The 67,989-nt window shown below is 35.3% G+C and overlaps 5 protein-coding genes across 12 annotated transcripts; 3 read left to right on the top strand and 2 right to left on the bottom strand.

Annotated features, from left to right (window-relative positions):
- Positions 1-4,244: 4,244 nt before the first annotated feature.
- LOC126708597 (uncharacterized) lies at positions 4,245-8,683 on the top strand. Its single transcript, XM_050408401.1, has 5 exons — positions 4,245-5,162; positions 6,328-6,380; positions 6,915-7,081; positions 7,171-7,322; positions 7,709-8,683. Exons 1-5 carry the CDS (start codon positions 4,406-4,408, stop codon positions 8,179-8,181), a joined length of 1,602 nt encoding a protein of 533 aa, XP_050264358.1. The 5' UTR covers positions 4,245-4,405; the 3' UTR covers positions 8,182-8,683.
- Positions 8,684-25,779: 17,096 nt separating this feature from the next.
- LOC126708574 (protein NDL2-like) lies at positions 25,780-30,520 on the top strand. Of its 4 annotated transcripts, none has more exons than XM_050408375.1 (11): positions 25,780-25,977; positions 27,230-27,329; positions 27,955-28,034; positions 28,161-28,249; positions 28,569-28,629; positions 28,731-28,817; positions 28,895-28,972; positions 29,054-29,110; positions 29,250-29,305; positions 29,681-29,816; positions 29,913-30,520. In XM_050408375.1, exons 1-11 carry the CDS (start codon positions 25,918-25,920, stop codon positions 30,132-30,134), a joined length of 1,026 nt encoding a protein of 341 aa, XP_050264332.1. In that variant the 5' UTR covers positions 25,780-25,917; the 3' UTR covers positions 30,135-30,520. The 4 variants fall into 4 exon arrangements, with proteins under 4 accessions (XP_050264332.1, XP_050264323.1, XP_050264338.1 ...); XM_050408366.1 differs by having other exon boundaries at positions 25,787-25,977; positions 27,937-28,034; XM_050408381.1 differs by having other exon boundaries at positions 25,903-25,977; positions 27,937-28,034; positions 28,150-28,249.
- Positions 30,521-31,583: 1,063 nt separating this feature from the next.
- LOC126708564 (thiamine phosphate phosphatase-like protein) lies at positions 31,584-34,593 on the bottom strand. The gene is made up of 5 exons (XM_050408355.1): positions 34,508-34,593; positions 33,486-33,659; positions 33,023-33,144; positions 32,372-32,573; positions 31,584-32,037 (listed from the first exon to the last, which is right to left on the bottom strand). The coding sequence occupies exons 2-5, from the start codon at positions 33,651-33,653 to the stop codon at positions 31,693-31,695; spliced, it is 837 nt and encodes a 278-aa protein (XP_050264312.1). The 5' UTR covers positions 33,654-33,659; positions 34,508-34,593; the 3' UTR covers positions 31,584-31,692.
- Positions 34,594-42,510: 7,917 nt separating this feature from the next.
- Positions 42,511-48,526, bottom strand: LOC126708535 (homeobox protein ATH1). Of its 5 annotated transcripts, XM_050408337.1 has the most exons (7): positions 48,403-48,526; positions 47,890-48,095; positions 47,084-47,157; positions 44,421-45,826; positions 43,788-44,143; positions 43,575-43,635; positions 42,511-42,935 (listed from the first exon to the last, which is right to left on the bottom strand). In XM_050408337.1, exons 4-7 carry the CDS (start codon positions 45,609-45,611, stop codon positions 42,771-42,773), a joined length of 1,773 nt encoding a protein of 590 aa, XP_050264294.1. In that variant the 5' UTR covers positions 45,612-45,826; positions 47,084-47,157; positions 47,890-48,095; positions 48,403-48,526; the 3' UTR covers positions 42,511-42,770. The 5 variants fall into 5 exon arrangements, with proteins under 5 accessions (XP_050264294.1, XP_050264300.1, XP_050264284.1 ...); XM_050408343.1 differs by lacking the exon at positions 48,403-48,526 and having other exon boundaries at positions 47,826-48,182; XM_050408327.1 differs by lacking the exon at positions 48,403-48,526 and having other exon boundaries at positions 47,890-48,182.
- A 17,958-nt stretch (positions 48,527-66,484) lies between these two features.
- On the top strand, positions 66,485-67,537 carry LOC126708526 (abscisic acid receptor PYL2-like). Its single transcript, XM_050408318.1, has one exon. It carries the CDS (start codon positions 66,667-66,669, stop codon positions 67,279-67,281), a length of 615 nt encoding a protein of 204 aa, XP_050264275.1. The 5' UTR covers positions 66,485-66,666; the 3' UTR covers positions 67,282-67,537.
- The last annotated feature ends 452 nt before the right edge of the window (positions 67,538-67,989 follow it).

Here is a 67,989-nt window from a genome sequence, read left to right as displayed (position 1 = left end):
TTCATGGGTTCGTGGCGCGATCTCACTGTCGCGTGGAGGGGACGAGGACGACAATCTGACCGACACGATCTCTCTCTCTCTCTCTCTGTTTGCGTGTCTGTGAGTCCTTTCTCTCTCTCTTTCTCTCTTTGCGTGTCTCCGGAAATGATTTGAAGGTAAAACAGAAGCTGAAAATATTTTTCAGGTCAAAGGTGCTATTTTACGGTCAAAGTAAATTATTTTTTAGAAAACTCTAATTTCCATGCGCAACCAAACACACGGTTTCATGTAAAAGGATTTCCTAAAATCGTTTTCAGCCAAAACAAACGCAGCCTACATTATATGTACATAACTCATTCATGAAATATTTTAAATATAAAAAAACTTGAGCATGCATATAATTTAGTGGGCTTGGATGCAAAGTTATCATTTCCATCTCAACGATTATTCCAATTTACTACTTGAACCCCTGCCTTCCCTTTCAATCCTAGGTACTATCTAGAGAGGTGCCATTAGACAATTTGGGTAGTTGGCCATATCTTTACAAATTGAGCTTTACAAGTATGCTAATCAATTATGGGGATGGATGGAGTCATCGTGTGGTGATTAGAAATTGGGAGGGGCACATATGGGCTGCTTATAATAGAGATAAAGTCCACTCAAACCTTCCCTGGAAATGTATCTCTTGTGTGGCACTGCTCAAAACTTTAAATTTTGCAAGTAATTTGAGTTTCCTTGAATTGGAGTTGGAGGTGAAGTGTGCTGATGTTTGTTTGTACAAGACGCTGATCAAAGATAAATCTCCTCTCTCTAAGATATGTCTATTAGTTGAGGTCATTATGGGTTTGATAAAATGTTTCAATTGCATCTACTTTAGTATGACAGTTAAAAACATGTATAGAGTGTTAGATGTTATTGCAAGGAGAAAGAATTTTCTGTGCGAAACCCATATGTCAGTGAGATATGAGTCTCATACGTCTGACACATAAAATTTGTTTTCCCCTTGCATGGGATTTTCGAGTGAATGAGGGTCCTGAGCACTGGCTAGAGAAATGCCATTGTTTCCTTCAATCCATTATACAAATTGATTTTTGGGGTCGGGAGATCGGATCATCTGGTCGTTCCCAAACCTTGAGAAAAACTTTATCTTGGTTGGGCTTGCAACTTGAGCTAAAAGCCCAGATAAATATTGCTTTTTTTTTAGTAAGTAAATATAAGCCCAATAAAAAATGAGTGGTGAGTGGTGACGATGTGTGGTCTTTAAAGTTTATCTGATTTTTTTTTTTTTTTTTGAGAAAAAGTCTATCTGATTATTTAACTCGTCAAAGATGACTTTACACTGCAATAATTGACATACATAAAGGCAAGTTTATCAAGTACATGTAATTAACTTCAGCACGTACTGTGAATCAGTGATTATGGGACATGGAAGGATGCATTAACTTATTCATGTGTATGATTTTTCTTCAATCAGAATAATGATAGATCATTTAATTCAAGCAAAAAAACAAAACAAAAAAATGATAGATCATTTACTGTTGCTGATGACCCACGCACATGCAATGATAAAATGGCAAACTATCATCTATTGTAAGAAATAATTAATTGTTTTAGGGTTTTTTTTTTCTTTATTTTTTTCTAGTGGAATTATTTTAGTTATTTCAACCACTAAAGTAATACCGTTTGACAATGATAAAATAACATATCATTATAAATTTTGAAGAAAAAATGAATACAAGTGAATTCAGATTAGTGTCTTCAATAGTTAATAAGTCATAATACATCCACTCTTAAACAAACCATTAAAAGCCAAAATATAGAGTACACAAATAAGATCTATTTATAATACACAAATATAAATTTTGAAGAAAAAATGAATACAAGTTAATTCAGATTAGTGTCTTCAATAGTTAATAAGTCATAATACATCCACTCTTAAACAAACCATTAAAAGCCAAAATATAGAGTACACAAATAAGATCTGTTTATGATTCGCTTATTTTGTTGAAATTGAAAATTTTTTGTTAAAAGTATTGTAGATAAATGTAAAAATTAGCTGAAATAGTACAATAAAATCCATAAATAGTACCAAAAAGTGCAGTAAATCTCATAAATAATAGCAAAAATAAGCTAAATAGTAAAATAAACTGACTTTTTAATTTTTTCCAAACAGACACATAATCACCCCTTACATTTGGCTCTAATATTCAATTTTTTTGCAAAAAATGGTACTTTACTCTTCAATTTTAAAGAGCACCAAAGCATTCATATTGGTTATTATTTCTATTGTTATGGTGTTCACTGACTCACTGGCCATGGATTGTGACTTGTTGGGTGTGAGTGGTCATGGGTGAAAGAACCAATAAAATCAAGCAACAGGAGATCTTACATTCTTACTCGATGTTGAAGGAGTGTGAGAGAAAAAATTTCTTTGGAATTTTTTAATACTAGGAAGTAATGTAAAATGAAGAGTGTTGTATAGGGTATGTCACAAAAGTGGACAACTAAAGGGAAAAAAGTAATTTGCTGAAGAAGGCAATAAGCAATGCTAGATGTGAATGCTTTCTCGTGAAGTAACTTTACAATGGAATCTTTAAAATCTTATCAATCAAGAAGTAACTTTACAACAGAAATTTTAAAATCTTGTCAATATTTTTTACTTGTTTTAAATTCATTCAGATCATCCATATTTTAAATAAATACCCAAATGATGATAGTCAACATTAGTGATGATATGATAAAGTCTATTCCATTTTATTTGATGATGTATGTGTAGAATTTTTGAAATGGAAAAACGATAAGAGTAAGGGGAAAAAAAAAAAAGATAAAGAAAGGGAAAATATAAAATTTTCACTTGTGTATCATTGGAAATAGGGAGGGAAGGAGAAAAGAAAAGAGAAGATGTACTCATCTTCCCTTTGTTTGGTTTTCAAAGGAAAGGGAGATGGAACGTAAACATTTTAGTATTTTATTTATTTATTTATTTGTTGCCCTAGTCAAAATGGGAGAGTGATGAAGATTTATAGGCAAAAAATGTAATTTGCTAAAGTTTAAAGTAAAAAAACTGGTTGCATTTCTAATTCTCATGTTTATTTCCATTTCCACCAAAATTGGCCAGAAAGCAAAAGATGAGTTCGGCTAAATTGTTTTCCTTCATATTCTCACCTTTTTTATTTGATCTCATATGAACTAAAAGATGGAAATCAAATTTCTTCCTTCCCCTTCCACCCATTCTAAACATCACCTAAGTGTTGTACTTTAAATTTTTAATTAGATTCAAAACAATGTGGTTATATAGACCGATGCAACTTAATGATTGAATCTAATTAAAAAATCACTATATAATGTTTAACAAATTGTACCAAAGTTTTCTTTTGGGGGTTAAAACATGTTTTTATTAAAGACTAACAAAAACAATTGTTACAAATATTAACATTATGTATAGAAAAGTGAAAAAATCAAAATCTAACAAAACTTGTAATAATAACGGAAGAGAGCCATGCATAACGAAAGGCAAATTTTAAGTGCATCAAAGGTTTGCTAAAGAGTCTACTACCTAATTTTCTTCACAATATGAATGAGTTAATTATTGAGATGAGATATCGACCTCACAACTTAAATTGTACCTAACTTTTACCATTACTTACTGAAGGTCAAAAGTCCAACAACATGCTTGGCCTATCATCACAATTTGTTGTCCACTTGTCCAGTATTAAGAGCATCTCGAACTACATATGTAAAAGCAAAATAATATATACAATACAGAATGAAACAAAAAAAATGGTCTCTATTGATTTCTTTAAATCACAAATTTTTTCTTCTTCTCATGAACAGTAGTTCATCAAGTTTGATGGGTTACTGTACGTTAACAATTGGATTTTTATGATTAAAAAACTATAGCAACTATTGTTATATCAATTCTTTCTCTTTCTTCTTGGTTTCTTTTTTCTCTCGTACTATTATATTAACTAATATTACAATGAGATAGAGAAAAAATAGAGAATCTATTGAAAAATATATTTAAAAAAGTAAGCAAGTAAAAAATAAATGTAACTGTTCACTCTCTAAACAATACAAAAATTTAGAGAACCTCTAAATATGGTCTAAAGTGCCAATCACCCCATCTTGTTTTCTAGTTCCACCAATCCATTTATTCCTAAGTTCAAAAATCAAAATGTGTCCCAAAAAAAAAAAAAAAAAATCAAATACATTATTGGTTCAAATTCAAAATGTGTCACCTTACCAAAATACCCCAAACTTCCCTCCCATTTCCCACTGCCCTATTCCTAAGTTCTCTTTACAAAGCCCCGCAAAACTAGGGTTCCTTTCAATTCCCAAATTTCACACTCCCCCTCAACTTCAAATTCAAACGTTCACTTTCCATTTCTTGCTTTCACTCACAATTCACTCTCTCTCTCAAACAAAAATGACCCAAACAGCACCACCGAACAATCCTTACCAGCCCATGCTAACCGAGTCCATCCAACGTTTCTTAACCGAATACCGAAACGGCGTGACCGATTTCTCCAATTTCGGCTCCATCTTCTCCCGATTGCTTCAAATCGTGCCTGACCCACCTCTCCAAATCCTCTGGTTCTACTCCGCACTCACATTTCACACCTCCAAACTCACCCACCACTCTCCCATTTCAAAACGCGTCGTTTTGGTCAAAGAACTCTTCCAATTACTCACTGCTCGTTCCTCACCGTGCGGTCAGTTCAAAAAAATCGCCACCCTCGCTCCGGTTATTTACGAGCTGTACCACTTGGCGGTACAGCACGACAAGAAAATTTCGAGCAAAGAGATTGAGAATTTGCTAGAAGGAGTTGTTAGTTACACTAGCATTTGTTGCGGCGGCGATTGTGAGGTTGTTGGTGTTAAAGATGAGGAGGAGAGTTTAACGGTTTCGGGTTTTTCGGACGTGTTGGGTGTGTGGACTGTTGATAACTATGGTGATAGTGATGAATTGAGAGTGTTTTTTCCGGTTGTGAGTGAAGAGGTTCGCAATGGGATCAGAGTGGGATGTGGGGTTGGGTACTTGGCTGGGGTTGTTATGTGTGAGGCCTTTTTGTTGAGGTTGTGTTTGAAGTTTGGGTCGGGGAACTCTAGATTGGAGCTGGAGAAGGATTTGCACAATTGGGCCATTCAGACGATAAATGGGTTTCGGAGCTTTTGGTTTTTTGGTGAGAGTTGTTGACTTTGTTTATGCTTGCTCAAAAGTTGAATAACTGTTCATAATTTCTTAATGGTTTAAGCTTTTGAAATACGCGGTAATTTGTTACGGTATCATAGTAGGTTGTCATGAGTTTGAATCCAGCTTAAGTTTTCGGGACAAGTAGTTATTTGCATTCAATAGGGTGTTAAATGCATTTTTATTGTTAAAAATTACAGAGCTTATGTGTTAATTTTATATTTGATGATCTAGAGTGACAATGAGCTCTAGTGCAGACGAAACCTCGCTCTCTTTGTAAGACTAAGGTGGAGGTGAGGTTATTAGTCCATGATCCAATGAATACATACCAGGAAAAAAATAACGATGATCCAGAGTCATCGTTAATATAATTGTATGCTTTATTGAATATGTATTAGGGACCGACATGTAAATTATATATGATCTAGGTGGTTGAAGGCTATTATGCTTCATAAATGGGTTTCGGAGCTTTGGGATTCTTGGTGAGAGTTATTCACTTATTTATGCTTGATTGAAATCTTAACAATCGTTCAACATTTCTTAATAGTTCAAGCTTTTGAAATAAGTGGTAATTTATTATGGTGTCATGGTAGGTTGTCATGAGTTTGAATCCAGCTTAAGCTTTTTGGAACAAGGAGTAATTTATTATAGTAATTTGAATTTCATATCGTGTTAAATTCATTTCTATTGTTATAAATTAGAGAGCTTAGGTGTTAATTGTATATTTGATGATCCAGAGTGACAATGAACTCTTCCCTTGCTCTCTTTGTAAGAGTAAGGTGGAGGTGAGGTTTTGGGTTCATGATCCACTAATATGCATGTATAACTTAACAGGAAAAAATGATGATCCAGAGTCATTGTTAATTTTATTGTATGCTTCATTGAATATGTATTAGGGACCAATTTGTAAAGATTTAATTCTTCTTCTGTTGAAATACATTAATGGTGAGTAAGTTGGGGAATGCAAAGTCTGTTTTGGTAGTTAAATGAGTAGTTCTTAGAAGTACTTCTCTTTTCTCTGCGTCTGTGTGCCCTTTGCTTTTGCTCTTTGGAAAGAATTAAGTTTCTCTTAGGACTCAGCTCAAATGATTTCTTCTTTTCTTTTAAGTTCATTTTTGATCTTCGTATCTTCTGATTCGTTTTTGGTGCATAATCAGATACCCTTCTCAAGATGCTGTTAGAGCCAGTTTTGCCTGTCACTTCCTTACTGGTCAGTATGTTTACATCTTGGTTTAATTTATGATCTTCATTCCTTGGTATTATACGGCACTAGGCTTAGGCAAGTCACCTTGTCCTCCCATAAAGTGACATGGGATTCTCAGAACTTAATGTGCAATTGATGTAATTTTTGATGCATCCAAGAATGAAATACTTCTTCTTCTTCTTCTCATTCCAAGAATGATATACTTGAACTATATAGGAAAGTAAAAGTTGTGAAGGGTGAGAGTAATTATGGGATGGTTGCAAGGTCACAGGCTCGAGTACCCTTGAGTGCATGCATTAGTTAATTGCAACACACACAAAGCCTTTCTTCACACTTTTATCAGTTGGCCATTGTCCTTGTTAAACATTTGGAGAGTCTATGGTTGTTAGTCAACCTTCCCTTCCTTGGTACTGTTAGCTGTTTATTTGCAGGTTATATTTTAATGGACAACTTATTTCTGTTGCCATTGAAGAAACATATGAAACATGCCTTTAATATTTAGTTTTACCATTATGCTCAGTACCAAATCTGTCTTTTCAGAGTTATGAAGATGAAGTTCTTTTACAAGAAGTTCTTTATGATGTTGTCATAAGAGTGGAATATTCATTCCTTGAACCTTCAAGATTGATTCAGTTGGCTGGCATACACTTGAAAAATCTTATTCTGAAGTGGTTGTTTGTAGCTGACACCGCCATACGGTCTGCTAGGTAAGAGAACATGACAATTGTGGCTATGATGTAGTCATTGTTTTTATAAATATATCATCTGATAAATCTCATGATCTGATTGGCCACAGGGAAAAAGGTAACCAGGCCAAAGCCTTTTCTTATATTAATGCCTTCTCCGAATCTTGCTTACCCTCTCAATTGATCAAGTGGGTTACTGATCAGACTGTCACCAGGGGAAAAATAAGCAAACCAAATGTTTCCACTCCAGTAGCTCTTCTTGGTAAGTTGACCTGATATTTTTCTTTTAGATAAATATAAGTTGAATTGATATAACTATGCTCTTGTATTTACTTACCTTGTCAGCTATGGTTCAGCACCTCTTTTAGTTTGTCTGGTTATGATTCTCAATTTGCCATGTTAAAATATGGCGACACAGCTATTGGATAATTATAAAAGTGGAGCATGTAAGTTACTAGGCCACCCATCTCCATTGTGGAGTATGGCAGTGTCCTCTGTTGTAAAACAGTTTCACTATGTCATAGTTAAGAGGGCGAAAGTTGGTAAGGGGCTAATTAGGAATGAAATGCCTTTTTCCTCCCTTGTTTTTCATATAGTTTATGATGGTATATCCTCAAGCATCTAATCATAAAGTTATTTAATCTTTAGGGTGGCTACTAACTGTTGAAGAGCAAGAGGTTAGAGTATTTGATTGTGAGATATCTAAAGTCCAGGCCAAAGCAGCAATTTGCAAGTCAAGGGTAGAGTATGTTCTTCCAGAACTAAAACCAAATAGCAATAGCCTGAATGAAAGTTCCCTGTTTAGTTTGGCTGAGGAGGTGAGAGGGGAAGATAAATTTAATGGTGATCTTGAGATGGTTGATTCTGTGGACACTGCATTTTTAGTGGCTAATGGCATGATGAAGACAACAGCCACTGATGGGACAAGAAAACGCAAAGAAGGGATAAAGGATGAAAAGGAACTACAGGTTAAGTTTGTCAAGCATCACTTTCATGAGACTTCAGTTAGAGAGAAGTGTTCCCTTATAGGCAATGATGATGGTTTAAGTAGTGGTTTAAGTAGTGGGAGTGAGGTGGACAATCCAGTCTCTGATGAAGATATGGAAGATATAAGGCAATGAATTTTGCTCGATTCAACATTATGTGGATTTTGGAGGATTATCAAGTGGTGATACGTAATGTGGACACACCCATTTGAGTACAAAAGCATTGAGAAGGATTTCTTGTTACTGCAAACTATTTCCTCGCCTATAAATAAAGCTTCCAGATCAGATCAGAAAAATTTAGCAACCACACATTCATATGCTTGATCTTTACTTTTTATTTTTGGAGAGATGTCGATGAAGTGAAATACTGGCATAATCTCTTTATGTCAATATTGAAATGGTTGCCATAAGTACAAATGAGTCAAAATGGTCGTGGCGGAGAAGCCATTTCTGAATTTTTTTTTAACTGTCTAACCTTTGTATAAGATATGCTCCTGTTTATGATAGTATTCTATGTAGTGTAACATTTTGACATTGACTGATATTGTAGATGCAAGTCCTATTTTCACTATTTAGGAATTATGGTTTTAGACAAAACCATAAATTTTCATTATTTGTCCCCTCAGTTTTCATGGAACGCATTCTTGTTTATTTTCTTACCATGGGATTGTTCCTTTTTGGAGAAATTATAAACCTCTTGAAGAAAAAGCAACTTACATTTGGACCCTAGCAAATAAGGTTCATTCTCTAGAGCCAGTAATTTACTAATTGCAGTTTTTGTTTTAACAATAGCATGTTTTGATATGTGATAAGGGTAATTTATAGGGATGACAAAAATTTTCTGCCTTGCCTTGCCTCACCTGTCCTATATATCATGTCAGTTTTTCTGGTCTCAAAGGAGCTGACAGGATGGGGGACCAGTTTTGCTCTCCCGCTCCATCTCACCTTACCATCTCCAAAACACTTCATTTCTCTTAAAGCTCTCGCAACTGTCAATCACCACATTAAGGATGACAAAATACCTCGGCCTATTCTGTCCTTGACCTACCCTGTTCAAGCTCCGAAGAGGGGATGAATTAAATACCCCTAATCGATCGAACCTTGTCTCATTCTATTACCATCCCTAGGAATTTGAGATTCTGGGCAGGCCTGGGATAAACTTAAATTTGGAATTGCTTTTCTCCATGGACCCTGATGGCAAAAGCAGCCCACACATATAAGTCGGTGTGAGTGTGACTCAACCTATAGATTGTCACTTTGGTTGTTAGGCCTAAATATTCGGAGGAAAAAGGAAAAAAGAAAAAGAAAAATCATCATAATGTTTTAACAAGCACTTGGAAAGAAGCCATAGGTGGTTGTTGAAAGCTACTCTTTTGTCTCCATTTCTGAACATCACGTGTAATGTATGGAGTTAGCTCCCGTAAGATCTATCATTCCACATTATTCTCCAATAACCAGAAGAAAAAAGTAATTACTGTTATCCAACTTTTTGTTCTTTTCTACTGTTCTCCTTTTTTTCATTTTTTATAAGCTTTTAGACCAAAAAGATGTGTAGAATTAATGATTTTCATCTACAGAAGTCACGTAAATACAACAAAAGTAGGAAGCATACAACATTGCATGATGGTGCAATCGCCTATAACACAAGCAATGTCTATAAAGCTTTTAATCACAGAGAGAGAGAGAGAGAGAGAGAGAGAGAGAGAGAGATGTATATATGTCACGGTCTATTGAAAGTGATGGTCATCATAACTTTGACGTGAGAGTATATATAGATCATGAAACATGGCCAAACTTTTTTGCTTCGGTGGACAACCAGGACATTCGTGCCACAGGTAGGGTTGAAGGCTTTTCCAAAGCTTAGATTTAAAAAAAAAAAAAAATTTTGAGACAGTGGACATATTTTCTTTTATTTTTCAACCTTTATGGTAGATTTTCATGCCATGTCTTGTGATTGAAGCAGGCAAGCACCGACACATATTTTTGGGCTTATCTTTACACATTTAGTAGAATTCTCCTGTTATTTGGGGATATGATTCTACTATACATGGTAATAACGTCCTGTAGAAAAGCTATTTTAGTTGTACTCCCTCCTACCATTTTTCTTATTAAAAAAAAGTTTAATAAGGATAAGAAAGAAAAGTGAAATGAAAAGAGTGAGGAAATTTAAGAAATAAAAAGTAAAAATGATTTAAATGCATTTATGTTTACAATTCAGATTAAACATTATAAATCTCATACTGTAAATAATATCGTGTCACTTAAAATTTCATATAACATAATATTTCGTAGAATAGATTGTTAAATATTCAAATTATAGTGGTGAAATTGACTTTCTATGTTTCAATTGAAAAAAAAATCCTATTTCACAAAAATGAGCATCTTTCAAATATGAAAATTAACTAAGTTCAAAACAGGAGAACTTAAATAAAATTTGATGTGGCAATGGAAAAATGAACAATGACCACAATTATTATTTCCCTACAAATGTCCCTAAATCTCGTGGTTTAGGAGTTACGTTTATGTTGGGTTCACATCTAAGAAAGAGACAGCACATGTAGTAGATCTAAGAAAAATTTTAGCAACACGACCAATTTCACACCGATTTTTACAATTATTTGATATGACTGACAGTAATGTAAAAGAAAATATGATAGAGTTATGTGAAAGTAATAGACAATTAATCATAATTTACTACTTAGGATATAGTTGTAAAAATAGTTATTTTATTTTATTTGTTGATAGGAAGTTGTGAAAATAAGTGTGGTTCTAGAATAACTCAACTGATAATGGCAAGTGGTAAGGCCCTCCCGGTCGATTGGATTCTTAATTAGTTTGAACTTTGAAGATTGAACCCAGTTCAGTTTGTGGTGTCGGTGCTGACGCTGAAGCTGAAAGTCAAAATTGCAACCCTACCTTGGTGGCAATAATCTAAAACTACGTACAAATGGCAGTGGAGGAACAAAATAAGCATCAAAGTTAAACGAGAGACAGCCTCACGTGTACTTTGTTGATGATAACTGATAAGCTAGTCAACTAAGAGCAGCATTTCCTTTTTATTTGTTTTATACAGAATCTAAATCTACATTGTTGGTTATTTTCCGTATCTTTCATCCCAAAACAAGAACAAAATCTTTGAAAAATATTAATTAGAATCTTGTTATTAGTAATATTAATGAGAGAGATAGTAATATAAAAGACAAAAAATTATTCAACACAATTGGTGTGCTAAGTTAGCGAAAAGATTATGTTTGAAACTTACAAATTAATGAAGTTCACACTTCAAACCAAATTATAATACACGAAATACATAATATGATCATCCATTTCACTTGAAGAGTAAAATAGAATGGAAAAACACAGTAAACTTTTATTTTTTGAATTTCATAATGTATAAAATATCATTAGTGTGGGGCCCGACAACAGATGGGCCAGATCCACCTACTCACAGGAATATTTAAGGCCCAGGCCGAAGAGGATAGTAGTCCCAGCCCAATAAACGCAAAACACCAATGGGCCATAGAAACCGCCGAGGAGGGTACAGCCCTCGGCTAGCCCAGAGCTACACTAAGGACAGGGGTAAAAGCGGCATAGGGATAATCTTGTAAGAAATATAAAAATATCCAGGAAAGGCTGCCCAAACTACCTGTCCTAGACGGAGCTTTGCCTATCACAGAGTCGTGTCTCTTTAGCCTACTCAACCACTCCCAACAACTCAGGTCTTAAGCTGATGGGACAAGTGTCAGGCTAGGAAAGTTCGACCCTACACGTGGACGGAGGAAATTGAATGCATGCTAATATAAAAGGAAAGTTTGCAACCTAAAGAAGGGGATCCTTCCGGAAAGAAAAGGATGGAAAAAGGGGTGAACACCTCGAGATCATGTATGAACAACTCAACAGATCCACAGCCGAGTAAACATGACTTAGCCTTTCGATCCCACTCTCTACAAATGATATTGCACGGGTCCATTTACGTGCGAACCCAGCCCTACTGTGGTCCAACGCAAATCGTGTCCCTACAATTGGCGCCGTCTGTGGGGAGGCTTGCATGTTAGCTCGAGCGGTGGCGAACAAGGGGCTATGAAGGTGGCTATACCACCGGCGACATGTTGCTGATATTCCAACATAAGCTCTTACTAGGGGCTACGTTCCACGTTGTCAACGACGTGGACAGGCCTAGGGGCTTCAAACACCAGGCCAGCTCCCCCCACCTTATTCGAGGAGCTAAACCTTCAGAAAACAAGCAAATAAAAAGAAGAATACAAGTTTTGGACAGAACCAAGGCCTTGCATGGTCCTCGGACCCAAGCCTCTGGGGAAACCAACTACTTAAAAAGAAGAATACAAGTTTTGGACAGAACCAAGGCCTTGTATGGTCCACGGACCCAAGCCTCTGGGGAAACCAACTACTTAAAAAGAAGAATACAAGTTTTGGACAGAACCAAGGCCTTGCATGGTCCTCGGACCCAAACCTCTGGGGAAACCAACTACTTAAAAAGAAGAATACAAGTTTTGGACAGAACCAAGGCCTTGCATGGTCCTCGGACCCAAGCCTCTGGGGAAACCAACTACTTAAAAAGAAGAATACAAGTTTTGGACAGAACCAAGGCCTTGTATGGTCCACGGACCCAAGCCTCTGGGGAAACCAACTACTTAAAAAGAAGAATACAAGTTTTGGACAGAACCAAGGCCTTGCATGGTCCTCGGACCCAAGCCTCTGGGGAAACCAACTACTTAAAAAGAAGAATACAAGTTTTGGACAGAACCAAGGCCTTGCATGGTCCTCGGACCCAAGCCTCTGGGGAAACCAACTACTTAAAAAGAAGAATACAAGTTTTGGACAGAACCAAGGCCTTGCATGGTCCTCGGACCCAAGCCTCTGGGGAAACCAACTACTTAAAAAGAAGAATACAAGTTTTGGACAGAACCAAGGCCTTGCATGGTCCTCGGACCCAAGCCTCTGGGGAAACCAACTACTTAAAAAGAAGAATACAAGTTTTGGACAGAACCAAGGCCTTGTATGGTCCTCGGACCCAAGCCTCTGGGGAAACCAACTACTTAAAAAGAAGCATACAAGTTTTGGACAGAACCAAGGCCTTGCATGGTCCTCGGACCCAAGCCTCTGGGGAAACCAACTACTTAAAAAGAAGCATACAAGTTTTGGACAGAACCAAGGCCTTGCATGGTCCTCGGACCCAAGCCTCTGGGGAAACCAACTACTTAAAAAGAAGAATACAAGTTTTGGACAGAACCAAGGCCTTGCATGGTCCTCGGACCCAAGCCTCTGGGGAAACCAACTACTTAAAAAGAAGAATACAAGTTTTGGACAGAACCAAGGCCTTGCATGGTCCTCGGACCCAAGCCTCTGGGGAAACCAACTACTTAAAAAGAAGCATACAAGTTTTGGACAGAACCAAGGCCTTGTATGGTCCTCGGACCCAAGCCTCTGGGGAAACCAACTACTTAAAAAGAAGCATACAAGTTTTGGACAGAACCAAGGCCTTGCATGGTCCTCGGACCCAAGCCTCTGGGGAAACCAACTACTTAAAAAGAAGCATACAAGTTTTGGACAGAACCAAGGCCTTGTATGGTCCTCGGACCCAAGCCTCTGGGGAAACCAATTACTTAAAAAGAAGCATACAAGTTTTGGACAGAACCAAGGCCTTGCATGGTCCTCGGACCCAAGCCTCTGGGGAAACCAACTACTTAAAAAGAAGCATACAAGTTTTGGACAGAACCAAGGCCTTGCATGGTCCTCGGACCCAAGCCTCTGGGGAAACCAACTACTTAAAAAGAAGAATACAAGTTTTGGACAGAACCAAGGCCTTGCATGGTCCTCGGACCCAAGCCTCTGGGGAAACCAACTACTTAAAAAGAAGAATACAAGTTTTGGACAGAACCAAGGCCTTGCATGGTCCTCGGACCCAAGCCTCTGGGGAAACCAACTACTTAAAAAGAAGAATACAAGTTTTGGACAGAACCAAGGCCTTGTATGGTCCTCGGACCCAAGCCTCTGGGGAAACCAACTACTTAAAAGGAAAAGCTGTGTTACATGGACTCTCTAGTCTGCTTTTGAACCCTTAACACTAAAGGGACCAGTATGGAATGGATTAACGGGTTTCCAAAAGCACCACCAAAGTCACGCAGCGCTTGGTCGTGCCCTCGGATGAATTATTCAAAGTTCGTCACCCTCAGACGATATTCCCACGCTTATTACAGAACGTTCAATCGTCATCTCGGTTAGTTTCCTAAGTTTAACTTACTATGAGTTATTATCATGTCTGATAGCGTCCATAGATTAGAATTAGTTGGATCGGGTTTCAAGAGTCCTTGCTCTAAATACTGCCGAGGAGAAACACACACGTGGAGTACACCAACTCACAAAGTGGTTTTATCAAAGGAACAACATTCAGAATAAATAAAGAAATCGTCATTTCTTATTAAAGCAAAAGATAGTACAATGTACAATGAAAAAGCTAGAACCAGACTGTGTCAAAGCTCACTACATGACCAAAAGAAGGGAAGATACAAGAGAATAAGTAAAAGCCGAGGAAGTAGATCAGAGGAGAAGTTGGCTACAGCTCCAAGACCTTGCTCTTCTTCAAAGCTCTCACTTGCCCACAACTCAAACAGCGAAAGAGACTCAACTTGAACCTGACACCATGGAAGAAAAGGTGTAGGGAGTTGAAGGTGATGGGGCTTTCTCTAAATATACGCCTACCGCAAAGCGGAGGCGCTGATGGAGGAAAACCCTTCTTCTGCCGCACCAAAACTCTGGCATGGACAGAACCTGCTTCGGATTTTGACTAAAAGAGGGGAAGATTCCTTTCCTTCTCGGCGGAGAGGGAGTACTCTCCTGAATTTGTGCTTCCTGTGCCCATGCCTTACTGTTATAAGCCTCATGAAGACACGGCGCTTCTGCGGCGGAGGAAGTTCTTTATTTCCAACCCTCATTTTCAACATGTTATGCCAAGAAAGGAGAGCTCCGGATGTGGGAAGCGTGATGTGAGAGAAAACTGAAAGAAGGGGTGTTATATATAAAGCAACCATCTCTCCCTCCTATTTATTTGAAAAGACAAGATGATGGTAGTCAACTCATGCGGCGTCCCAAGGAGCACTACAGACAAAATGGTCTTGGCTCAACTTCCAACATCAACTGCAACCACAAGATTAAAGAGCCTCGTAAAGGCGCACTTCGGTCATCGTGACATCAGAGAGTACCACGTGGCCAGAAGTTGCAGAAATATCTCTTAATTCGTGGGCTAGGTGGATTCGTGGACCCGGGGCCGCTTTGTGTAAGGGCCCAGGTACCTTGGCCGACGCCGAGCGGCGGCCATGGCCGAGGACAATCACTATTGGGCACCTCGGGAAATACTCAAAGATAGGGGAAACCAAGTACTGATGCAGACATTGGTCTTGGATAGAACCTAAGGCTTGCATGGTCCTCGGACTCGGGCTAAAAGGGAAACCAAGTACTAGTGCAGACATTGGTCTCGGACAGAACCTAAGGCTTGCATGGTCCTCGAACCCAAGTTAAAAGATAAAACGCATACGTTCTGAACAAAACCCAGGTTTTGCAAAGTCCTCGGACTCAGGCTGCTTGGGAAGTCAACTTCCCGAATGAAGAAATCTCTTGGCTTAAACACTGGAAAGGGATAAGGCTCGCGTATCATGGAGATGATGGAATAACCTAATGATCCGCAACTTAAGGAGGCCATTCATCCGGTATGTAACATGCCCTCGGACAGTTACTTTTTACCTCTTATCTAGCACTTGGCCCCCATCTCGGCCAATTTAAGGTAAGCCTAATTTCTCACTGGTCGGGTGGTTATATCAAATAATAGTAATTCTATTAAAGTTGTGGTGGCGTCTTTTTATTGACAAATATTTCAGCCTTAGTTACCATTAATTCAAATGCCATATTATTGTGCCGAGCAGCATGAATAAACTTATAAAACATGAAAATAGAACATGTAAAATAAATGAATAGTAACTTTTATTAATATGAAAAATTGTTACAACGTACAAGGAAGGGCTTAAACAAGCCTATACAAAAAATGAACTGCTAAAACAGTAACAACATCCGTAATACAAATAAGTAAACCATCAGGTGTCTTCTGAACTCGCCTTCAAAGTCTCTCTGAAATCTATGCCTCAGTGCTGCTCATATCAGGAGAAGAACCTTATACAAAAATAATGAAGGAGAAGGAAGAAGAATTGGAACACATGGAAGCACTTCAGCAAGCTCTTGTCACTGAAGAAAGCAAGGGAAAAAGAAGATGGAGGACATGAGCGGGAAGGAGGAGAAGAAGAGAGAAGCAATGAAAAGAAAGTAAAAGGAGCAAAAGAGGGAAAAGGGGAGCCATATTAGGTATGCTCATGAGAGAGCAGATGGAGATGACAAGGGAGGTTTTTGACTCAGTTACACCGGAAATAGGATGTGATGAGTCCCTGCTTCGGATTTTGGCTAAAAGAATGGGGAGACAAACCTTGAGTCTCCACCACCCTTGCCCCGACCGAGCCATCTCAAGTTTCGTTAAGGTATGGTGTTTCTGGGAAAGGAGGGATTCATTCATGGTTGATCACTATGGGGGGGCGTGTTATCGAATGAGGAATAACCAGATGGAGGAAGTGGATTCTGAGAAGAGTCTAAGGGATTCGCATATGAGAGAATCACCTTCTTGTCTTCTCTCTTTATATAGGGGAAAAAGATGAGGGTACGTGACACGCTCCGATCCTCTAACAAATCTGCTAGTAAATGCAAAACCGTTTCGTTTCTCCAAGCTATCCGTAACCGCTAGAGTTAAGAGGTCTCGTAAAAGGAAGACATTAAAAGCGCACTACGGCTAACCAAACGGAATAAACGCATCACGCGTAAGTCAAGGGAAATACCTCGTAGACCGGCGCATTCCTTGGGGAGGTGAAAAGTCGCCGACGTTGATCAAGGGCCGAACTTAATGAGCCGCAATAAAGTCTCGGTATTATCAAAACCCACCTTTCCAACCGAGGAGTTGGATAGCAGGGTTTTGAGGGGCTATTGTGGGGCCCGACAACAGATGGGCCAGATCCACCTATTCACAGGAATATTTAAGGCCCAGGCCGAAGAGGATAGTAGTCCCAGCCCAATAAACGCAAAACACCAATGGGCCATAGAAACCGCCGAGGAGGGTACAGCCCTCGGCTAGCCCAGAGCTACACTAAGGACAGGGGTAAAAGCGGCATAGGGATAATCTTGTAAGAAATATAAAAATATCCAGGAAAGGCTGCCCAAACTACCTGCCCTAGACGGAGCTTTGCCTATCACAGAGTCGTGTCTCTTTAGCCTACTCAACCACTCCCAACAACTCAGGTCTTAAGCTGATGGGACAAGTGTCAGGCTAGGAAAGTTCGACCCTACACGTGGACGGAGGAAATTGAATGCATGCTAATATAAAAGGAAAGTTTGCAACCTAAAGAAGGGGATCCTTCCGGAAAGAAAAGGATGGAAAAAGGGGTGAACACCTCGAGATCATGTATGAACAACTCAACAGATCCACAGCCGAGTAAACATGACTTAGCCTTTCGATCCCACTCTCTACAAATGATATTGCACGGGTCCATTTACGTGCGAACCCAGCCCTACTGTGGTCCAACGCAAATCGTGTCCCTACAATTAGCATTACATTTAGACCTAAATATCAAATTTTAACAATAAAATGAATCCATTTTAGATGCATTAAATAATTTCACATATATGGAACGAAGGATGCCTATATTATAAATAGAAAATTATTAGATACTCCCGGACTACCATAAATGCGTCCTCCCTCCTCTTACATGAATGGTGGGTCCCACCATGAATTTAATTAGTGGAACCCATCATTCATGTATAGAGGAGAGAGTACGCATTTATGGTATTTCGGGAGTACACAATAATTTCCCATTATAAACTTACTAGCTTGTACTTGCAGCACTTCCTAGCTTGTTATTTGTTTTATACATAATCTAAATCTACATTATTGGTTATTTTCCGTATCTTTCATCCCAAAACAAGAACAAAATCTTTGAAAAATATTAATTAGAATCTTGTTATTAGTAATATTAATGAGAGAGATAGTAATATAAAAGACAAAAAATTATTCAATGCAATTGGTGTGCTAAGTTAGTGAAAGAATTATGTTTGAAACTTACAAATTAATGAAGTTCACACTTCCAAACCAAATTATAATATACGAAATACATAATATGATCATCCATTTCACTTGAAGAGTAAAATAGAATGGAAAAACATAGTAAAATTTTATTTTTTGAATTTCATAATGTATAAAATATCATTAGCATTACATTTAGACCTAAATATCAAATTTCAACAATAAAATGTATCCTTTTTATATGCATTAAATAATTTCACATATATGGAATGAAGGATGCCCATATTATAAACTTACTAGCTTGTAATTCTATGCATATGTATGGATACATTTATGACATGTTTGGATAGAGAGGGGAAGAAGGAGAGTAGAGTAGAGTTGGCTAAAAATAAGCTAATTTTGTGCTAAATCTACTCTATTTTATTCTACTCCCCCTCCCTCTCCCTCAATCCAAACGGGGACCATTAAAGATATAAAATAAGATGCATAATATAATTTATATATATATAATTTAAATACTAATGATAGTCATTTTTATATTTTGTAACTCTTTAAAAAAAATTTGTAAGGATTTTATTAAGTATAAAATGTAAATTGTCCATATTTAAAAAAAAAAAATTATTGTGAAGCATTTTTTTTTTTTTTTTACGATTTATTTATTCTAGACTCTTTGGTTTTTGTACTTAATAACTCACTTAGATGAATATTTATGATGTGTTCCCACATTTGATTCTAAAATTAAGAAACAAAATTCTTTAAGAATAAATTAATTTAGGACATATAGCGCAAAATTGGAACTCTAATTTGGAATTTTAATTTGAGTTTTTCTCAACTTTACCTATTATTATTATTATTATTATTATTATTATTATATATATATATATATATATATATATGGATATATAGACTAGACACTTGTGATTCTTCTATATTAATGATGACTGATTGAGAACCTATTCGTTCTCAATAAATTAAATTATATATATATATATATATATATATATATATATATATATATATAAATATGGCAGCGATGTGCATTGCATCATTGTCATGCTACAAAAAAGTTATTGAAAATTGGGATACTCATGAGTCAAGATATATTTGATTGGCTTTAGAAGTTCGTCATCCTTCACGAGAAGGTTCATTTCATCATACAAATGTATACAATCATGCATCAACACATTCATTAGCTTTCCTATAAATTTGAGGGGTCATATATATATATCATGCCAATGCTTATGTTCATGCAATCACGTATCAAAACATAATATCAAGGTGCTCGTTATAAATTAAAAATACTAAAGTAGTCTTTAGATTTCAAGCATACAACAACTAAACTTTTTTCTAAAACTTTTAGATCGATTATAAATTGTTAACCGACTAATCAATGCCAGATTCCATGCTAATTGTAAGCTTTCCCTAGCTAGTTGCCATAATTAAGCCATGAGACTAATAAAGTGTTCCAAACTCATAACAAAGCTAATGATTTTGCAATCATTATGGTCACAGAAAAAGCCTTCAGCCTCTAGATGGCCATCTAAGCTCAGTGAGTTGCAATCAGTAAGTATTAATTTTTTGCATATCTTTGTGTCTTATGATGGAGGAGTGGTCCAAGAAATGAAAGATACAAATTAATTAATCTAGATCCATGAGGAGAAAAGATGGGAAAAAACTAAATATAATGGAAAAACAATGGTATCATATTGAATAGACCTAACACTAGAAAGTTAAGACAAGTCTTAAAGGTGGACTATATACTACATTATTACAAGAAAAATTCCAAAGAGTGAACAAGAAGATAAGAGAGACCCAGGATTTGAAAGTAAGAATTCCACTTGGAAGTTGCTATTGTTTTTTTGTTTTTTGTTTTTTTTTGTTACGTATGAAGTTGAAAAGCTCATGTGTCAATTCTGAAAGGGAAAAAATGAAAGCAATATGTTCAGAGTAATTGAGACCAAATGCAATCTCTCAAATCATCGATTGGACAAAGCTGATCAGTTGGACTACCGTAAAAAACAAAGAGTTGCATAAGTTGATAAAGGATTATGATTAAGAGCAGAATACCATAAGACAAAAGAGGTGTTTTGGAGGTCTCTTAATTTTCTGCATGGATTGAATGAGATTTGGGTGGAAGTTATAACATTTATATAAGAAATTAAAAGCTGAGGCTGTACATTGCCAAAATGAGAATTCCATATTGATCATTTCCTTGATGAAAGTGAGTGATGGAAATGGCAAAAATAAGATTTAGATTACTTGCTCATTTGTGAGAGTTTATTTATATTAGTATATTGGGATTAAAACACATGTTTAAAAAAAGTACACTCGTATTTTTTTTTTAAGTCAAATTTAAAAAAAAAAATTATACATAAGCTAAATAAATGATTTTTTTTGACAAGTTAGGTGCATTTACAACTTTGCAATATCACCATTGAATGCCTATATATATTTTTTTAAAATTATTTATAAATATAAATGCTATGTAAGTGTGCATCACTTCTTACATAAGAGATGAGAATGATATATGTTAATTATAATTACAATAATTATAAATTATAAATTATAAATGTTGTTGGGGGGTTAAAGATGAAAGGAACTTATGATCTACTCCATTTAATTTTTTTTTCCCTTAATCCCATATTATTTATTATTTACCTAGTTCGTCTCAAAGCCACCGAGATGAGATCTACACCTTAAATAGCGTGCCACAAGTTATGAGTAATTAATATAAATATTCGACTTCTATTGCTGCTCTAATTAATATACTATACTTTGATAAGGATTCAGGACAACCTACAATTAAGTTCATAAATAATCTGGACGGCTGTTTGGAAATGTTTGTTTAATAAGGTCCTCTCTTGTTTATGACCACAATCACAAGTAATGATGACATTTTATGTGCCTTGTACATGGAAGCATAAAAAAGAAAAAGAAAAAAAAAGAGAGAGACTATTTTCTAATTAATATTTAATGTAAGTGTTTGATTAATTATTGCCAAAAAAAAAGAACTGAAAAATTAATTCATGCTTATAGGACTATGGGGCGAAACTACTGGAATTGATCTTCGTTGAAATGCCAATATTGGAGAGGTAATGTGAGGAAAACATGGTACCTGAAACTTTGGAAGGCAATGGTTTAGTGAGTAATAATGACTAATTAGGCAAAGTTCATTCTTTCTGGTCTTTTTTAATTTTAATTTTGTTTAGAGATTTCCTATAGACCAAGAAAACTTGTGTAATTGTGTGTGAAACACATCCAGATGGCTAGAAAAAGGTTTCAATGACTAAACAAAGTCAAAATTTGGTAAAAAAAAACCCAAATAGCGTTTCAGACCATAAATCACTAAGGACTTATTGGAGTTGTTAGACATACCATAAAATTAGGTGAGTCAATAACAATAAAAGAAACTTGTTTTAGTTGTCTCTAATTTGATTACTTTTTTGGTTCAAACAGCTGTTTCAAAAAGGGATTAAATATATATTCCACATAAAAGTGGTTTTCATGTATATATTCCTAGCAGAAATTTGTTTTAAATTTGACATTTTTATAAACCGCATGTTAACTAAAAATGGTTCTTACTCTAATCACAAATTAGGTAAAATGAAACCAATTCAATTTGGTTCAACTTGTATCATGACTCAACCAACAACTAATAGATAAATTAGATCAGTTCAATTTAGTTCTACTTGTATTAGAATTAAATCAATTATGTATAGTTTTTCAAATAACCCCTAAACAAACAATTAGAGTATGTTTGGTATGATGTTATATCTCTTGTAATAAAATAGTTATTCGATTATTTGATTACATCTTTATTACAGAGAATTGTTATTACTTAGGAATAGTTATTCTTCTCTGAAATTATTGTAATAGTTAATCTGTATTGCATGTAATAACTTTTAAAATTGATATACTTTTAAAAATACAAATTTTCTTCATGCATCATCTATTAGGATATTTCTATATGGAACAACCAAACTTATGAATAGAAATAATTATTTTATTACAATATCTTTTATTTAAAGTAATAAAAATTACTATTAATAATCTAATCTAATCGTATCCAGTGTATCAAATATGTCTTCAATGTACGAAAGAAAAGCGTGGGAAAAGTATGACGAAATGCTTCAAAATAGTTATTACAAAGGAGAAATTAATCTAGATATATGCAATCATTCAATGGTGAAAACAATGGGCAGTAGTCTTTGTTGTATTTTCTCGTAATGCAAAAGTGTGTCAAACTGTCAAATCTGGTTCAAAACTCACTCTCTGATCTGATTGGCATAAAAAACGTTTCACTACAAGGACCCTCGATCGGGAGAGGAACGTTTTTGTTACTATCTGGTGAATGCCAAAGACAGATACCAACTCAAAAAGAAAGTGATATATTGCGTAATGCATGCAAAATGCAAATGCCAATGGACCCCATTTTGATATTAACCACATGATGTTTCAACTATATATATATATATATATAGAAGCTTGTAATCGAAAGCCACTTAGCATCTTTTAAAAGCTAAGCAAAATGCAAAAAATCTATAGATTTAAATCTTTATTTTTCACTCCATGATGAAGATTCATCATATAATACATGTCTTTTTATTGCAAATTATAACATGCATATATCATTGTTCACGTTTTTATACATAGGGCAAGTTATAGACAGAAAAAGAAAAGTATAATAAATAGGTAGACAGAATATAAGCAATAATTAATTAAGGAAAGTAAAGTAATGATTAATTAAAGCAATTAATTAAGATTTTCATCTGATTGCTTGCCTATAAATGGTGGTATTTACCTTTTTCCTACATATTCCTTTTGTGTACATTTCGTGCTATTTTTTAATACTTGAAATAGAATGAAATTTTCCTTTTTAAAAATAAGCAAAAAAGAAGATATAAAGGAATCTATGAAAGTAATCACAAATAGTATTCAAATGAAATACTTAATAAGACAAGATTGAAGTGGTAATTTATAACTTTAATTACTTAACTTAACCAACACACTTGTTTTTTTAGAAGATAATCAACCCACTTGTGATTTAGTGATATTACCATACTAGCCTATTACCTTTAATAGGAAGGATCTAGCTTGAATCTTCCAATACCCACTTATTGTAAAAAACAAAAATACAAATAGTTTTCCGGGAATTATTGCCAAAAGTTGACAAAAATACATTTGTACCAAATCTAGTGGAGAATTTAAAATGTGACAATTTTTTCTACTACTTATTGAAGTGACAGATTGTAAATGGTGGAAAATAAAAATAGCATTAGCGATAAATCTTTGGTAAAGTAATTATTCACCATTCATAATATCATTTCATAAAATTGTGAAAAAATTGTATAAAAAAAAAAAAAAATCTAACATAAAGGAGTTATCCAAACCTTTTATTTTTTTGGGCTAAGTTAAGAAGTTATTACAAACACTGCATTTGATTATTATTTAATTACTTTAGTTAAAACAAAATCTAAGATTGATCTGTAGGTATTAAAAAGGTACAATTGTCTGCATATGATGTATAATCGATGTTAATAAGATTCTACAGCTAAGATCAGCAATACCATGTTCATCAAAAAAAAAAAAAAAAAAAAAGATTAGCAATAACATATGCCGACAATCTGCAATGGAAAGTTGGAAACCAATACTTTCTTTCCGATTATAACCCCACCTCGAAGCATAGGATTCCTACCCCTACCTTCGTTAAAGGTCAACTATACAATTTCATGGGGTAAGGTTTGGGTTCGGGTCCAGTGCATTGGACCTGTTGAGATTATAATACGTGTCAACTTTTAAACATATGTTACCATCTAAAAGGGTCCAATACACTATATACATTGGACCTAAGCCTCATCCCAACTTCATAATGCATATTTTTGTACAACAGCTTTTTGTGCTGCACCTATGACGTGATAAACTATCAATGATAGAGAAAAAATAACAAGTTCATATGAAAGTAAAAGAAAGTTAGTCACAATCGGCTATACAAGATGGTTGTGAGAAAAAGTGTGGTAAAAATTGTAGTCCTAAATTTTTTTTTTCTCTCTCTAAACACTCCATGTTTTTCAGATAGATAGAGAATTTTACTGAAAATTTCACACTCCATTTTTCGTTTGTGATGCGATCACTCAAATGAGATGAATGACACCCTACTTTTTTTTTTTTTTTTTTTTTTTGAGAAGGGAATGACACCCTACTTGACATGATAAAGTGTTAAAATTTTGATACTTGTATTAGTTATCTTTCCGCACCAAAAAAAAAAAAATCTAAAATTTATAATTTATAATTTAATTTTAACTCTTGAAGTTTGGATTTATTTTTCCCTTGATTACTTAAGTTTAATATTTTTCTTAAAAAAAAAAAAAAAAAAACTCACCAAATTTGATTATATTTTTCAAAGGGTCATTTTGTTTACATTAGTGACTAATTTAACTGTTGATTTTCATAAAAACCTTATCTCTCTTAATGGCTAGATTAGTCATTGACATTTACAACTTTAAAAATTATAAACTCAAACTTAATCCAACTCGAGACTCAAAATAAAATTTCAACTTAATCCACTAATCCATGGAAAACCAATCTGATGCGCTAGGTTGTTATGCTAGATGCACATGACACAACCTTATTACAAACAAAATCAAACTTGGTGAACTAAAATGAAAAATTATAAACTTAAAAGATGGTGCACTTTTCTCCACCATAGCTTGGTGCTTGTGGCAGCTCCAGAGCAAGCTTAGAGAGAACCAACTGACTTGGCAACTTCATGAACTGGGGAATTGTGCTAAGGAGCTAGTCTTGGAGTATCTAGATGTGAAGAAACAGCCTACTCGAGGTGTAACTCGGCTTGCTAGGGTTCGCTGGACTCCTCCAATGGAGCAGAATTATAAGGGTAACTTTGATGCTGCATTTTTTGATGCTTTGGGTTGTGTAGGAATTGGAGTTGTCTTTCAAGATCACACAGGAAATATTATCTCTGCTTTGAGTCAAAAGATCCCATTGGTTTAGTCCGTGGAGTTGGCGGAGGCTTTGGCAGCAAGATGTGCAGTAGTGTTTGCCAAAGAGCTGAACTTGTTCAATGTGGAAATAGAAGGAGACTACTCACGGGTGATCAAAGCCTTGACTGATCCGAGAAGATGCAGCACTTTGTTTGGTCATGTGATACATGAGAGTTGAAGTTTAGGTGTATTCTTTAGTATTGCAAATTCCAGCATGTTCGAAGGGAACGAAATAGATTAGCTCACGCCTTAACTAGAAAAGCTGTTTTATCTGCAGACATGTATGGGTAGAATATCTACCTAGTGATTTGGATATTTAGTTCAATAAAATTTACTTACTTTTTTCTCTCAAAAAAAAAAAAAAAAAACCTAAATTTCAAGGGTGAAAAGGAAAAATAAAAATAAAAATTGTAATGTAGCCCCAAAACCTAAACCATAGTCGTCGGTCACAAGGGTAACAAGGTAATTTGGAAAAAGGAAAAACTGTCGGCCTCTGTTAACCCTGGTTAAATATTGACCAGAGTCTCCGGTTTTAGGATTCGTGTGGACCTCTCGTGAGCTCTCTCTCTTGAATCAAGCGTCGGTGACTCGTCCAAGACACGGCCGAGTTAACAACGAGTTTTTAGTTTTCAAATAGCGAAAGAGAGAGAGTGTGTGTGTGTGTGTGTGTGTTATATAAGCCATGGAAGCCAAAGCCAATGCCTCTCCAAACTGAGAGAGAGAAAGGGAGAGAGAGAGAGAGATATGGGGGATTCAAGCGATTCAGTGTCGGTTGATATGGAGGGGATCGCATTTGGCGGAAAGGTAAACTAATGCACACACACACACACACACACGCATTCCATTCATCTCAATGTGCGTTCTTATACGCTTTGTTTGGTTGCTGAGAAAATTTAGGAAACGAAAAAAAGAATATTTAGTTTATGGAACAGGAAAAAAAACTAAAATTTTAATTGAAGAGTTTTAGTATCATGCCTCAACTGATTTTTTTTTTCTTCTAAGAATTGAATCAAAGAGTTTTATTATTTATTTATTTATTTACAATTTATGTGATTGTTATATTGTCTTGGTCTCTATCCTTTGTTGATTTTGTTTTGTGTTTTGAATGTAAATTCTGGTGGAATATCTTTGCTGTTGAATGCAAATGTTGCATGAATTAAGCTTTTTGTGAAATGGCAAGAAACCAGTACCTTCAGGCTTTGATTCTGAGTTTGAGCATCCAACATAGTAAACTTCTAATGATTATTAAGAGTTTGAATTTTTTTCAATGCAGGCAGTGTGGGGATTCTTTTTCTGTTTTTGACAATGTATTGTGGGGGTGTTTCTTTTGGAATTTGATAATTGTTCTGGGTTTTGGGGATTTTGGCTTAAAGTCTTAATAAGGAATTTGTTGTTTTGTGAGCTATATTTATTTAGTCACTTTTGCTGTGTTTGAAATGTCTTAAAAAATTCTCAAATTAGTGATCGATCAATATAAGCTCAATCTATTTTTCAATTAGTTGATAAATGTGGTTGATTGATTTTTGAACTTGGACAACTTGATTATGTGAAAGAATGCTAATTTGACAATATGTGCAAAGTAGTTAGGCTTGTTCTTTTAAGGTGCAACTGCACTTGTGAATTTTGGTTACATTATACACTTTACCAACTGCACATGTGCCAATGAGTTCTAGCTCAAATAGGGCTTCTGCCTTCTATAATAATAGTATAGAGATTTGAGGGTGAGGTTTTTGGGTTCAAGAATCACTAAGTGGGTGTGTAACTTATTAATGGAAAAAGAGAGGTACAACTGCACATGAAAATATGGTTGCATTTATATATTTAATGTGAGTGTGCCTTGAATGTTCTACTTTTTGAAGTAAAGAACCCCCAAAAGGCAGTGGACTTGTGATGGAAGGTTTTACCTCTTAATGGTTATTATGAGGTTATGATAGGTTTTGCTTGATTACCAGATTGGACAGGAAAAGAAAAATGGTTACTCCATGTTTAATTTGCTCTGCTTAATTTTATGAATATGACTAAAATTTGTATGTGCACTTTCAAAAATGTCTTGCAGGAGCATCTTATAAAAACTTGTCACGGTCCTGTGTCTGTTGCTGTGTTTGGGGATCAGGACAAGCCAGCTCTTGTCACTTATCCTGACTTATCTCTAAATCGTAAGTAAACTAAACTTAATATTTTACATGAATTTTTTTCTGTCTTTCTGTTGCTCATACATATGGATTGTCATGATCCAGCATGTCCATTGCTGCATTACTTACTCACCAAACCAGTTAAGTAGTGGTAGAATTGGTTGATAAACTTATTAATTCAGTGTCAGTGTACACAGTTAATTTTTGGTGTAGTTAATTGCTATGAAATCAGTACGGAGAACTAGATCAGATTGTCCAAAATTTTGGGAAATTATGAGTATGAAGCAAGATTTTATGAGAATTTACATTGTCAGGAATTTTTGTACATAATTGGTATAACCAAATTACATTGGCTAGGGGACTTGAATAATGATTTGTTTCTAAAAAAAGTCATAATTTTTTCCTAAAATTGAAAATTTCTATCAACCCTTGTCAAAATAATTGCATTCTTGATGGGCATAGTTTGAATTTGAATCTAAATTCAACATGTTGTTGGGTATGAGAAATGAAAATATGCAGTATATGCCCATTTTTTGCATTGTGAAATTAAGAAGTCAAATGGTAATATAAGGAAGTTTCATCAAGCTATCTACTCTAACTTAGATTTTTCTCTATGCACGTGATTGATCAGATGTTTCCTGCTTTCAAGGATTATTCTTTTGTCCAGAAGCATGTTCGTTGTTACTACACAATTTTTGCATATATCATATCAGTCCTCCAGGACACGAGGTTTGTAACTCGCGAGCTTGTCTGTTTATCTTGGTTCTGTTGGATTTTCTTGTCTGCATTTCTGTACTATCTCTTTCATTGAATGCTTTTAATTCACATAATTTATTTCTTCAAGAGCTGTTGCAGTTGGGAGCTGCTGATATTGGTCCTGACAACCCTGTGCTTTCTGCTGATGATTTAGCAGATCAGATTGTCGAGGTTCTCAACTATTTTGGGTAATTTTTTTCTCCACTTAATATTAATGTGCTCTATCTTCTAAATGTCAGCTAATCAGAAATTTTTGTAAGAGTTGTCTCTCATTTGCTTCAAATGGTTTGTATGGCTGTATTATAATTTCCGTTGGCTTTCAATGCTTCTTCTAGTTGTCTGAAAAAGGTGGAAAAAGATATTCCGACTATTCATATCAAACAGCCCATGCGTCTGTTATTTTGTTCATGCATCATCATCATTTACTTATGTTTGGATATAATGAAGAAAGGCAACTGATGTCTCTCTCTCTCTCTCTCTCTCTCTCTCTCTCGTGCGCGCACTTAGACTTGGCGCTGTGATGTGTTTGGGGGTTACAGCTGGAGCTTACATCCTTACCCTATTTGCAGTAAGTTCTCATCCTTGGCATGGTATACATTTTTTGCTTGTAAGTGACTTTTAGGTTGTCTCTTGGGGATTAGCTGATCTTACTGTTACTCTTGACAACAGATGAAATATAGACCGCGTGTTCTTGGTCTGATACTTGTTTCTCCTATATGCAAAGCACCCTCTTGGACGGAATGGTTGTATAATAAGGTTCTTTTTCTGAACCTTTTCACTATTTATTGGGGGTTAGGGAATCTTATTCTTATAAGATTTAATATCATTGGCAGGTAATGTCAAATTTACTCTACTTCTATGGCATGTGTGGAGTGGTGAAGGAGTTATTGCTTAAGAGGTACTTCAGCAAGGTATACCTGTGCTTCAATTCCTCTCAAGCAATCTTTGTGTTTCTAGTTGTTGAGTGATTGGATTTTAAATATTGGTCGCAGGATGTTCGTGGCAATGCTCAAGTACTAGAGTCTGATATAGTTCAGGCTTGTAGAAGAGTTAGTCCTCTAGCTTTTCCTACCTTTCATTATTATTATTTTTTTCAATAAGCTTTTCATTAATTAAAAAAAAGATTGATTGTGGTGGTCAGAGGCTGAGCACTTATCTGATTTCCTTGTCATTTTTTTCTTTCAACAGTCTTTGGAGGAGAGGCAGAGTTCAAATGTTTGGCGGTTTCTTGAAGCAATTAATGGGTAAACCCTGTTCCTAGGATGGTCTTTCTTTATTTTCCATAAATAGAGAGCATGAATGTCTATTTTGAAATCATTAAATATCAGTGTAGACTTTCTGTATAATATAAACCCCGAATATATCTTAAGTTGGCTATAAATCATATTAGTCAGTGAGCTCTGATCAATGTGAGGATTGCAACCATTGATATGGTAACCTTTTTTACAGTGACTGGCAAACAATGTACCATTGAATATGCCTTCATTAATTGTTTTAATGCTTTAAGAAGACTGGTTGAGTGGTTTCTTGATTTAAATCTCACTTTAAAACAATGTGATTCACAGACATGCTTATGCCTTAGATTTGGAATAACTGTATTATTGTTTTATGAATATCAGGAGACCTGACATTACTGAGGGATTGAGAAAACTACAATGTCGTTCTCTAATTTTTGTTGGGGATAACTCACCATTTCATTCTGAGGCTCTCCACATGATTTCCAATCTAGATAGTCGATACAGTGCACTAGTTGAGGTATGTAACGCGGGTCTATTCCTTTCAATTATATACATTAAGCTGTTATGAATATGGAAGTGAGTTTTATTGATTGGAGGGTATGGGGACATACAGGTTCAGGCATGTGGGTCAATGGTGACAGAGGAGCAGCCCCATGCTATGTTAATACCATTGGAGTACTTCCTCATGGGATATGGCTTGTACCGGCCATCTCAATTAAGTGTCAGCCCAAGGAGCCCCTTGAGTCCATCTTGCATTGCCCCGGAACTTCTCTCCCCCGAAAGTATGGGCCTAAAGTTGAAACCAATTAAAACACGAATTTCATTGGAAGTCTAAAAGGAGAATATGTACACTTACCGGTTAGTAGCGTGTAACTTACCTATTACTAAAAGAAAAGAAAGGAAAAAGATGGAATGTGGGGAAATTTGCCTTCTGTAATCTATCATATAGATTTTGTATTTTCTCTTGATTGGTTGGGGATGATAAAGTGAGAGGATTGATAGGGTGTTGTAGATAAAAGGGGGAAAAGGAAAGATGTAAGGAAAAAAAATTTAGAAAAGGAAGTATATATTGTCATTCTTTAATTTGTAACCATCTATGTATGTTAGTTGAGGTAGGCTGAGCTGTCTGTAAATCCTCAAATAATTATTCATCAGTGACGAACAAATTGTAATAATAAGAACAATAATTGATGGTGACTTTGCTTTTTTCAAGTTTTAAAATATATCTTCTTCTTGGCACATTATTTAATTGTATACCTTAGATGCTTATGCAAGAGATTTGTTAGGTAAGCTGGATTGTCATGCTTTTTTTAAGTTTGGGAATTTTTGGTTGGTTCATACGTGGAGGGGAAGTGGGCTTATGTATATCTCCATTTTTACTATGCTCTGTTTAATAATTATTATATTAGGCACTTTTGTTGATGTATAAACAGTGACTAGGACCCCTTCGTGGGCTCTTGGTCTCAAAGTGCTTGTACTTGGCTCGACTAGGTGTGCTCCCTAGTTCGAGTCCTGCTACCTGCACTTTGAAAATAATTTCCTTGGTCAGTGCTTTACCCCTTCGTGGGCTCACCCGGCACGAACAGTGATTAGTTTCTGGTTGAAAGCCTTGAGGAAACACTGTGGGAAACCAAAAAAAAAAAAACAGTGACTAGGACCCTTTTTGGGTTTGAAAGCAACATATTTGTAGAGAGAAATGCTAGGGACACTAATTTTGGCACAATTTTGTGCCACAACTTGCCACATGGCGAGTTGTAATTGGTAAGGGTGTGTTCCCATATGACCCATTAACACATCTTTACCAATCACAACTCATTATGTGGCAAGTTATGACATAAAATTGGTATCCCTAGCATTTCTCATTTGGAGAATAATTAGTGTGTTTTCAGCTTGTACTGACCATTCATTTGGGCCCCAATAAGCCACGCGAGGGCCATTATTGGCTTCCAGGTGCGTCATACTCCACTTTTTGGCGGTCTTAATTTTGTATTTTATTGAATGTTGGAAATTGAACACTAAAAATTTTGTGCGAGGCTTTGATATAGAATGTTGGGATTTTACTTTATCTAAAATATTGAAACAGAGAATTCTTGTGCGTGATTTTGATATAAAAATGATATGTGCATGTTGGGTTGGTTGAGATTGAACCCCAACACTTATCATGAAAATGATAATCATTACAGCTGTAGTTGTCTCATTCTTCAAGGAAAATGATTTCCATGCAGAGAAAAGCTAATTTAGTTTCTCGTCAAGAAGACGCAGAGTTATTGTAATTTGCAATTGGTAAAAGCTAATAAGAGGTTCTTACATTAGAAACATAAGTGGCACTCTTATAACCACAAAATGGAGACCCATACAACTATTGGGGAACTGGGAGAGCATAGCTAAAGGTATCATGCATGGGTAATGATTGAACTCGTGAGGAACTTGCAATCAACTTCAACCAACTGATCAGTTCTCACACTGCTTTTCTCTTCTTCAAGGAAGATTGAGTTCAATAACTTGAGCAGTGTGGTTTCAAGGTCCTCCCCATTGCTCCATTCATGAATGTTTGCTTTTATGAGTCTTTGGTTGGTGCATATTATTTCCCAGATTGGGAAATCTTTCCTTGGCATCAGGAAATCTCCTCCTTCAAGCTTCAAACTGGCGCAGAAATCTGCGGATCCATCACCAAGATAGATGAACCGCTTATTTCCCTCTGCTGATACAAAAGCTCTGATCTTTTCCATTATTAGACCCTGTTGGAAGACATACTAACATCAACTGAAAATTTCTGTTACTACCAATTTTACTGCAAATGACTCTTAAAACTGATTGATTGTGATTCAATGACATAATAGATATATTTGGATTAATGACACATCAGTTTGCAAGAATTATCTCCTTTCATTAATTCTTTGACGAGGGAACTCAATTCGCCATATTGAAAATTATGCTTAGTTTGATTTCCGTCCAAGTCTTGGATATAACAAGTAGAAGATGCAATGAAGCATAAGTTTCAACCAAAAAGGAATACTGTAATCCTTAGTCTTTTGGTACTAGGAAAATTTGTTGGGTGACAAATTTATTTACCTTGCACATGTTGGGAGGGCAAATATTGCAGCCATGAGGAGGCGTATTGAGATCATGGAATTGTAAGATTCTAAGCCTACCTTCCCTATCAATAAAGCTTGGGTTCGTGTTGATTTCTGAGAAACAATTTATCAGCCCATGATGTTTCAAGATTGTTTCAATGAAAAATGCATTTGCATCACTGACTATCCTCAAATCACACCTGCAATTTAATGCATCATTACAACATAGTCCTTAACAAACTCATAACTCATAACTAAAACAACACATAACATGTTATATTTCATATGTATGTATCTATGTTATACTCAACATATGACCTTAGTTGAGTTTAAATAGCAAAAGAGAATTTATGTAGCATTCGTTCTAAATTATTAGTCTTCTATTCTATTTTTGGATGTTCTAAAATGTAGTTATCATTAAGAAGAATAGTTTTGAAAACTGGTAACTTTTATTTTGAAAGACAACGTATTTATAAATAATGTTCCTTTAAAAAGTTGAATTTACTAAATAAGACTATTAATATAGAACAAAAGATAAAGAAAGATGGGAAAGAGAGTATATTAAGAAGTAAGCCTTGACTAGTTCAACCAAGGCCCAATTAAATCAAATTGCATTGTGTGTATTGAATTTTTAAGTTTAGGAAAGTACCCAGAAGCATGTGCTGATTTAATTGAAGATATAATCCTGGGATTCAATGGAACCTTTTTCAAGCACTCTGCAATGTCCTCAATCGTCTTTCCTTGAGAGTGAAGCTCCATCAACATCCTATCCTGAAAATATAATAGCATACAAAGCATGACACGTGAGAACCTCGTAATTACAATAAATCCAATCCTAGAACCAAAATAATAAGTCAGCATCACATACCTATTGTATTTATAAATAATAATAATAATTATTATAATAATCAACCAATGGAAAATTAACTCATAAAAGTCTTTTTTAGGAAGAGGAAAAAAAACAGAATTTAAATTATTCTCTAATACTTTCATAATCAGACTTGTGGTTTGGTTTTGCTTAAGAAAAAAATGATAAAACATCAACCCTATTACCAACTATTTACATACATAACATACTAATACTTATTTCTCAGAGGGGAAAAAAAAAGAACCATGAGAGAGTTCCAAGGCAGGGTAGGGAGGAGCTGAGTGAACAATTGGGTGACACCCAACTCATCCACGATCCAATTATCACTATCACAGTCTATGATAGTCTTGTCAAAGTCGAAAACAATCACCACCCTTGCCATTGCTACCACCACTGACCGCTTATCATTCATTGAGAGCAGGGGCGGCCCAACATAATTTGGGGCCTAAGGCGAAAAATTTATATGGGGCTTTTAATATGTAAATATTAATTAAACAAAATTATTTAATACTAATCAAATTAAGGTTAATTTGATACATTAAATACATAAATAATACCAACTAGACTAATGTTAATTTCATATAGAGAATTGAATATCATAGTTGAATTATAAATATTAATAAAAAGAAATAAAAATATATTATGATTGAAAAAGATACTTTTTTTGGATATAAGACGATGCATAGTTAAATAAAGTTGTAATCTAATTTTTAATTTCATATTTTGATTTTAAGAGAGAGAGAGATAGATATTATTTGGTGTATGGTTTTGTAAGATATTAATTTACAAAAATCAAAGTCTCAAACTCTTAGGGGAGATTAATCTATAATTGATGATTTAACACATTTGCAACATCTTTTTGAAATATTTTAGGGTTTCAATTGAGTTAAGGTTCTATTGGTCTCGTACTTTGAGAGTCTTAATAGAAATGAAAAAGAAAAATGTGCTAATTAAAAGCACTATAAAATGTTCAAAATATAATGTGATATTGTCTCTCATTGATAAACTTCATCAATTTAACTAATGAATGTTTATATCATGTTTTTTGTGATTAATAACATGGCAATTTGTAAGCCAATAGTAAAATTTGTATATCACTACTAAAAAAAATGTACAACATTTAAAAAATATATATGATTGTATAAAAATTTGGGCTTTTAACTATGAAAAGTGGGGCTTTTTTTTCCTAAGGAATTTTTTTTTTTTGGGTGGGGCCTTAGGCCTAGGCCTAACTTGCCTAGGCCTTGAGCCGGCCCTGATTGAGAGAAAAAAGATACAGAGTTTTTGTTACAACTTAGCAAAGCACTTGCAACATAGAGGTGGGTGGTATATGAATATATACAAGTAGTGGGCAAATATATACTCCTAAAATGTCCTACATGAGTGGAACTCCTAATGGAAGACATTAGTGTATTTGCTGTTCGAGTCGCACGTGTACTCTTGTTTGTATCACCTTTTCCATTCTTTCATTTGGCCTGGTGTAATAAGTACTGTGTAGATTTTAAAACAAACAACAAAAATGTCTTCCTCTTAAAAATTCATTCGGCCTTTGTAATAAGTTCACTGTAGACTCTAAAACATATAACAACAAAAAGCCTTTCCCATCATAGTTGGAAAAAAGCATTCGGCCTGTGTAATAAGTACAGTGTAGATTTTAAAACAAAAACAAAAAAAAAACAAAAAAGCCTTCCTCTTATCATAATTGAGAAAAATAACCCATAATGAAAACTTTTTATCTCGTGAGATAGTCTCATAAATGTCACGAGGGAGAAGCTACTCATATCACAAACAGGCAGGAATCTAAATATTATCTACCCCCATGTGTTTGTAGCCCACTATAAGCTCAAGAAACAAAGAGAAGATGTGTATGAACGAGATATCCAACAACAAAAAGAAGGAAAAGGGCCAGATCAGGCTGAAAGGCATAGTCGATGGACAATAAGTGAATATTCTTATATTGCCCCTTGTTGATACTGCCCCTTCTTGGTCTTGAGAGACATAGCATGCTAGGTTAGCCGAAAGATGATTATTGGTTCAAGCTCTACTAGGCCATGGTAATATAGAAGATGCAAGCGTTATACCTATCTTTGTGTTAGGAGCTTTATAAGTTGCTAATGATGGCATGGGGAATTGGAGTGCTTGGACAACATCGGGCCAGTCACATGGCTCAATGTTTTCTCAAGACACTAATAGCTCCTCATGCCTATCTAGTGAAGCTCCTAATTGCTCTTTGAGGGGGACAAGCCCAGTCTCCCTGTTGGATTCAGATTGATAAACATGATGAGGGGTAGCATTTGGAGGCATCTTGCTCCACATGATGCCCCAAGGCCATGGCAGAGGAGGGCCATGGTGGGCAGAGATGGCTTTGGTGCTGATGGGCAGCAGCAGGTGGTGTTGACCCTATGTGATGGTGCTGACCCTATGTGATAGTTCATGGCATGGTTGCTTGGTTAGTGGTTGCTTTGTATGTGGGTTTGGTGGCTTAGGTGCAAGGCAGTGCTGGGCTGCTGTGATGATGATATGTTGTGTAAGGCATAGGGCTGGTTGGTGCTAGCATAATGCATGAACTTGTATGAGTGGGATGATGGCAGTTACTTGGTGTGCTGCATATGGACATGTTGTGTGGGCTATGATGCTGATGAGAAGAGCTTGGGCAGAGGGCCAAGGCTTCTAAAATGTGATGGAACTATTATATGTGGGCTGCTAGAGCATGGGCAGAAGCCCTATAGTGATGTGCTGAGTAATGGGCTGGCATGTGCAGAGTGTGCAGCAGTAGTTATTGGCAGTTACCAAGCAGTTCCTGGCTTTGTGGATGTTCAGACCTGCTGTGTAGGGGCTGGAAATGTGGAAAGCAGGCCAAGACAGCATCACTTGAAGGTGTCCTAAGTCAGACCACATGTGGCAGCAAGTCCTGGACAGGGGGCAGTTACTTGGCAGTAACTATTGTGACAGTTAATTTTGTATATATATCCTAGGCTATTAGGGCTATTAATAGCAAAGTGTGTAATTTTGCTTAGAGAATTTCGTGTGTATTCTCTAGGCTTCCTTTGTACTTAATATTGAGTAATAAAGGTTGGGGTTGGTGACCTATAAATACTGTGTGTGTGTGAATTCCCTTGATAATTCTGTTCTAAGTGTTCCTGCAGTGTGTGTGTGTGTAGAGTGTTGGCTAAGATTAAGTCAGGGGCTTAGTGCCATCATCGGCAGAAAATTTAAGAGAAAAATTGACCCTGTGACAATTGGTATCAGAGCACGGTTGCAATGTCTTCAGGCACCAAGGCGAGGGTGCCTGTCTTGGAGAACATTCTCGAAGTTCCTAGAGAAGGGGAACAACTTTCTGTGTGTGACAGACTAGATGCTGTCTCTACAGAAACTATTGTTGTGAGGAATGATCTTGCAAAACAGAGGGAATTGGTGTTAAATTATGTTGAAGAATTGGCTGCTGCATTGGACACCCAGAACTAAGCAACAAGGGAGACCCAATGCCAACTTGAAACAAAAATTGCTCTGTTGAAGAGAGCAATGAGTGGCCTGCCTAGGGAGGGGGAAGCGGCCACCAAAGTGAAGGTGCCTGAACCGAAGCCCTTTAATGGTGCCAGGAATGCCAAGGATTTAGAGAATTTCCTGTGGGATATGGAGTAGTATTTTAAGGCTGCCAAGGTGCCTAGTTAAGAGATGGTGACAATGACTAGCATGTATCTTTCAGGGGGTGCCAAGTTATGGTGGAGAATCCCTGTGGAAGATGATGCAGATGCTGGTAGAGGGAAAATTGATTCGTGGGAAGCCTTAAAGAAGGAATTGAAGGACCAGTTCTTGCCTACCAACACTGCCTGGGTTGCAAGAGACGCCTTGAAGAAATTGAAGTAGACTGGAACAATGAGAGAATATGTCAAGACGTTCAGTTCTTTGATGCTGGATATCAAGAACATGTCGGAGGAGGACAAACTGTTCAATTTCATGTTTGGCTTGCAGCCTTGGGCACAAATGGAGTTCAAAAGACAAGTAGTGCGTGATCTGCCTACTGCTATGTCTGCTGCAGATGCCTTAATGGACTACAAGTTCAGTAAGCCCAGTGGGGATGAGGAGAAACGTAAGTCCAAGGACAAAGGCAAAGATGGATATCAAGACGTTCAGTTCTTTGATGCTGGATATCAAGAACATGGAGGAGGACAAACTGTTCAATTTCATGTCTGGCTTGCAACCTTGGGCACAAATGGAGTTAAAAAGGCAAGCAATGCGTGATCTGCCTACTGCTATGTCTGCTGCAGATGCCTTAGTGGACTACAAGTTCAGTAAGCCCAGTGGGGATGAGGAGAAACGTAAGTCTAAGGACAAAGGCAAAGACAAGCAAAAGAAGGATGGCAAGAAGAAGAATAAGCAAAGTGAACCCTTTGCAATTGCTAAATGCACTACGTGCAGGAGGTACTTCTAGGGATTTATCTAATGTTCAAGTGGAGATAAATGAGAATGGGGCTGAGGGTATGCTTGATTCTGGTGCTACCCACAATTTTGTTGCTGATCAGATGGTCCAACGACTTGATCTGAAAGTGAGCAAGTGTCCAAGTAAGATCAAGGCAGTAAACTCAGAGGCAAAACCTGTGTTGGGAATTGCTTATGGAGTGAAGTTTAAGGTTGGCGAGTGGATAGGAAATGTGAATTTCCTAGTCATGGAGTTAGATGATTTTGATGTAATTTTAGGTGATGAATTTTTATTGGCTGCCTTACTGCCTTTCATTGGAGTATTGTTAATCATTGATAAGAAGCAGCCATGCTATGTTCCTATTAGGTGTGGGGCAGGAAATAGTAAAACTAGCAAGGGGAAAGGACCAATGGTTTTAGCCATGCAGTTTGAGCATCGACTGAAGAAGGGTGAGATGACTTACTTGGTTGCATTGGTCGAGATGAAGCAGGACAAGTATGTTGAAGTTCCAGATGCTGTGGCTGGACTGCTGGGGGAGTTTGTTGATGTGATGCCTCTAGAACTGCCTAAGACCCTTCCACCAAGGCGTGCTGTTGATCATCGAATTAAGTAGGTTCCTGGATCAAAGCCTCCTTCGAAAGCCCCATATAGAATGTCCCCAATGGAGTTGGCTAAGATGAGGAAGCAGTTGACAGAACTGCTTGATGCAGGCTACATTCAGCCCTCCAAAGCTCCTTATGGTGCTCCTATTCTGTTCCAGAAGAAACACGATGGCTCATTGCGGATGTGTGTGGATTATAGAGCCTTGAACAAAGTGACTATGAAAAACAAGTATCCAATCCCTTTGATTCAAGACCTCTTTAACAGATTGAGCAAAGCCGTTAACTTCACAAAACTGGACTTGAGATCAAGATATTGGCAAGTGAGGATTGCTGAAGGGGAAGAGCCTAAGACTACTAGTGTGACCTGGTATAGTTCTTATGAGTTTTTAGTTATACCTTTTGGTTTAACGAATGCCCCTGCTACATTCTATAATTTAATGAATGATGTCTTTTATGAGTATGTGGATTGCTTTGTTGTGGTTTACTTGGATGATATAGTAATATATAGTGAATCCTTAGAGGATCACATGGAACACCTTAGGAAGGTGTTGTCCAAACTGAAGGAACATCAATTGTGTGTTAAGAAAGAGAAGTGTGAGTTTGCCCGGCAAGAGATTTTGTTTCTAGGGCATTGAATCAGCAAGGGTATAGTGATGATAGATGAGGGGAAGGTGCAGGCTATCCTTAATTGGCCTTCACCAAGTAAAGTGACGGAATTGAAGTCTTTTCTTGGATTGGCTAACTACTACAAGAAGTTTATCCAAGGATATTCCAAGAAGGTTGTTTCTCTCACAAATTTGCTGAAGAAGGATAAGAAATGGGTGTGGACAGATGCATGTCAAGAAGCTTTTGACAAGTTGAAGGTTGCTGTATCGAGTGAGCCTGTGTTGTGTTTGCCAGATTTTGGGTTACCCTTTGAGGTCCATACTAATGCTTCTAACAAAGCAATTAGTGGAGTTTTAGTGCAAGAAAAACATCATGTTGCCTATGAGAGCAAGAAGTTAAATGAAGCAGAGTAGAAGTGTTTAGCTCATGAAAAGAGATGATTGCAGTGGTACATTGTTTATTGGCATGGCGGGTGTATCTGCTAGGGCCAAAGTTCGTGGTGAAAATAGACAATGTGGCTAATATCTTCTTTAACACACAAAAGAAGCTGTCATCCAAGCAAGCTAGGTGGCAGGAGTTACTACAAGAATATGATTTTGTGTGGAAGCACAAACCAGACAAGCACAATGAAGTAACATATGCACTTAGTCGCAAACAAGTGCAAGAGTATGTGGCTGCCTTGACTAGAGTGGAGTCAGATTTTGTGGATAGGATTAGGGAGAGTGCTAAGCTTGATGCTACCTATCAGAAGTTGGTGCAGGACGTAACTGCAGGCCTTGTGAGGCATTATTGGCTGGAGGATGGGTTGCTGTATGCCAAGGGTGGCAAGCTCTTTGTACCAAGTGGAAAGATCCGTAGGGAATTACTAAAGGAAGCTCATGATCCACAGTGGGTAGGACATCCAAGTAAGGATAGGATGTATGTCTTACTGTCCCGTTCTTACTATTGGCCTAAAATGGAGTTGGATATTGAGTTGTATGTGAAGACTTGTCTAGTTTGCCAACAAGACAAGGGCTTAACTCAGAAGAAAGCAGGTTTGCTACAGCCTTTTCCCATACTAGAAAGTCCATGGATTTCGATTTCAATGGATTTTATTATTGGTTTGCCAAAAGCTAAGGGGATGGGTTCAGTATTCGTGGTGGTTGATCAATTCTCAAAGTATGCTGTTTTTATGGTTGCACCGAGTACATGTACAGTAGAGGTAGCTGCTAATTTGTTCTACAAAAATGTGGTGAAATACTTTGGGTTGCCAGAAGATATTGTAAGTGATCGAGACTATATTTACTGGTCGATTTTGGACTATTCTGTTTGGTTTGATGGGTTCAGAATTGAAGTTTTCTACTGCTAATTACCCACAAACAGATGGGCAAACATAAAGAATTAATGCTGTGTTGGAGGATTATTTGAGGCATTATGTGATTGCCAGCCAGAAGAATTGGCTAGACTTATTGGATTCTGCGCAGTTTGCCTACAATCTGCATAAGTCTTCATCAACTGGGATGAGTCCCTTCAAGTTGGCAATAGGGCAGCAGCCTCTCACACCTCATAAGATTGCCAAACAACGTTCAGGGGGTAGATGTCCTGCAGTGTACAGATTTGCCATCAACAAGCAAGAGCTGATGTAGGAGGCACAAGACAGCTTGTTGAAAGCACAAAGGAGAATGAAAAAGTATGCTGATAAAGGAAGAAGGCATCTTGAGTTCCAGGTTAGGGACAAGGTGCTGATGAAGGAAGTTCAGAAGTGAGGCAATTCACAGAGGTTTAATTCCTAAGTATGATGGTCCATTCGAGATAGTAAAAAGAGTTGGTGTTGTGGCTTACAAATTGAAGCTGCCAGAAAGGTTGCAGATTCACCTAACAATTCATGTTACCTTCTTGAAGTCCTATCGTGGGGATGCAGAAGAACCTGCAAGGAATGGAGTAAGGCGTGCCCCACCTACTATCATGGTTCAATTTGATAGAGAAGTTGACAGAATCCTTGATAAGAAGGTGACAGGTTATCGAAAGGGAGGAAATATGATAACTAACTACTTAGTGAAGTGGAAGGGGGCAATTGAATCAGAGGTAAGTTGGGAGAAAGCATCTACATTGTGGCAGTTTGAGAGTGAGATGAAGGCATTTGAGGATACCCTCCTGACAAGGACGTCGGTTTCTTCTGGTGGGGGTGGTTTGTTAGGAGCTTTACAAGTTGCTGATGATGACATGAGGAATTGGAGTGCTTGGACAACATCAGGCCAATCACATGGCTCAATGTTTTCTCAAGACACTAATGACTCCTCATGCCTATCTAGTGAAGCTACTAATTGTTCTTTGAGGGGGGCAAGCCCAGTCTCCCTGCTGTATTCAGATTGATGAGCATGATGAGAGGCAGCATGTGGAGGCACCTTGCTCCACATGATGCCCCAAGGCCATAGCAGAGGAGGGTCATGGTGGGCAGAGATGGTTTTGGTGCTGATGGGCAACAGCAGGTGGTGCTGACCCTATGTGATAGTGCATGGCACGGTGGCCTGGTTAGTGTTTGCTTTGTATGTGGTCTTGGTGGCTTGGGTGCAAGGCAGTGGTAGGCTGCTGTGATGATGATATGCTGTGCAAGGCATTGGGCTGGTTGGTATTGGCATAATGCATAGACTTGTATGAGTGGGCTGATGACAGTTAGTTGGTGTGCTACATATGGACATGTTGTGTGGGCTGTGATGCTGATGAGAAGGGCTTGGGCAGAAAGACAAGGCTTCTAAAACGTGATGGAACTATTATGTGTGTGCTGCTGGAGCATGGGCAGAAGCCCCATGGTGATGTGCTGAGTAATGGGCTTGCATGTTCAGAGTGTGCAGTAGCAGTTTTCGACAGTTACCAAGCAGTTCCTGGCTTTGTGGATGTTCAGACATGTTGTGTAAGGACTAGAAACGTGGAAAGCAAGCTAAGACAGCATCAGTTGAAGGTGTCCTAAGTCAGACCACATGTGACAGCAAGTCCTAAATTCTATATATATATCTTACGCTGTTAGGGCTGTCAACAGTAGAGTGTATACTTTTGCTTAGAGAATTTCGTGTGTATTCTCTAGGCTTCCTTTATACTTGATATTGAGTAATAAAAGTTAGAGTTGGTGCCCTGTAAATACTCTGTGTGTGAATTCCCTTGATAATTTTGTTCTGAATGTTCTTGCAGTGTGTGTAAAGTGTTGGCTGAAACTAAATCAGGGGTTTAGTGCCATCACAGGCTAAAACTTAAAAGAAAAATTGACCCTATGACACCTTGTTATGCTTAATGCCATCACTGTAGGAAAAGTTTTTTTTTTTTTTTTTTTGGCTGAATGGATAATCTTATTCAAAGAAAAAGAACTACAAACCAGCAAGGCACCCTGCCTCCTCCCTAATAACCTTAACAAAACAAAACAAAACAAAACAAAACAAAACAAGAAGGGCTGTTACAAAAGTCAAAAGAACCAAACACACTATACATCCTCGTCTGGTCATATTTAGAGAAGCCTTTTTATTTATTTTTTTTAAGGAAATATCACTTGATGCTGTGTCTTTTGTGAAATTTGGTTAGGAAGATTTGTACCTAGCACTAGCAATTGTGCAAACTGCTGGGCTGGGAAGCAAGTATGCATTCCATTGGGAAAAACAATACAACTTTTCAACTGAGTGGAAGAAAATGGGCATTCTGCTCAAAACATACAAAATATTTCCACGTAATGTTACTTAGAATTGTGAATGGCTTAACAAGACATTTGTGCGGGAAGCATAAATTTAAGAAAACCGCAAATCTTAAACCCCCCCAACTTTATAATGCACTATGTACAGTTGTTACTTGTAACCATGTTGTGGATGTGGTTTGTTTCCCTATTGAATGACAGAAATTCACTGCCCCATTTTCTCTATACCTCTCTTCCTTCAGCTTTTCAAGTCACATTTAATCTTGGATTATTGATGCTTATGTGGCTTCTCTGATCACTTTGGCTGGCTTCATCATCTCGATGCGCTTTTCTTCTATTCATCTCTGCATACATTTCCTCAATCATTGGTTTCCACAGACGAACCCGAGCATTAATAAACCAATTGGATACCTGGTCATATATCCAAATATAGATTAACCAAACAACAAAAAGTTTATAAAAGAAACTGTGGGTTAGAAAACATTGAATAGCTCACTACAGAATCCAGAATAACAAAATAGTCGCACAACAAATGGATTTCTACTCACTGTATTATAATTTTGAGGAATCTGGCAATCTGCTCTAAAAAATCGTCCTTAAGCTTTGACCTTTGTTTCAAAATCATTATTATACTTTAAAATGTTTCAAAAAGATCCTTACATCTTATTAACGGAAATGTTGACATAGCAAATAAAGTTTCATGAAATCAACGTCACATGGATGATATGGAACCTCTGGCAGGACATAAATTCCATTTGCCATGTCAATATTTTCTATCTATCAGAAGACGATAAGAATCTTTGTGAAACAATTTTGAAAGCGTAAAGGATTAAAGTGAAAAATTCAAAAAGATAAGGATGATTTGAAAACAGAGGTTAATGGTTGAGGACCTAAAATGCCAAAAAAAACAAAAAAAAAAAAACAAAAACATTCAGTTTGTAATTGAGTAATTTGTGTAGTGTGCTTTCTCAAAAATGCAATTTTCATTAATAGCACTGCAGAGCTTGCTATATGCTTCAGTTAGTCCACTATAATGGAAGCAGGAAGTACCTGGCTTCTAGTCAATCCACTCTTCACTGCAAGTAAATGCTTCTCTGCATCTTTAGGATACCTGGCATTCATCATAATGTGTAAGAGGTTTTTGCATCTCTATTTACAAAAGTGACTCACTAAATATGTCTCTATATAATTGAGCTGAATAACAATGCTATCTATGATCTCAATGCACAAATTTATAAGATATTCAACAGTCAGGGAGCTTACGGATGAAGAAAGTTCTGAAACATCCAAGCCCGTAAAACTGAGACAGATCTTTCTGGCAGGCCTCGTTGGGGTCTCCATAATTGATGATCTTTGCTTTTTAGCTGCTGGAGAGCCCATTGCTTTTGGATGAAAGAAGTTTCAAAAGATCTTTCCTTTTCTTTTGTGCATGGGCTGCTAAAGTGTGCTCCCATTGCAAGGATATGGTTGCTAATCCTCTCTCTCAAGTTTTTATACAAGAAAGAGATTGTTTGAATGGCAAAACGAGCATGTATCTGAGGGTCCAACTCGGTAGCAGCATGGAATGCAGATATCACAGTATGGACCTCATCCATGCATTGGTTGTATCGCTCATCAACCTGTGTCCAAAAAAGTATGATATTCATGCCTATTAGTGCTAATAGATATCAAAAGAAAAATGTCACCCAATTGCAACAATTAGGAACCAAAGCTTAAATATCAAATTGAAGTTATAAAATTTTGAAAAATACATTTTTTTTCAATCCACTTCAATAATTTCAGCATTTCTCTACAATAAAATGTGGTTACTAACAAATCTTGTCCTACAATAATTAACACCAACACCCAATCAGGTAACTGAAGAACTAATTTGGAACATAAACTAAGCTGACATACCACTTGTAGCAGACTCAGCAGTTGGGTCTTTTTGGCTTCAATTGCACGCCTTCGCAATGTGGACTCCATTTCAGGTTCAAATCCTCCATCCACATCAGGAACCATTGATGACATCCATCTTTCAGCAGAGCAATTTGAAGAGAATGGCATATTTGAAGAAGCACCATTCCGGCCATTTGAATAACTCATATGGTCTAGATTTTCTAGTGAATAGTTTGCAATTTGAACTAGTATTTCCTGAATTACACGAAGATATCTTGATCCTAATATTACTTGTGAGAATTGAGTTGGTTTGTAAGAACCAAAACTTACAGAAAGCTCCTTACTGTTGCAGGAAGTTTGTTCAGAGCTTAATCTTTTTTCATTCAAGCAATGGCGAGTCACACCAGAAAAACCCATTTCTGAACACCGATCTGGGATATTTATCCCACTTAGAACAGTACGCTCAGAAGTAGCAAGAGTTAGAGAGAGCTCGTTATTAAAATTAGCGGAACTGTAAGGGCGATTTGCAGTCAGATTTCCACTACTTGATGACAGACATCCATTTGCACCTGGATTTCCAGTGGATGAATATGGCTGAAGCTCTGCCCTTACTGGGAATTTCCCACCAAGTTCTAGTGCAGCAGAATACTTGGTATTTGTATTACCAAGTACTTCATCATATCCACAGTTCACAGAAGTTGTGAAAGAAGAATTTAAACCATTTGAGCAGCCATTTGAAGCATAAGTTCCTAGAAATTCCAATGGACAGATTGCAGGTGTTGATATTGCTAAACTGTTAAGATTATCTTGAAGACCAGTTCTTGCAGACAGAAAGGTAGCTAGTGAAGCAGCAGAAATAGAATTTCCTCCAGCTAATTGCTCTTGAAATTCAGTGTTACTAGTGAGCCGTGAACTAGAAAGTGAGGAATCTCTCACTACATTTCGTCCTAGCAATGAAACCAATTCATTCGAATCAACAATCCCCACACCATTTGTGGTGCGAAGAGTAGGATGGAGACCATTGATAGTTTCTCCTTGCAATTCTGAAAGCACTGGAAATCCAGACATAATATGGTTTTCACGGTTAAGGTCAAAGGAGTCAGACTGCACAAGTGAATTAGGTGTTGTATGTTGTTGAAACCCACCTATGTAAACAGCACTTTGGCCGCTCATATCTATTGGAACTCTAAACAAATCATTATCCATCATATAGTGGAACACCAAAAATCACATGACATACATAAATAGCTACTAAGGGCTGCTTTAATTGGGTTCTTGTGCTTCAATTTTATGTTAGGCCAGCTTTATTTCAAGACAGCACTCACAATCTCCAGGGTAACCCTCTCAAAAAGTCAGGGAAGATCAAGGCATACCACTGCTCACCCTCCTCCAGATTTCATGGTTTGCCATCAAGTAATACTAACCTGGAAAAGTCCAAAAATGAAATGGTAAATATAAAGTCCTTGATAACCCATGTAACACAACTATTTCGAGAAAGTAATGCTTATGTGGTTGCTATTAAGATAGAGGAAATGACTAAAAGACACCATCTCAAAACCAATGGGTCTTCTTAGCAACCAACAAGGTACTAAATAATACAAACATTCTAACAGACAACATGTAAGGTATCGACATTATTCTACTACTGCTACTACTACTACTACACACACACACACACACAGGTGTAGATTATTTTATGATGAGATCTATCAAGACCATACATAAACAAAGGAACTACAAATGAAATATAGAACCATATCCATAAACAGCTGCATATAACTTTAAAGTTTAAATGCAAACAAGTGACAATGCTTACATACCATAGCATCACTGGAGTAATGGAAGATACTTAAACAAGATGTAAACTAATTATTAGCCCACGTTATGTGTCAGAAAAGGGATAAATGGAATTAAAATTTAATGATAATTGATATACTAAATCCTTGTATTTTCTGATTGGTGATTGGGTAGCTTTGGCAAGTGTTTGCATTGTAATAATTTGTAAGGCTACTTGTCATGCCTCTAGGTTTCTATATCTGCAGCCAGAACTGCTGCTTGTGTCCTTGGTTTTTTGAAAATAAGTGTAATCTTAATTTGTTTTGGAAACTAAATTTACATATAAAAACAAGGACATGATTATAAACAGAAGGTTGTTTCTACACCCTTTCCCTTAAAAGCTAATGGCCTGATAAGGAAAGGGGGGATAATCAAATGTTTATTTTGAGCTCTTCGTGAATTAAGATTAATCTTTGAAAGGCGTTCTCGTCAATCCAATTTTCTTAGAATGGCTCTTTGAACTATCAAAATCCTGGGACACACTGTAAAGTAAAAAGGTAGGTACAATGTATTACGTATGCTAGAAGCAATACTAATTTAGATTTTTTTTTTTTTTTTTTTGGGAGGAACTTTCTAATTTAGATTTAAGACTACACTATGGTTGCACAACAAAATAGTACCAGGAAAAGCAATCGAATAAATGAATTCTAAAGTCTGCATTATTAACATTATACCAAAGCTGCAGAAGTTGGGAATAGAAAAACTTAACAGCTTCAAATTCAACATTATTGCAGTTATATAATGACAGTGAATACATAATCTAAAAAAAAGAGACAGTGAATACATAACATAAATGATTGAAGAATACAAAATTAAGCAAAATGAAGCATGTGAGAATAACCGACCTTCCATTCATATGCGGAGGAAGTATCACACACTAAGAAAACAACCACAAAAAATACAGCTTTCCCCACCAAACCTTCATAGAAAGCAAAACAATGGAGTCAGTAATATTCATGCAGGTTTATAGGGTTTCTCCAAATTAGACCTCAGAATTCTTCCAAAGCTCAAAGATAAAGTTTTCCATCCAAAACTAGTTGCCACTATATGTAGGTTTGCTTGCAGAAACCAAAACAAGCCACTACATTGCGAAGTTCACAAAGGCATCATTGCTTTCTCTTTCTTCACAAAAGAGTAATCAAAAGCCAGAAAGCAGTAGTAAAAGACTCGTTTCTTCTTTTCACAAAAAGAACAAAGAGAAATTTATAATATAATAAAAATAAACTAACCAGGACCCAGCAATATTCCCACCTTCTCAAACCTCAAGAAATAAAAGGAGCCAATAGGAAAAAGTGAGCTAATTTGTTTGCATGAACAGAAAAGTGGGGATTTCCTTCAAGAACCCAAACCCCAAGGTACCAAAAGGCTCTGAGACTCAGACCCCATCAAGTCAAGAACTTTCTCTCTTTCTTTCACACCCACTACATTTAAAGCTTAAAACGCAAACTGGGTCTAGAAAATAAAGCAAATCAGTCTCAGAGAACCCATTAAGAGGAAGAAACTAAAAGAGTGTGCCACAAACACAAAGCCAAAATAAAGGTACTTTTGCGAAGAGCTATGCTGGGATGAATAAAAATGGACCCTTACAATTCAGATAGAGAGAGAAAGAAGAGCCACACAAAAGTGAAAGAAGCGAGAGTAAACACATTACTCTTTGGTGCAGTGTCACTCATTTGTGTTACAGGCTTTAGAGGGCCCATCCCTTCCTTCTCTCTCTTTTCTCCTTTGTCCTCACCACCACCTCTCATTATCTGCTGCTCTGCAATCATCATAATCAAAATATCTGGATTCTCTCTGTTCAAACTCCTGTTCATGCCAGGTCTTCTCAGCACCATTTTTCAGATAAAAAGTCCTTTCCTTTTTACCAATTTTAAGACAAAGAAAATAACTCAAATAAGCAAATGTGAGAGAGAAAGGAGTAAAAGCAAGTCTCAAACTTTCTATCTAGCAATTAAAGTGTTTGAGGCAATGAAAATGTTAAAAAGTGAGAACAAAAAAAATATAAAAGATAAAAATAAAAATAAAAAACACTGTTTTTAGCAGTGTACTTTTGTGAGAGAAGAGAGACAGAGATAGGAAATGATGATGCAAGCAAACTCAGAGAGTTATGTGAAAATCTAGTAGGAAGATCTTTGACGAATTTATTGGAGCAATTACAACTTACAAGGCCCCATCATTTACTTTTTTCAAAACTGGCTTGCTGTCTTTGTATTTTATGTCTGGGCCAGCCCCTATGAGCTCATATACTGAGACAGTTTGTAAAAAAAATTATCTAGTAGAGGTAGACCCTCATGATAATCTCTATAAGTTTTAGACCAGTAATGATGAAACAGTGGCACCGGATGATGATGTATCATTTGTATATTGTATTATTGTTCTTTTTTCTTTTCTTTTTTTTAGAATTTGTATTATTGTTCTTGGATCATGATTATATTCTTGATGTTTGTAAGATGGTCTCAGATCTATAGGGATTGTTATGGGGATCTTCGATGTGATTCTTCAATCTTCCTTCCTTCATGACTTTGTGCAATGTGCCAGTAATTGATTTAGCTGAATTAAATATAAAGTTAAGAGAACTCTGTCTCACACTGTGACATGCCATTGTATATGAGTCCGCCCACCCCACCCCCCCGGGGGACAATAGGCAATATCTAGTGTTTGGAATATATGTATAGAGCATCAAACGAACATTGATCCATCCCTATACACCCCCAGGGGAAAGAATTAGGGGCCTGTTTATAATTTTTTTTGGAAACTGGTGTACCTTTTTATTGTATTTTATTTTTTTAATTTAATTGGAAACGGGTGCACCTAAAAAAGAAAAAAAATATATAAAAGGGAGGATTATGTTAAAGTGTTCTTAGAATATTGATTAACAATTTAGTTAAAGAAAATTTTTATAGAAAAAGGAAAAAAATAATTTTGACAGTTTTTTTCATTTTTCATAAAAATGATATCAAAATTTTTCTAAAATGGAATGTTAACTAATGTCTTAAAGGCACTCGTTAATATTTTCCTAAAAGGTATTTACTTTAATGGAGTACAATTTTGCTCCCAATTGGTTGGATGGTAGGTGCAATGTTCCTTCACAAATAAAGTTTCTAGTTTAATTCTAACCAGCAGCAAATCCGCGCATTACGCGTAATAATTATTTTTATGGTGGTTTTATTAAAAAAAATATTTACAATTTAAACTAATTTAGTAATGAGTAATGTATTTCGTAATCATATTTTTATTTATTATAGAAATAATCATAAATGTAATATAAGAACAATCATAAATCACAAATATAAATTTTTTCGTACCAAAATGAAAATAATACAATTTTTTTCAAACATTCAAAAAGCAAGTTAATGAAAATATCCGTTTTTTAATAAAAGCTATTTATAACATTTTATGAATCATTAAAAAAAATATAAAATTTGGAAATTATTCTTTTAATTTTAAACAAACTTTCTTAAATATTATTTTTTCTGCCTACAATCCTAAATATCGAAAAACGTAACTAAAAAAATTAATAAAACTTAATAATGATTAATTGGACCAATTGGGAAAACAATTTGTTGTTGATGATCTATTAAGGTTATTTTCTTTGTAGAAATTGTAATTTCGTCCACTCAAAACATATAATCAAATAAATAATTATTAGCAAAATCTAAGAATTAAATTTCTACATATGCATTGTTATAAAAATTAAAATAAAATTGCAAAAGCTAAAATTTGTCACCCATCCAATTATTTTCCTTTGGCCAACCTTTATTTTTCTCTAAATAAATGGAATTATAGAGTATTTCTATACAACTATTAAGAGTACTTTGTCCACCACAAAAGATTAAAAACAAAAAAAAAATTTGTAAAGTCTCATAGTTTAACATCTAAATTGAGCACTATAAAAAATCATGTTGTGTAATATAATAAATATCAAATTATCCAAATCATGTTATGTAATAGAATAATATTATATTTTTATATACTATATAGTCTATATTTAATTCTTTATAACGCAATATGATAACATTTAACAATAAAAGAGAACCAAAAAAAAAAAAAAAACAACAACAACAATTTAAATAACAAAACTAAATCGCATTAACCCAAAATAGAGTTTCAAATAATATAAGAAAAAAAATATATCAACCTAAGGCAGAGATGCAAATAAAAAATCCACCAAAGATTTGAAAGAGAGAGAGCTTTTTTTTTTTTTCTTTTTTTCTTTTTTGTGAGGGAAAACTATACATAAAATGGAAAAGATAGTGACAAATTTATAGTAAGAGGGTGTGAATAAGAAGAGAAAAAATAAAGGAAGATGAAGGGAAAGATGAAGAATGATATTAATGTAAAGGGTAGTGGGAAGATGGAAATATAAAGAATGGAGAAATGTTGGAAAAGTAGTGGGGAGATGAAAAGGTAAAGGAGGGAGAAAGATTGGAGAAGTGTAAATATTAAAAAAAAAATGTTAAAAACAATTATGTAGGGCTAAAAATTTGGAGTCCAAGCCCAAGATGTATGGAGTCTTGGTCCAATGAGTCCAATACAATTAATTTGTAGAGAATGAGTCAAATAATTAGGTCCTAATGAATTGAACAACGGCTAGTATTGGATTAAAAGACAATCAAGCACAAATAAGATATATTGACGTCAATGGACTTTCAGTCCGAGAATACCACAATTATTGTATATTGATCACAATTGGGTACTAAGATAGTTTGAATTGCTACAATATTTTCTCTTTGTTTTTCCGATCCCCTTCTTATGGAGGTTATTCCATATTATATAGCTCATTTTTTATCATCTTGACCCTATACTTGTTGATCATCTAAATCCCTACTTGAGTGTCCATCCCATCAGTCATCCCTTTTAGCCTTTTGTGAGTTGTGGTAGTTAAGGTAGCACTGTTCAGAGATCCTCTCCTCATTAATGTGGCCAAAAAAATAGTTGCAGTGCATTTAATGCGGTGATAGCAGCTTTTTCTTAGATATTTTGAGTTTCTTTTCCTTTCACACGTTCATGGGACACATTTCAATTGCTAGAGTACATATTTGGACTACATTCGTCATGTTCGAAGAGGAATTCCTCCTCGGATCTCCTTCCCTTCATCTCCCTCTTGTGAAACTTTTACTGGGAATCATTTAATAGTTATTTGCTCCTCCTCGGACTTGTTAGTGTCCTTGGACAAAGCTCAAGGCCCAATAAATTATTTTGGGCCCTAGTCCCTACAAATTAAAAAAAGAATAAAACAAGAAGAAGAAGAAGATAATAATGTGGATACTAATGTGACTCAATTGAGGCGTAGTAATACTAAATGATATGCTTCAGCTTTTAAATATATATATATATATATATATAGCTTAGTTGTGCCAACTAAAACAATATAGAATAGTGCCTATAACCAATTTGAAACATTCAATCGTCAATGGACAAACTTAGCTATGCAAGAATAAGACAAGGTTGGGTTTGAAAAAAGTGTGCTTAAATAGTTCCCACTAAAACAATTGGGTTATAGTTAATGTAAATGATAATCCATATATATATATTTTTTGAGAAAGAAATGATAATCCATATTTGATTAATGCAAATCCTCTATACCACTTTTTGTGTATCACTCTATGTTCCACCAAACACTACTTACCATGTGTATAATTGCTTTCCATTTTAAACTTCAGTTATTTTATAAGGAAAGTAAAATCAAAACATAGCAAGTAGTGGTTGGTGGAATATAAAGTGGTACACAAAAAGTGTTGTAGAAGATTTGGACTCATATTTTATGAAGAACTTAGAGCATCTCCAACAGCTTTAGCAAATTTTTGTACTGTTTGGAGAATGAACAGTGACATTTAGCTTTTACATACCCACTTTTTCAAATACACTTCCAACAGATTCTCTATCTCATTTAAATATTATTTCTTCATTCATTCTTTATTCATTCTTTATCATCATTTATTTTTTCTATATTTATTCCCAACAATTATATTTTTTAATGAAAAGTGTTATATTTACAACATTTTTTGCAATACTTTCACAACAAAATTTATGTGAAAAGTTGTTACTAATTCTAATTTGAACTCACCACTGAAATTATCTTTTTTATCGCCAATATTAACTAATAACAATTTGTTACTTAAAATTTATTGTGAAAATATTGTGGTAAAATTTCTTAATTAGGATTTTTTATTTTTTATATTATTTTTTATTCTTTCATTTCATTCTCCTCCACACACGCATCCTCTATCCCCCTTCTTTTATTTCTTTTTCTCCTTTTCTCCTTCAAATCCTTCCAGCAACATCTCATTTGCTCCTTTGTTCCTCAAAAAAAAAAAAAATTGTTCTTCTCATCGGAGAAAAGACAGAGACAGAGACAGAGACAGAGAGAAAGGAGAAAAACTGGGAGAGATTGGCTTAGCCTCCACCACATGCATCTCCACTGCCGCTCCAGCATCTCCACCGTCAGGCTGGGTCAGATCGGCTTGTTTTTTTTTTTTTTTTCATACTTGCTTGTTCTGATTCAAATTTATTTTAAGAATTGGATTTTGTTTTGTGGTTTGTGTTTTGTGTTTGGATTAGTTCTTTTGCTCATGAACAGGTCTCTCTCTTTTCTCTTTTTTTCTTTTATTTTTTCTGATTTCATTTGATTTATGAGAAAAAAAAAAAAAAAAAGCAACGACAACAGAGAGAATGAGAGAATGAGAGGGAAAAAAAAAAAAGAAAAAAAAAAGGAAGCAATGGAGAGAATGAGAGGAAAAAAAAAAGAAATCCGGATGAGAGAGAAAGAATTGATAAAATAAGGAGTTAGTATAATATTTTAATGCAAGAAATTCAATTGCTAATGTACAGTAGCTCATCAGATTTGATGAGCTACTGTTCATTAGCAAAAAAAATTTCCGGATATAGCTAAGCTGTTGGAGCATGAACAGGAGCATGACCAGTGCACAAATTCTCCAAATTTTAGCTAATATACCCGGATACAGAAGCTCTTGGAGATGCTCTTATGCTTGTAAGGTCTAAATGAATGATAAATGAAGAGTTTCGTAGACGAATTAAATCTTAACTTAACCTCAATCCCATTACGATATAATGATATAAAGCAACATTATGACATCATCTATAGTTCAATACTAAGTTTTACCAAAACCAAAACCTCTTGTATGAATTGTGTTCAAGCACAGTAATTGCATGATTGATTTGAATCTATGATACTTGCAAAATAAGGAAGATTTCATCAAAGTAGTGTAATGCTAACTTAAGCTTCTCCGATACTTAAGTTAGTTTTTTTTTTTTTTTTTTTTTATAAAACAATAATTTTTAGTATTCAATATTCATGGTGTTTTTCGCACACCTATTTCTAGTTTGGATTTTCTTAATATATGCACGTTCTTATAATGTTTTCCCTTTATTTAGATATTTTATTTACTGCGATCATAATTAGCCCATAATAGAAGTTTTAGGCATGTAATCATTACTCCTCATAATAGGGAGTGATGTTCTTTTTTCTTTTTTTTTTTTTTCTTTTTTTTTTTTTTTTTTTTTTTTTCCTAATGAGAGTTGTAAGGACTGAAATTGGATTGGATCCAAAATAGGATTGGGCTCTAACCCAAGCGGCCCAAACAATGTATTTGTAAAGCGTGGATGAAAGAACTAAATCTATTCCAGAAGAAAAACGATTAAATTTGGTAATTTAAGACTGTTAGACACAAATAGGATTAGAAAATTTGTCATCGGAATAACTCGAGAAGTTTATATTATATTGTCTTGTTGAACAATAAAATTATACAAGAATGCACAGTCTCGTTCTAAAAAACCCTTCATTTTTTCCGATCCCTTTTTTTAGTACATCTTCCCATGTTATATATTACAATCTTAGTGTCATCCTTACTACAATCTTGGTGTCATCCTTACCACACACGTGTAGGTTAGATTCAGGGAACTCCTTCCTGTCCCATCCAGCACCTCCCAGAACCATCAACCAGTAGCTGTAAGACTGCTGGATCACTGTTCAGGCATCACTTCCACATTAATGCGACTAGAGAGTTGGTTGAGAGGCATTTAATGCGGAGGTAGCAGCTTTTGAAGATATTTGTTTAACTTTCTTTTCTTACCCCTGGTCCAATGTCCAACCCTTAGTTGTGATGTAATTTCGAAGAAGGTCCATAATGATATGACAATCTTACTGACCTCGGACACTTGTTATCGAGATGGCTTTTATCCTCGGACATTCGTTAGACTTATATCTTATTATCTCTACTCTTCTCTTTACTCCGTTCCCTTTATAATTTCATCTGAACATCCTCGGATGGTCCAATGTCCTCGGAATTAGTACAGCCTTAACGTACCTCCTAACTAAATGACCCCCACAAGAGTAATGCTCGTTATTAATACTTTCTCTCGTCATTCTTCCACAGGCGACTAATGTTGGACTTGATGGCAAGGTTTGCTTATGTGTCATGATATCAAGGCTCTTGTATGTATAAGTTGGTTGATTCTCTTATGCAAATCAGATTGAGTGATAATCTAATCTCAAGCTTGTATCATAACTTAAATTGGACAAAACTTAAATACAGTTCTTTAAGTATTTTATCTTAAATATTATTATTGAATTAATTATTCATGTTTTTATTATTATTGATAATTGGGAGAAATGATATTTGAACATTGAGTATTTCAATTGAAAACATTAGAAAATGTCAAATAAGTTACAAAACTTTTGACACAATATGGTTGTATTAGAAAATGTCAAATTAGTTACGAAAATAGTGCTATTTTTTCTAAGTTCAATCAAATTAAAATATGTTATTAATTAGTCAATTGAACCACATTATTAGATTTAATTGAAAAATATAAGGTATGACACTCCAATAAAAGAATGAAAAATCACATTTTACTCTACCTTTTCCTGCTTCCATTCTCCATTATCTCTATTTCCACCCCAATTCCTTCTTCCATTCCCCGTTATCTCTATTTTCACCCCAACCATACATAGCATTGGTGAATCCAATTTTTCCAAAGAATTGAATGCAGCACTGCTGCAGCACTAGGCCACATCAAAATAACCAGCTACTCAAAAATAAAAGTCCTGGGATGATTGTATTTGTATCAGAAAGACAGTAACTTTTATCTCAAAAAAGAACGACAGAAACTCAAAAAATGAAATTAAAGGAATATCAGATGTTGCAGGCGCAGGACACACTTTTTCCTACTGTATACATATGCACCAAAGGCAGACGTAGAGTAATAAGTTTGTAATAAAGTCTTTAACCAAAAAATAAAAAAAAGTTTTCAATAAAGTCTGATTGACAGAAAGGTCTTTAACCATTGAAGCCATAGTGAATGCTTGATATTACAAATGATTAAAGTTTGTTTAGAGCTCCAATTTTAATTACAATTTGGATAATTTTAATCTAAATGCACTTGATATGGAATATATGTAATTAGCAAATGAATTAATCAAGGCACTCAAAGATTGCATGGATGAATATATAAGTGCAAGGCAAATATGTAAAGGGTAGTAGGGAAAAGAAACTAAAATTTAAGATAACACGACGATGTATTATTGAAAAGGAAAACCGAATAACTAAGTGTAAAAACCTCTCTGTGTCCCTTCAAGTCGAAATGATTCACTAGTGAATAAGTTGAAGTACAAAGATATCAAAAAGACTCTCAAAACCTAATCTATCCAAAGTACTTGAGCACTCCAAGCTCCAGCTATCACTAGATTTCACTGAGTCATGTCTTCACTAGCTTCTCGGATCCCGCAATACTGCCCGATCGCACCGCCAAGCCTTATTGGCTTATTTTGGCAAATACCCAATGCTTCCTAAGCTCCAAAACACTCTTTACACTTTGAATATGTGTGAACTGTGTTTAGGTACAAATCTCCTCTCAAGGTATGACAGTGGGAGATAGGAAAGAGAAGAGACTATAATTCTTACTTTAAGGATAAGTACTCTCTCTAAAATAGTGGGTGTTGTAGAAACATCTCTAGAGTTTTCTTTTGAATAGTCATCTTACAATTTTGTGGATAATGAAAGTATATATAGTATAAGTGAAGGGTATAAAAGTCACACTTAAAATCCTAGCTATCAGTGCAACTTGCGAATCATCTCGTGGGTTGGCCAAGTCACAAGATTACTTGCAAGATACACTGACTCTTTAGCTTCCGACATGTGCTCCTCATGTGACCTTCAACTGTTTTAATTAAATCTTCACCACTTAAGACTTAATCCATTACAATTAAATCCCACAAAATACAATGAAATAAATTAATGAAATTACAATACATTTTGTCATGGAATAAAGACAACATAAATGTTATATAAAAACCATAACTTAACACATTGTATAATATTTAAAGGTCATCAACTAGTCATTTTTCTGTAATTAATTCATTAATAATTATTTATTTAAGATCTTTTTTTTTTTTTTTTTTGTAAGTTCTATATTTTTTTTTAAAAAAGAACGAAGATACTAAAGTTTTTCCTTTAGAAAGAAAGAGAGATTTTAACAAGAAGGATCACAACTTACAAGTCTCAAATGGGACAATTATAGAAAGATGTTATGCATTTTTTTTGTTTGTTGCTAGAAATAACGCACTCATTCACAAATATTGAGTGCATGTGTCATGACAAACTTTGATAGTTGTCGCTACCTTAAATAATTTCAATTTGTGGAGAATTTATTTGACCACCTAGTGATGTAAAAATAGATACTGTTTGTGTCATCTAATTAACACAATACACAACTTCAAAAGAGTTAGCCTAATAGTTTCTAAAGTAATGACATAGTATATGTGGAACGAGGACTCAAGGTAGTAACCGGAGTACAAGTTTCGGACACCCTCGATTTAAAAAAAAAAAAAAAAAAAATTAAACGCAATAAATTTCACATAATGAGCTTTACAACTTAAATTTTTTATTTGTTTGGGGAGTGTTGGGGAAGTGGTAGGGGTTCTAGGCTTCTAGGAAAACCGGATAAGATTTGTAGTGTCACTTTCCGTTGGCCCAAGGCGTTTTGCATTTTCCACTTCATAGGCCCATATAAGATCAAGGAATACATGAGACGAAGTTTGGGAAACTCATTTTCATATGTTTGGATTTTGGAGTTCGCAAAAGCAATGGATTCCATTCAGAGCTTGCATGCAAGAAGGAACCCATGATTTGGTGGGCTGTCAATCAGCCCAAACCTAATAACAATTATAATTTTTTAAATCGGAAACGTCTTGGTTAAAAACATCAAAAAAGTTATTTATTTATTTATTTTATAAACACACCAAAAAAATTAGTTATGCTATTAACTAGTTCTAACAAAAATAAAAAATAAAATTGCTACTGTTTATAAAAATGAAAAGAAAACTAAGGTTATGTTTGGTAACAGTTTTTTTTTTTTTTTTTTTTAAACTTGTTTTTGGGAATATAAAGAAAAAAACAATTTTCTTGTATTTTTGAAATAAAAAACATGTTTAGTTAGTGGAAATTAAAAAAATAGTTTTACGAAAAAAATTAAAAAAATTAAAATATGTTGTTATTAGGATTTGAACTCTAATACTAACTCATTAAATGAGACAAATTCATTGAATCAAATGCATTTTTTCTTTGACTTTTGAAAACTAGAAATTAAAAGCAGTCTTTTGCATGTTTCAGTTTTCTTCAAAAATTGAGTTTTGAGAATAGTTTTTCTTTTCTGTCAATTTTTAGTTGTCAAACAAGTTTTTTAGTTTCAAAAATAGAAAATTGTTTTTGAAAATAAAAAATAAGAGAAAAAACAGTTACCAAACATACCCTAAGGTACTATGTATAATAGAAGGACTATATTAAAAGAGAAGCATAATAATTTAAACCCAAAATAATTTGTTTGTTAAGACTATAAGTGTTCGTTTGGCTCCAACTTAAAAACTAACTTATTTTACTATTTAGCTTATTTTTGCTACTATTTATGGGCCCATTGCACTTTGGGTACTATTTATGAGTCTCACTGTACTATTTCAGTTAACTTTTACTTTTATCTACTGTACTTTCAACAAAAAGTTTTCAATTTTAGCAAAATAAGCGGATCCCAAACAGACCCTAAGTATCTACAAATGGAACTGGAAAAAGCAAAGATCATTGCTTGCATGCAGGAAGGAACCCATTGTTTGTAGCTAATAATTAACCTGCATTCACTTTGGTCATTTTCACATTTAATTAGCCACAGTGAAGATTGGTAAAAACATTAATGCATTATTTGGTTACAAAAGAGAGGAGAGAAAAGAAAAGAAATGAATAATAGAAAGGAAATGAGAAAGAAAGGAAATTAGATCTCTTGTTTATCATTGGAAATAATCAAATAAGGAGAGAAGGGGAAAAGGAAAAATAGAAAAATTCCTTTATTTGGTTTGCAATAAGAAAGGAAATGAAAAGAAAATATATGTTTTTTATTTTATACTCATATATACGTGAAAGATGCATAAAAATTATGGGCAAATATGTAACTTCATATCATATTATATTATTTATGTGGACCCTAGATTTTTAAAATCATTGTCTCCCTTTAAGGGTTCATTTGGATTGAACTTATTTTTGCTGAAACTGAAAACTGAAAACACTGTAGTAAAATAATTTTTAAATGTGTGAATAGTACCATGAGACCCATTTTTAATATTTTTAAATACGTGAACAGTGCACGCACTGTTCATGAACAGTAAATTTTGTCTCTAAAAGTCAACATAAGCGTCTTGAAAAAAAGAGAAGCAAAACGCTAAACGCCAGATGCAGACGCACAATCCAAACCGCACATAAATCTGCCCAAATTGGGCGGATTGTAAATATGTGGACTTAGGGAAATGGTTTCCGCCCTTTTGTTATCTGCCATGCTAACTAAACGCAGAGAAAAACAACATTTTCTATCATTTCTTTTCTTTTCCTCTCTTTTTCACAATTTCCAAACACATGTAAGTTCTTTTATTTATTTTCAACTTATAGAAGTATAAACTTTGTCAACTAAAATTATATTTTAAAATATTTTGTATTTTAAAGCACTAACTTTAAAGAGATGGGTTCAATTTACATCTGATGTAACTCTAAAGAGTTACACATTTTTTAAACTATTGGATTTAAGTAGATCCAACGGTTAAAAAAAGACCATCATTATTACAAATATTTTTATTAGAATCTTATTAATTATTTTCATTTATTACATTCTAAACCTATCTCTATACCCAACAAAAGAAAACGTCTGACTCTCTCTCTCTCTCTCTCTCTATCTCTCTTTGTTTGGTGTTCAAGTCGTTTGTCTCTCCGTTTGTCTAACTCTCTTCATAGCTCCTCCACCATTGTTCCACCTCCACAGGTTGTCGCAAAAAAAAAAAAAAAAAAAAAAAAAAAAAAAAAAAAAAAAAACTGCCGAACTGTTTCTATTTGTGAGTACTCTGTTTCTTAGGTCACCATTATTTTAGCTCATAGCAATTGCAGGTTGGTTCTCTCTCTCTCTCTCTCTCTCAAGGTCAACTGTTTTTCCTTTTTTTTTGTTTATTTATTTTAATGTAATTCTTTATATGGGCTTTGCTTTATTGATTCATTTGTTTGCTAAGAAAGTAGAATCCTTTCTTTTTGTGAGTAGTCTGTTTGGTATCAAAAGAAATCAAGTCGAACTGTTTCTATTAATCTGTTTGGTACTCTGTTTCTATTTTTCCTTTCTTTTCTGTTGTGAGTGCTCTGTTTTTTGAGATGAATGCCATTTGAGAAATTACTATTTAAGTATGTTGATGCTCATTTTAGGAAGCCTCGTAGAAGGAAGAAGCTCAGCAACATGGGCAAAAAAGAGTTAGTAAGTGAATAGAAAAGCCATTAAACCCAAGTGGCAGGAATAATGGATTATGGACCCATAAAATAAACAAATGGGCCTTGAGGAAGCAAACGGGCCTGAAGGAGCCTGGAGAGAGAGTAGTAGCAAATCCATGGGCAGTATGTGATGTAGAAAAGTGAGAATGAGTCACAATAGGCCCGAAGCAATGCAAGCAAAGAAAGTAAGGGGTTGATGGCAAGCCCATGAGCCCCAAGGATGAATGATAAGATAATTGGGCCTGAGAAGACCAAAGAAGTTAGTAAAAGCCCATGAGAACGCAGAGTTAGAAAAAGGATCAAGGAAGCCCAAAGAAAGCTAGTGGGCCAAGGATGCCCAAGAGGAAATAAATGGGACAAAAGAGCCCACAAGCAATGTAATACAAAGCCCAAATGACCATATTGAGTTAGTGAGAGAAGAATAAGCAGTAGGCTTAAAGAGGTCCAGCAAGCTGGGGTCAAATAACATCACAGCAGGAATGGCAGAGTGGTACGGTAGGAAATAGGGGCAAGATCGTGGAAGGAGTAAGAGAGTAGGTTGAAGGAAGAAGAGTCCACAATCAAGCAAAACCCAGTCCTTAAAGGGAGTAGACCATAAAGAATGAGGAATCAAAAAATAGCTCACGCCATAAGAAGTCAAGGATGGGCAGCAGAATGTGTAGACGAGCCTCCAGACCACGGCAAACACAGCGGGCAAGTTTTAGACATACACAAAAGTAGAGCACGCGCAAGGCCCAGACATTACCAGCCTGTACTCAGCCAATACAGGGAGTGGTAGGTCATGGGTTAGAGGTAAGAGGGTATGGTTTGGCGGTGGGGAGAGGGGAAAACCTATTCTGAGATTCCTGCTCAGGTTCTTTTGGGGGAAATAACCTGTTGGGATGACATACCGCCTAAAAGAAGCAAGGATGAGTGAGAAGCACTAGGTGCATGCTATGAGGGATAGAGAGAGAGAGAGAGCACCCACACCGTAGCAGGTAAGAGTGTCATGGCAAACAAACAAACAAAATAGTCTTCTTTGTCTGGTGATAAGGAGTGGCACAACCAGCACAGGTAAGTGGTGGTAGTTGAGCGACTGACAAACTAGTGGTGGTCGGTAAGGACACCCAGACCAGACAAAGGTAGTTAAGGGCTAAAATAGTAAAAACTAATCACGGCAGACACCATATAAAGAACCCTTACCGTGCACAATAGGGGGATCACAATCACGGTAATAGTAACCTTCAGGAAAGAATCACAACATGGAAGCAAGCATTGAGAAAAGACAAGTAAAAGAAAGATTAGGAATAAGGAAAGAAAACAGAGAGCATAGAATGACAGACATGCACCAATAGGTTGATCCCCTCTCTCCCTCTAAAGCCCTATTCTCTATCAAAGACAAATGATTCTTTTTAGGCACAGGCCATTTAGGCCCGTTCTCTCAAAGCGATTAATTTCTTTTTTTGGGGAGATTATTCGTATTGAGGAAATGGTTTCCTTCTTGGTTTCAGTTCTATAACATAACCTGGCACGGTAGGTTGGCATTTCCCTCTTTGATTCAATCAACTCATTACTATTTCTTCCACACTTATTTCAACTATTTTATGCACGGGGCACTTCTTATCGCTCCCCTTTACTTATTCTGTCTAAGTAGCGAACATATTTTTTTTGTTGTCTTTATTACATCTACCTGCCAACTTTCCTATAGTAGCTCTGCTTGTCATGGGCATGTGACCATAGTTTGGCAAACGGGGTGTAGTTTGTGCACAAGTCAGACCAAGATGGGTTACAATTGGGCTGGTCTCAACTCCCTTATCCAGAACACTTGGGCCTAGTACCACAGGAGGCAGCCCAACCTAACATTACAAAAAGGCCCACCACACTTACAATTAAGAAATTTTCAGGCTTTCTCAAACACATGAATAGAGATTATAAATTTTTTTTGTTTCCTATCAATTAAAATCATAACTATTAATCTACACTTTCAATAATTCTGTTACAACTTGTGTTTTGCAAAGGTATTTCATTGCTTATTCAAGAAACTGTCATAATCTATCTCATTAATTATCCTCTAAATAATGTCATACTGTAAAAAACATAGACAACCCAATCATTACTAAAATGCAAAAAAACAATTGAAAATCAAAAGAACTAGACAACCACCAAACTTTACAATCACAAAGGGCACTAACGAGTGTTGTTTGGTTCCCTAGAAACTGTAGGAATTTTTTTTTTTTTTTAAATTTAAACTTTTGTTTTTTCATATTATTTGAGACCCATTAAAACTAAAACCGAGCCTAATAAAATCATTTTACCAAGTACAGTTGAATCTTTCAAGCTGATTTCTTTTGATACCAAACCAGCTAAAAAACATAAAACCCAAAACAACCAATTTCTAGGATTCTACTTTCTTTGCAAACAAATGAATCAACATAAAAGAAAGGAGAAATAGAAACAGAGTACCAAACAGATTAATAGAAACAGTTCGGTTTGATTTCTTTTGATACCAAATAGAGTACTCACAAAAAGAAAGGATTCTACTTTCTTAGCAAACAAATGAATCAATAAAGCAAAATCTAGATAAAGAATTACATTTAAAAAAAAAAGGAAAAATAGTTGACCTTGAGAGAGAAAGAGAGAGAACCAACTTGCAATTGCTATGAGCTAAAATAATGGTGACCCAAGAAACAGAGTACTCACAAATAGAAATAATTCGACTGTTTTTTTTTTTTTTTTTGGCGGCAACCTGTGGAGGTGGAACAATGGTGGATGAGCAATATAGAGAGTCAGACGGAGAGAAACTAAGAGAGAGAGAGAGAGAGAGAGAGAGAGAGAGAGAGAGAGAGAGAGAGAGTCAGACGTTTTCTTTTGTTGGGTGTAGAGATAGGTTTAGAATGTAATAAATGAGAATAATTAATGATATTCTAATAAAAATATTTGTAATAATGAGGGTTTTTTTTTTTAACTGTTAGATCTATTTAAATCCAATGGTTTAAAAAATATGTAATTCTTTAGAGTTACACCAGATGTAACTTGAACCCATCTCAACTTTAAAATTAAAAACATTGTTTGGTTAAACTTATAGTATTTTACATTTTTTTTTTTTTTTGCTGAATAAAAAATGGGTAGGGGGCAACCAACGTGGCAGTCTTACCTGGGCATGACCATAGTAACACCCTACTCGTCAGGGTCCGAGCCCTGCCAGGATGCAGGAGGACTGATGAGCTATAGCGTCCCCAACCGCACGAGGGGCGCTAGCGATCCTAGGCTGCCAAGGAAGGCAACCCCATGCAAGTCCATATTCAAACTCGAACATGAGACCTTACCCTTGGCACAACTCTTTGTGCATCACCTAACATCACTAGACCACACTGCCTCGGTGGTAACTTATAGTATTTTACATATACTGCTTGTTCAGTAGCTCCAAAATCAATGCCATCCTAATTCTTGTATTTGGCTATTAATATCAGATGAAGGCACCATTTTTTCAGTGAATCTTTTTTTCAAGTTCGTTCATACTCCTCAAAAAAAAAAAAAAAACAAAAACAAAAGTTCGTTCATACTAATTTAATAATAACACTTAAAAGTGTTCACTTTTTATTACATAAAATCAGAAGTATTTTTAAATTTAATCACGCACCCCAAAAAATATGTATTCTTATCAATTTAGTTCACCACAGGGCACAGAGGCTCAACTTGACAAATTTCTGGCCAAAATAAAACCAATAATTGTTACCATAATTCATAACAAATTTCTGGCACGGTTGTATTAGTATTTTTTTTTTTTATCATATATATTTTTAAAACCATATTAATAATAATATATAGGCGAAAACACTATTTTAGTTCCTATATTTTGAGGTCATAATTAATTTGGTCCCAACATTTTGATGCCAGTCAATTTAGTCCCTATTATTTTCAACTCACATTTAATTTGGTTCCTACTGTTAACTCTCTCATATTCAAGTGTAGGTTAATGGTAGGAACCAAATTGAGTGTAAGTTAAAAATAACAATGACCAAATTGATTGACACTAAAATATAGAGACCAAATTAATTGTGAACCCAAATTGACTGTTATTTTCAACTTACACTTAATTTGGTCCCTACAGTTAATCACTTATATTCAAGTATAAGTTAATAATAGGAATCAAATTGAGTGTAAATTGAAAAAAACGAGAACTAAATTGACTAGCACTAAAATGTTGAAACCAAATTAATTGTGATTCCAAAATATAGGAACCAAAATAGTGTTTTCGCCTAGTATATAAACACTCTTCCCATATTTGTAAACATTACTAAAGAAATTAAGAACATACATGTAGTCATTTTGATTTTCTAAATTGTTACGATAAAAATGTGCTGATATCATAAATGATAACACTGTGTTAATTGTTATTATTTATCATGATTGTAATTATAAATGCATGACAACAAATTTACGCTAAGAAATTTCTATAAATTAAAAAAAAAGGCTTAAAATATTGCAGTTGACAATGGGTTAGACCTGACGAATCCTGCATTTCGGAGTTTTGATTAAACCAAAAAAAGAAAAAAGAAAAAAAGCTAGAATCACGCGAGAGTTTGTTAGAGTTTTCACATGATCCACGAATCTCCAGCTTGCCCTTTCAAAGATTGCGACCACTAACTTCTTCTCGAGTTTATTAGTCTTCTTCTCCATTTCCCTTCTTACCCCACATACCCCTCATACATCTTCATTTTACACAATATTATTATTATTATTATTTTTTTATATATTTGCTATATATATATATGTATGTATTTTGCTTCTTACCATTTTTAATATTTGAGTCAAAAGTTTAGGGCTGTCACAAACATTGTCATATTCTAATTCAGATTTTAGGGTTTGATATGTGGAGATAGTTTTGTTTGATGTGGCGTTGTTTGATTTGAATGGTTGTTTTGGTCTCTCGGACTTTCGATCTGTGGGTTCGGGTTTTGATTTTGTGGGTTCTGAATCTAGCTTGTAGTTGTGAGTGTTGGAGTTCGATCGACCATATCGATCAAAACGGCGGCTGACTATGTTAGGGAGAGCTAATCTACATTGTGACTAGGTCGTTCCAATGGTGCAAACATTGACCTTGGTGGTGTGTCTTAAAAACCTCCCCAAAATCACCCTGCTTTGAACCGTTTTCACCCACCCCTAGTTTAGGTTAGATTAGGGTTTTGGGTTTTGGATTGAGAATTTGAGATCTTTTTTACTTTATAGCAGAGATTGTCTATTTTGTTGTAAAATTTTATATTTTTGTGAATAAAGATGTATATAGTACTACATTATTTTAAATTTTATTTTACCCAAAAAAAAAAAAATACTTCATTTCATATGACATGTGTTCGTTTGGCATAAACTTATTTTACTTTTTGTTGAAAGTGAATTAAAGTATACTTATATTTTAAAAATATAAGATTTTAAAAAACTGTACATAATAACACTTTATATATTTTCAGATTCATAAAATAAAATCTTAATTATGAAATAGATTCTATCTATTCTCAATATTTATGTTTGTAAGCTTTTTGTAATAGAACTTGTAGTGGTGCATTTTCCATCTTCTAAAGGGATAAATCGAAAAATCAGTTATATTCTTGACATGGACCAAGGGCAACTTCATGTGAGTTTTAAATGCGTTTTGGTTGACATTGTGGCATTATTCTCTAAACCCATTCATGAATCATGAGGTTGAGAATTGCCACTCCAAAATTTATGTGATGATTAGAAGTAATCTGTTGATTAAAACCTTCTTAATAAATAATTCCTCATAAAGCTCCTCTACCTCGGGTCCCTCATAGCCGCCTGAGCAAGTATATTTATTTCCCTTTAACAATGCCCACCATGCATGTTCCCAATAGACAGGGCAATATAACTAAGTTTCATAAAGACAGGCCCTTTCCTTTCCTAATATAGTTATGTTGTGGTGCACTTCTATATACTCTTAATTTAAACTCAAATACAATTTTAAGTTCAAGGACAAACATTGTACCGACAACTTATCAATGAAAAATAAAAATATATAATTCGAACTTTTTTTTTTTTTTTTCCTGAGGTTGGTGTCTAATAAAAATAATGTTAGGACACATTTATTTCTACATTCAATTTCATAATTTGTAAATTTGTATAATTGTGAATGATTAACCCAAAGTGATGGGCTTATGTAAATAAAAGTAACAAAAAGTGTTTACCACTCATAGTCTTATATATAAAATATATTATGAAATTATGTGCAAAATTGGGTATGTTCTTATAATTATTCTGATAAAAATAATAATTAACAATGAATTATGCCTAAATGATGTTCCTATAATCATCAAATTATGAAAAAAAAAAAATAAAAAAATTGTATGTTCCTCACATTATTATTAAAAATAATAATAAAATTGCCAAAGGGCATATATGTCTAGAAGAAAGGGATAGTCCCAAAGAACAAAAAGCTCCCTCATGTGTGTTCTCATATCATTGCTCACTATTTTCCTCCATGAACACCACCAAAAGCCTTACTTTTCTGCACTAGAAAGCAACCTTCTCTTCCTCTTCTTCTTCTTCTTTCATTCTAAATTTGCTTCAAAACAGAGTTACTTTACAATACGTATTAGAGAGTGGTGCTATACTGCTATCCCATATTGGCCATGGATCCAAACCAAGTTCCCCCTCATGGTCTAACCCAAGAACAATACCTCGAGCTCGAGCCCATCATTCACAACTACCACCAGTTCGAACCCTCACCCAACACATGCTCAGCCCTAATAACACAACTTATCGATGCTCCAGCACATGCTGTATGGCCTTTCCTTCGAAGCTTCGAAAACCCTCATAAATACAAGCATTTCATCAAAAGTTGCAACATGAAAGGTGATGGTGGGGTTGGAAGCATAAGAGAGGTCACGGTGGTTTCGGGGCTTCCAGCCTCGACAAGCACCGAGAGGCTTGAGATTTTGGATGATGAAAAGCATGTATTAAGCTTTAGGGTTTTGGGGGGTGAGCACAGGCTCAACAACTATAGGTCAGTCACTTCTGTGAACGAGTTTAACAAGGAAGACAAGGTGTACACCATTGTGTTAGAGTCTTATATTGTAGATATACCAGCTGGGAATACAGGCGAGGATACGAAGATGTTTGTGGACACTGTCATAAAGTTGAACCTTCAGAAGCTTGCCTCAGTTGCCATGGCTTCATTGCATGGACATGAATTCGATGGTTGCAGTGGTGGTGGTGGTGATGGCGGTGGTTTCGATTCTGTTTAAATTTTTAGTGGTCGGAGACCAACCTGCAGAAATGGGAGATTTGTGTATGGAGTACCACTTGTTTATATTATTATTTTTTATATTATTTTTAAAGTATTGTTTTCTGTTTTTTGAGGAGCTAAAGTATTGTTTTTTAAGTTGGATCTTAATGCCTTTTGTTTAATGGTTAGATAGTTGGGATTGGTTTCTATATTTGGGTTTGTTGGGTGAATTATTTCAGTCGTATTGTTAAAGGCTATTATTTAAGTTGTTTTCATTTTTCTCTTCAATAAAATGCTGAAAGTTAAACCAGAAATATCTATGTTTTTGTTTATTTTTTTGAGAGAGAGAGAACCACACTTTAATTCAAAAATAATGTTTCAGTTATTAAAATATCATATAAATCTTTATTTTGTAATTGTTTTTAAATTAGCTAAGTTTTATTTGTTAGGATTCATATATATAGTCAATTCCGAGAAATTTGAGATTAAAGCTTTGTTATTGTAGTTTTATTTGTTTTATTGCTGACGATAAGAATTATTGAGGACATGATTACATGATGATCAGTTTTGCCTTTTCTATTTGCTTTTGTACATACTTATAATAATCTTATCAAATTATTTAGCCTTATATGATTTTGTCCTTAAATTTGCTTCTTTGGTTTTAAATTGTATACTATTTTATCTGCAGCCAAATGGTTCGGCTTGAGTGTCAGCTGTTATTTACTTC

Source organism: Quercus robur, chromosome 2, assembly GCF_932294415.1.
Source record: "Quercus robur chromosome 2, dhQueRobu3.1, whole genome shotgun sequence".
NCBI classification, from domain to species: domain Eukaryota; kingdom Viridiplantae; phylum Streptophyta; class Magnoliopsida; order Fagales; family Fagaceae; genus Quercus; species Quercus robur.
Note: the sequence above shows the minus strand (reverse complement) of the source record. Positions and strands in the feature narration are given on the sequence as shown.

Excerpts from the sequence above, each read along its gene's own strand:
- LOC126708574 (XM_050408366.1), top strand. The coding sequence starts at position 25,918 with ATGGGGGATTCAAGCGATTCAGTGTCGGTTGATATGGAGGGGATCGCA. Across the intron at positions 28,630-28,730 it reads ACATCCTTACCCTATTTGCA|ATGAAATATAGACCGCGTGT; the intron begins GTAAGTTCTCAT and ends TCTTGACAACAG. Across the intron at positions 29,306-29,680 it reads TTTCTTGAAGCAATTAATGG|GAGACCTGACATTACTGAGG; the intron begins GTAAACCCTGTT and ends TATGAATATCAG.
- LOC126708526 (XM_050408318.1), top strand. The coding sequence starts at position 66,667 with ATGGATCCAAACCAAGTTCCCCCTCATGGTCTAACCCAAGAACAATAC.
- LOC126708535 (XM_050408337.1), bottom strand. The coding sequence starts at position 45,611 with ATGATGGATAATGATTTGTTTAGAGTTCCAATAGATATGAGCGGCCAA. Across the intron at positions 44,144-44,420 it reads TGCTGAGTCTGCTACAAGTG|GTTGATGAGCGATACAACCA; the intron begins GTATGTCAGCTT and ends TTTTGGACACAG. Across the intron at positions 43,636-43,787 it reads TTTCAGAACTTTCTTCATCC|GTATCCTAAAGATGCAGAGA; the intron begins GTAAGCTCCCTG and ends GATGAATGCCAG.
- LOC126708597 (XM_050408401.1), top strand. The coding sequence starts at position 4,406 with ATGACCCAAACAGCACCACCGAACAATCCTTACCAGCCCATGCTAACC. Across the intron at positions 5,163-6,327 it reads TCGGAGCTTTTGGTTTTTTG|ATACCCTTCTCAAGATGCTG; the intron begins GTGAGAGTTGTT and ends GTGCATAATCAG. Across the intron at positions 6,381-6,914 it reads TGCCTGTCACTTCCTTACTG|AGTTATGAAGATGAAGTTCT; the intron begins GTCAGTATGTTT and ends CTGTCTTTTCAG.
- LOC126708564 (XM_050408355.1), bottom strand. The coding sequence starts at position 33,653 with ATGAATGATAAGCGGTCAGTGGTGGTAGCAATGGCAAGGGTGGTGATT. Across the intron at positions 32,574-33,022 it reads AAATCAGCACATGCTTCTGG|GTGTGATTTGAGGATAGTCA; the intron begins GTACTTTCCTAA and ends ATTAAATTGCAG. Across the intron at positions 32,038-32,371 it reads GCCCTCCCAACATGTGCAAG|GGTCTAATAATGGAAAAGAT; the intron begins GTAAATAAATTT and ends GTCTTCCAACAG.